The 61,502-nt window shown below is 45.5% G+C and overlaps 17 protein-coding genes and 1 pseudogene across 17 annotated transcripts; 12 read left to right on the forward strand and 6 right to left on the reverse strand.

Annotated features, from left to right (window-relative positions):
• The first annotated feature begins 10,780 nt into the window (after nucleotides 1–10,780).
• On the forward strand, nucleotides 10,781–11,092 carry LOC148515477 (histone H4). Its single transcript, XM_088479886.1, has one exon. It carries the CDS (start codon nucleotides 10,781–10,783, stop codon nucleotides 11,090–11,092), a length of 312 nt encoding a protein of 103 aa, XP_088336012.1.
• Nucleotides 11,093–13,209: 2,117 nt separating this feature from the next.
• LOC148515478 (histone H3) lies at nucleotides 13,210–13,696 on the forward strand. Its single transcript, XM_088479946.1, has one exon. The coding sequence runs from the start codon at nucleotides 13,226–13,228 to the stop codon at nucleotides 13,634–13,636; it is 411 nt and encodes a 136-aa protein (XP_088336072.1). The 5' UTR covers nucleotides 13,210–13,225; the 3' UTR covers nucleotides 13,637–13,696.
• A 1,018-nt stretch (nucleotides 13,697–14,714) lies between these two features.
• LOC148515479 (histone H2A type 1-like) lies at nucleotides 14,715–15,216 on the reverse strand. The gene has a single exon (XM_088479947.1). It carries the CDS (start codon nucleotides 15,178–15,180, stop codon nucleotides 14,788–14,790), a length of 393 nt encoding a protein of 130 aa, XP_088336073.1. The 5' UTR covers nucleotides 15,181–15,216; the 3' UTR covers nucleotides 14,715–14,787.
• Nucleotides 15,217–15,484: 268 nt separating this feature from the next.
• Nucleotides 15,485–15,947, forward strand: LOC148515480 (histone H2B 1.1). The gene has a single exon (XM_088479948.1). It carries the CDS (start codon nucleotides 15,514–15,516, stop codon nucleotides 15,892–15,894), a length of 381 nt encoding a protein of 126 aa, XP_088336074.1. The 5' UTR covers nucleotides 15,485–15,513; the 3' UTR covers nucleotides 15,895–15,947.
• A 1,305-nt stretch (nucleotides 15,948–17,252) lies between these two features.
• LOC148515481 (histone H4) lies at nucleotides 17,253–17,564 on the forward strand. Its single transcript, XM_088479887.1, has one exon. It carries the CDS (start codon nucleotides 17,253–17,255, stop codon nucleotides 17,562–17,564), a length of 312 nt encoding a protein of 103 aa, XP_088336013.1.
• Nucleotides 17,565–18,347: 783 nt separating this feature from the next.
• On the reverse strand, nucleotides 18,348–19,097 carry LOC148515482 (histone H1.5-like). Its single transcript, XM_088479949.1, has one exon. The coding sequence runs from the start codon at nucleotides 19,079–19,081 to the stop codon at nucleotides 18,428–18,430; it is 654 nt and encodes a 217-aa protein (XP_088336075.1). The 5' UTR covers nucleotides 19,082–19,097; the 3' UTR covers nucleotides 18,348–18,427.
• A 1,542-nt stretch (nucleotides 19,098–20,639) lies between these two features.
• Nucleotides 20,640–21,167, forward strand: LOC148515483 (histone H3-like; annotated as a pseudogene).
• Nucleotides 21,168–21,235: 68 nt separating this feature from the next.
• LOC148515484 (histone H2A type 1-like) lies at nucleotides 21,236–22,083 on the reverse strand. Its single transcript, XM_088479950.1, has one exon. The coding sequence runs from the start codon at nucleotides 22,045–22,047 to the stop codon at nucleotides 21,655–21,657; it is 393 nt and encodes a 130-aa protein (XP_088336076.1). The 5' UTR covers nucleotides 22,048–22,083; the 3' UTR covers nucleotides 21,236–21,654.
• A 287-nt stretch (nucleotides 22,084–22,370) lies between these two features.
• Nucleotides 22,371–22,796, forward strand: LOC148515485 (histone H2B 1.1-like). Its single transcript, XM_088479951.1, has one exon. The coding sequence runs from the start codon at nucleotides 22,387–22,389 to the stop codon at nucleotides 22,765–22,767; it is 381 nt and encodes a 126-aa protein (XP_088336077.1). The 5' UTR covers nucleotides 22,371–22,386; the 3' UTR covers nucleotides 22,768–22,796.
• Nucleotides 22,797–34,497: 11,701 nt separating this feature from the next.
• LOC148515486 (histone H4) lies at nucleotides 34,498–34,809 on the forward strand. Its single transcript, XM_088479888.1, has one exon. The coding sequence runs from the start codon at nucleotides 34,498–34,500 to the stop codon at nucleotides 34,807–34,809; it is 312 nt and encodes a 103-aa protein (XP_088336014.1).
• Nucleotides 34,810–36,926: 2,117 nt separating this feature from the next.
• LOC148515487 (histone H3) lies at nucleotides 36,927–37,865 on the forward strand. The gene has a single exon (XM_088479952.1). It carries the CDS (start codon nucleotides 36,943–36,945, stop codon nucleotides 37,351–37,353), a length of 411 nt encoding a protein of 136 aa, XP_088336078.1. The 5' UTR covers nucleotides 36,927–36,942; the 3' UTR covers nucleotides 37,354–37,865.
• A 563-nt stretch (nucleotides 37,866–38,428) lies between these two features.
• Nucleotides 38,429–38,929, reverse strand: LOC148515488 (histone H2A type 1-like). Its single transcript, XM_088479953.1, has one exon. It carries the CDS (start codon nucleotides 38,890–38,892, stop codon nucleotides 38,500–38,502), a length of 393 nt encoding a protein of 130 aa, XP_088336079.1. The 5' UTR covers nucleotides 38,893–38,929; the 3' UTR covers nucleotides 38,429–38,499.
• Nucleotides 38,930–39,196: 267 nt separating this feature from the next.
• On the forward strand, nucleotides 39,197–39,659 carry LOC148515489 (histone H2B 1.1). Its single transcript, XM_088479954.1, has one exon. The coding sequence runs from the start codon at nucleotides 39,226–39,228 to the stop codon at nucleotides 39,604–39,606; it is 381 nt and encodes a 126-aa protein (XP_088336080.1). The 5' UTR covers nucleotides 39,197–39,225; the 3' UTR covers nucleotides 39,607–39,659.
• A 1,305-nt stretch (nucleotides 39,660–40,964) lies between these two features.
• Nucleotides 40,965–41,276, forward strand: LOC148515490 (histone H4). The gene has a single exon (XM_088479889.1). The coding sequence runs from the start codon at nucleotides 40,965–40,967 to the stop codon at nucleotides 41,274–41,276; it is 312 nt and encodes a 103-aa protein (XP_088336015.1).
• A 715-nt stretch (nucleotides 41,277–41,991) lies between these two features.
• On the reverse strand, nucleotides 41,992–42,809 carry LOC148515491 (histone H1.5-like). Its single transcript, XM_088479955.1, has one exon. The coding sequence runs from the start codon at nucleotides 42,791–42,793 to the stop codon at nucleotides 42,140–42,142; it is 654 nt and encodes a 217-aa protein (XP_088336081.1). The 5' UTR covers nucleotides 42,794–42,809; the 3' UTR covers nucleotides 41,992–42,139.
• A 2,586-nt stretch (nucleotides 42,810–45,395) lies between these two features.
• LOC148515492 (histone H3) lies at nucleotides 45,396–45,882 on the forward strand. Its single transcript, XM_088479956.1, has one exon. The coding sequence runs from the start codon at nucleotides 45,412–45,414 to the stop codon at nucleotides 45,820–45,822; it is 411 nt and encodes a 136-aa protein (XP_088336082.1). The 5' UTR covers nucleotides 45,396–45,411; the 3' UTR covers nucleotides 45,823–45,882.
• Nucleotides 45,883–46,358: 476 nt separating this feature from the next.
• Nucleotides 46,359–46,842, reverse strand: LOC148515493 (histone H2A type 1-like). Its single transcript, XM_088479957.1, has one exon. The coding sequence runs from the start codon at nucleotides 46,804–46,806 to the stop codon at nucleotides 46,414–46,416; it is 393 nt and encodes a 130-aa protein (XP_088336083.1). The 5' UTR covers nucleotides 46,807–46,842; the 3' UTR covers nucleotides 46,359–46,413.
• Nucleotides 46,843–47,129: 287 nt separating this feature from the next.
• LOC148515494 (histone H2B 1.1-like) lies at nucleotides 47,130–47,556 on the forward strand. The gene has a single exon (XM_088479958.1). The coding sequence runs from the start codon at nucleotides 47,146–47,148 to the stop codon at nucleotides 47,524–47,526; it is 381 nt and encodes a 126-aa protein (XP_088336084.1). The 5' UTR covers nucleotides 47,130–47,145; the 3' UTR covers nucleotides 47,527–47,556.
• Nucleotides 47,557–61,502: the final 13,946 nt, after the last annotated feature.

The raw sequence follows: 61,502 nt of genomic DNA on the forward strand, positions 1-61,502 counted from the left end.
GGGCTTTTTCTAGAATCTGGTTTAAGTGTGATGCAGCAGTCTCTGGAGAAGTGAATGTAGAAATTGGTGAGAGTTGTTGTTGTAGAGAGGTAGATAGTTGATGAAAGTTAATAGCATTAATATTTCTGCGGGTTTTAGGAGGTGTGGTTGATTTCACTGACGTTGAGGTTGATGTAATTGAGGAGAGTGTGCAGGTGATAAGGTTGTGATCTGAGAGAGGGAGAAGAGCATTAGTGAAATCAGAGACTGAGCATAGTCGGGTGAATACAAGATCAAGGCAGTGGCCCTCCTTATGAGTAGCGGAGTCAGTCCATTGGGAGAGGCCAAGAGAGGAGGTTAGAGAGAGTAGTTTGGAGGCATGAGGAGATTGTGGACTGTCAATGGGGATATTGAAATCACCCATAATGATGGTGGAGATGTCAGAGGATAGGAAGTGAGGGAGCCAGGCAGAAAAATGTTCCAGAAATTGTTGAGGTGGCCCAGGTGGGCGATAGATAACAGCAACTCGCAGAGAGAAAGGGGTGAAAGTCCTGATTCAATGTACTTCAAATGATGTAAATGTGAGTGAAGGTACCTGTGGGAGAACTGTGTATGTAAAAGATTGGGAGAGTAATAGTCCTACCCCACCTCCTTTACAATTACCAGGCCTGGAGGTGTGTGAGAAGTGTAGGTTACCATAAGAAAGTGCAGCAGGGGAGACAGTGTCTGATTGCGTGAGCCATGTTTCTGTTATCGCCAGAAGTTTGAGGTTAGTTGAAATAAAGAGGTCATGGATGGATGTTAGTTTGTTGCAGACAGAGCGTGCATTCCATAAGGCACATTTTAGTGACTTGGAGGGTGAGGGGAGGCACGCAATATTTATATTGACCTTGCCCAACAAGGTTTTGGACATGAAATAGGGCATTATATTGGGCACAAACACCAAATAATACATTTGAATAAGTAGCTGTAGTTGTGCAAAGGGTAAAGAGCCTTGTGCAACAAATTTGACACTTGGAATCCACACAAGGAAGTTACTTACATATGTCCCACTTGCAATTGGCCAAGCCCAAAAATGTTTTGGGCATGAACTAAGGTGGTAAATTGGGCATCAGCACCATATTTTATTCATTTGAATAAGTAGCTGTAGTTGTGAGAGGGTTAAATAGCCTTGGGCAACAAATTTGACACTTGAAATCCCAAGAGGGGCGTCAATTACATGTAATTCAAATGCAATTGGCTTTCCCCAACAAAGTTTTTGGCTTGAAATAGGGTATTAAAGTGGGCACAGACACCAATTTATACTTTTGAATAAGTAGCTGTAGTTGTGCGAGGGTTAAATAGCCTTGGGCAACAAATTTGACCTTTGGAATCCAGACAGAAAGTTCTTTTACATTTAACCCTCATGCAATTGGCCTTGCCCAACAAGGTTTTAGGCATGAAATAGGGTGATAAAGTGGGCACAATGACTAATTTATATATTTGAATAAGTAGCTGAAGTTGTGCAAGGGTTAAATAGCCTTGGGCACCGGTTTGACACATGACATCCACACCGGGTGGTCACTTACATATGAGCCACTTGCAATTGACCTTGCCCAACAAGTTTTTGGGCAAGAAATATGGTGGTAAAGTGGGTACAGGGACCATATTTTCTTTAATTGAATAAGAAGCTGTAGTTGTGCAAGGGTTAAATAGCCTTGGCCAACAAATTTGACACTCGAAATCCACAAAGGGGGGGCACTTACATATGACCCACTTGCAATTGGCCTTGCCCAACAAGATTTTGGACATGAAATAGGGCATTAAAGTTGGCACAGGCACCAATTAATACAGTTGAATAAGTAGCTGTAGTTATGCAAGGGTTAAAGAGCCTTGGGCAAAAAATTTGACACGTGGAATCCACATAGGGGGTTAATATACATATGACCCATTTGCAATTGGCCTTGCCCAACAAGGTTTTGGGCATGAAATTGGGTGGTAAAGTGGGCACAGTCACCAGATGTTATACATTTGAATAAGTAGCTGTAGTTCTGCAAGGGTTAAATAGCCAATGGGCAACAAATTCTACACTTGGAATCCACAGAGGGGATTCACTTACATATGACCCACTTTCAATTGGCCTTGCCCAACAAGATTTTGGACATGAAATAGGGCATTAAAGTTGGCACAGGCACCAATTAATACAGTTGAATAAGTAGCTATAGTTGTGCAAGGGTTAAAGAGCCTTGGGCAACAAATTTGACACATGGAATCCACAGATGGGGGTCACTTACATATGACCCACTTTCAATTGGTTTTACCAATAAGGTTTTGTAGATTAAATAGGGTGGTAAAGTGGGCACAGGCACCAATTAATACATTTGAATTAGTAGCTGTAGTTGTGCAAGGGTTAAATAGCCTTGGGAACCACATTTTACACTTGGTATCCACAGAGAGGATTCACTTACATATGACCCACTTGCAATTGGCCTTGCCCAACAAGATTTTGGACATTAAATAGGGAATTAAAGTTGGCACAGGCACCAATTAATACAGTTGAATCAGAAGCTGTAGTTGTGCAAGGGTTAAATTGCCTTATGCAACAAATTTGATAATTGAAATCCACAAAGGGGGGTAACTTACATATGACCCACGTGCAATTGGCCTTGCCCAACAAGGTTTTGGACATTAAATAGGGCATTAAATTTGGCACAGGCACCAATTTAAACATTTGAATAAGTAGCTTTAGTTGTGCAAGGGTTAAAGAGCCTTGGACAACAAATTTTACACTTGGAATCCACAGAGAGCATTCATTTACATATGACCCACTTGCAATTGACCTTGCCCAACAAGGTTTTGGGCATGAAATAGGGTGGTAAAGTGGGCACAGTCACCAGATTTTATAAATTTGAATAAGTAGCTGTAGTTGTGCAAGGGTTAAATAGCCAATGGGCAATAAATTTTACACTTGGAATCCAAAGAGGGGGGTCACTTACATATGACCCACTTGCAATTGGCCTTGCCCAACAAGATTTTGGACATTAAATAGGGAATTAAAGTTGGCACAGGCACCAATTAATACAGTTGAATAAGAAGCTGTAGTTGTGCAAGGGTTAAATAGCTTTGGGCAACAAATTTTACACTTGGAATCCACAGAGGGGATTCACTTACATATGACGCACTTGCAATTGACCTTGCTCAACAAGGTTTTGGGCATGAAATAGGTTGGTAAAGTGGGCACAGTCACCAGATTTTATACATTTGAATAAGTAGCTGTAGTTCTGCAAGGGTTAAATAGCCAATGGGCAACAAATTCTACACTTGGAATCCAGAGAGGAGATTCACTTACATATGACCCACTTGCAATTGGCCATGCCCAACAAGGTTTTGGGCATGAAATAAGGCATTAAAGTGGGCACAGACAATTTATACATTTGAATAATAAGCTGTGTTGTGCAAGAGTTAAATAGCCTTGGTCACTTTGTCAAATTTGACACTACCAACCAACAGCATGAGGTCACTTTCTCATGAGCCACTTGTATTTTGCCTGGCCCAACAAGGCTTTGGGCATGAAATACTGTAGGCTGGTAAAGTGGGCACAAGTACAGATTGTATTGATTTGTATAAGTAGCTGTAGTTTTGCAAGGGTTAAATAGCATTGGTCCACAAAAATTACCCTTAAAACAAACAAAGGGTTGTCACATACATATGACCTACATTTTGCCTGACCCATCAAAGTTTTGGGCATGAAAAAGGCTGGCAAAGTGGGCTCAGGTACAGCTTGTATTGATCTTAATAAGCTGTAGTTTTGCAATGTTTAAATAGCTTTGGCCCACAAAAATTACACTTGAAACAAACAGAGGGGGGTCACTTAAATATGACCCGCTTGTATTTTGCCTGGCCCAAAAAAGGTTTTGGGCATGTAATAGGCTGGCAAATTAGGAACAGGCACCAAATTATACCATTTTGAATAAGTAGCTGTAGTGTTTCAATTGTTATATTGTCTTGGACCACAACAATTACACTTAAAAAATCAGCGAGGGGGGTCACTTGCATATGACCAATTTGTATACTGTCTGGCCCAAAAAGGATTTGGGCATTTAATAGGCTGGCAAAGTGGGCATAGGCACATATTGTATTGATTTGAATAAGTTATTGTAGTTTTGCAAGGGTTAAATAGCCTTGGACCACAAAAATTAAACTTGTATCAAACAGATGGGGGTCACTTACATATGACCCACTTGTATTTTGCATGGGCAACAAATGTTTTGGCCATCAAATAGGCTGTCGAAGTAGGCAAAGGCACCATATTTTACCATTTTGAATAAATAGCAGTACTGTTTCAAGGATTAAATATCTTGAGCCATTAATATGACATTTGATACCAACAGATACCAACACCTACATATGAACCACTCAATCAACAGATACCAACACCTACATATGAACCACTCAACCAATAGATACCAACACCTACATATGAACCACTCAATCAACAGATACCAACACCTACATATGAACCACTCAATCAACAGATACCAACACCTACATATGAACCACTAATATTTTGCCTGGCCCAATTAGGTTTTGGGCATGAAATAGGCTGCCAAATTTAGGCACAGGTACAGAATGTATTGATTTCAATAAGTAACTGTAGTTTTGCAAGGGTTAAACAGACTTGGGCCACAATTTTGACCTTTGCAACCAACAGAGGGAGGTCACTTACTTGTGACACACTTGTATTTTGACTGGCCCAACAAGGTTTTGGACATTGAATAGGCTGGCAAAGTGGGCACAGATTGTATTGATTTGATTATGTAGTGTAGCTGTAGTTTTGCAAGGGTTCAATAGCCTTGGGCCACTAATTTGACACTTGAAACCAACAGAGGGGGTCACTTACACATGACTCAATTGTATTTTGCCTGGCCCAACAAGGTTTTAGGCATGAAATAGGCTGGCAAAGTGGGCACAGGCACCATAATTTTCCATTTTGGATAAATGGCTGTAGTGTTGCAAGGGTTAAAAAACCTTGGGTCACTAATTTGACACTTCCAACCAACAGTAGGAGGTGACTTACTCGTGATCCACTTGTATTTTACCCGATACAACTAGGTTTTGGGCATGAAAAAGGCTTGCAAAGTGGGCACAGGTACCCCATTATACTATTTTGAATAAGTATTTGTAGTGATGCAAGGGTTAAATAGCATTGGGACACTAATTTGACACTTAAAACCAACAGAGGAGGTCAGTAACACATAAACCACTTGTATTTTGCCTGGCCCAAAAAAGGTTTGTGCATGAAATACAGCAGGCTGCTTAATTTGGGCACAGGTAGAGATTATTTTGATTTGAAAAAGTAGCTATAGTTTTGCAAGGGTTGAATAGCCTTGGGCCACAAATTTGAACTTTGCAACCTACAAAAGGGGGGTCACTTACATTATTTTATTTATTTATTAACAGTTTCTTATATAGAGCAGCATATTCCGTTGTGCTTTACAATTGCAAACATTAATAGAACAAAACTGGGTAATAACAGACCAATATAAAGGTAGGAAGGCCCTGCTCGCAAGCTTACAATCTATAGGGAAATAGGCATTGATACACAAGGATAGGTGCTATATATTGCATTTTGGTCCAGCCAGAATGCACAGTTTCTTGGTGGGCTGCATGATCCATTCACACCGGAATGTCGGCCAAATGTCATGAGGATGTGAGAGAAAGAGGATGTGTGAGGTTTTGTGTGGACTGCGAAAGGGGATGTAATTAGATATGGAAGCTATGAAGGTCATGTGGGCGGTTCTGGGATTTGATAAGCTTGCCTGAAGAGGTGAGTTTTCAGGGATCGCTTGAAGGATTGGAGACTAGAGGAAAGTCGTATTGTGCATGGTATGGCATTCCATAGAGTGGGTGCAGCCTGAAGAAAGTCCTGTAACCGTGAGTGAGTGGGAGCAAGTAATGCATGGGGATGAGAGAGCACATCTTGTGCTGAGCGGAGCGGTCGGGTAGGGAGATATTTTTAGATGAGTGAAGAAATGTATGTTGGTGTGGTTTGGTTAATAGCTTTATGTGTAAGTAAGATTATTTTGTTTTGAATACAGTAGAAAACCGGCAACCAATGGAGGGACTGACAGAGCAGGGCAGCAGACGATGAACGTTTGGCAAGGAAGATAAGCCATGCTGCTGCATTCATAATTGATTGTAATGGCGATAGCCTGTTTTTGGGAAGACCAGTAAGAAGGCCATTGCAATAGTCAATGCGGGAAATAATAAGTGCATGGATTAGAGTTTTTGCAGCGTTTTGTATGAGATATGGTCAAATTTTGGATATGTCTTTTAGATGTATGTAACATGATTTTGAGACAGATTGAATGTGGGGAACAAAGGACAGTTCAGAGTCAAGTATGACACCTAGGCAGCAAGCTTGTGGGGCAGGGTGGATTGTCGAGTTATCAACAGTGATAGAGAGATCTGGTTGGTAACTGTTATTGGCTGGTGGAAATATAATTAATTCTGTTTTAGAAATATTACGTTTCAGGTGGCGAGATGACATCCAAGATGAAATGGCAGAAAGACATTCAGTTACACGGACGAGTACAGATGGTGATAAATCTGGGTAAGATAGGTAGATTTGAGTATCCTCCGCATACAGATGGTACTGAAATCCAAAAGAGCTGATTAGTGGTATAGATTGAGAATAACAGAGGCCCTAAGACATAGCCTTGCAGTACTCCAACTGATAGAGGTAGCGAAGAGGAGGCAGAATCAGCAAATGAACAGTAAAAGAGCGATCAGATAGGTAGGAAGAGAACCAAGACAGAGCTGTGCCCTTAAGACCTAGGGATTGTATTGTTTGTATGAGAAGAGAGTGGTCAACAGTGTCAAAAGCAGCAGAGAGATCTAGAAGAATTAGGAGTGAGCAGGGCCAGATTAACAATGGGGCGGATAGAGCTCCAGCTCCAGGCCTCCACATAAAAATAGGCCCATTGTCATGACAACATGATGTCTCTCCATCTGGTCTCCACACGGTCAGCCATAAATCATAAGTAGTAAAATTGTATTTCTATTTACCTCACAAAATTAAGGATTTTTTTTATTTTACATATTTAGGGAGACATTGGAGCAGAGAGTATAGGGGGTACACGCCCACATGACACTGGCCACACCCACACAGCACTGGTCACGCCTCCTCTGCTTCTCATAATAGGCCCTTTGGTCATTTTCAGCTCCAGGCCCATGTGGCCATCAATCCGGCCCTGGGAGTGAGTAATGGCCTTTAGCCTTGGCAGTGACCAGATCATTTACTACCTTAGTCAGTGCTGTCTCTGTGGAGTGTTGGGAATGGAAGCTGGACTGAAGTGGGACCAATAAGTTGTGTGAGTTAAGAAAGTGTGTGAAGCTGGTGTAGACAAGTCTCTCAAGTAGCTTGGAGGGGCATGGGAGCTGGGAGATAGGACAGTAATTTGAGAGAGTGTTGGATTCAGAGTTTTGTTTTTTCAGAATAGGAGTAATCATTGCATGCTTGAACAGTGATGGAAAGTTGCCAGTAGAGAGAGAGAGAGATTACAGATTTTAGATAGGGTTGGGATAAGCACAGGAGACAGAGCTTTACTGATTTGTGAGAGTATAGATTCTAGAGAAGAGGTAATAGAGTAGGAGGATAAGACGAGTGTTGATACTTCATCTTCATTTGTGAGATCAAATGAAGAGAATGTGCCATAGGATTCAGGTAGGGAATTGAGCAGGTCACTAGATGAGGAAGAGCATACCATTTCACTTCGGATCTCATCAATCTTGTCCCTAAAATAGGAAGCCAAATCTTGTGCACAGATAGTAGCAGGTGGTTTGGGTGAGGGAGGGGTAAGAAGCAGTTTAAATGTATTAAAAAGTCGCTTGGGGTTAGAGGCTTGAGCAGAGATAAGAGATTGGAAATATGTTTGTTTGGCAGTATCCAGAGCAGTACGATAAGAGTTGTAGATAGTCTTATATGTGAGCAAGCCAGTTGGAGTATGAGACTTTCGCCACTGACGTTCTTGTATTTTGCCTTGCCCAATAAGATTTTGAGCATGTAATAGGCTTGTAAAGTGAGCAGAGGCACCAAATTATACCATTTTGAATAAGTAGCTGTAGTGTTTCAAGGGTTAAATAGCCTTGGACATCAAAAATGACACTTGAAACAAACAGAGTGGGGTCACTTACATATGATCCACTTGTATTTTGCTTGGCCCAAAAGGGTTTTGGGCAGGAAATAGGCTGGCAAAGTGGACATAAGGCACCAAATTATATCTTTTTTAATAAGTAGCTGTAGTGTTGCAAGGGTTAAATAGCCTTGGGCCACAAATTTGACAATTCCAACCAACAGCAGGAGGTCACTTACTCGTGACTCTCGAGTATTTTGCCTGGCCTAACAAGGTTTCAGGCATGAAATAGGCTGGTAAAGTGGGCACAGGTACAGACTGTATTAATTTGAACAAGTAGCTGTAGATTTACATGGGTTAAATACCCTTGGGCCACAAATTTGACACTTGCAACCAACGGAGCACTTACATAAATAGCGGGACCCAGCACCAGCAGGTGAGAGTAGAAATCTACCTGTGCTGCACAGAATGTTGAAGACACTCACAATGCACTGTTTTTTATGCAGAAGAAGTTAGAATGCCCCATATGATTTACACAAAGGAGAAGAAAATGGATTAACTCTATCACTTTTCCTAATGAGAGAATATCCTCCATCATAAACAGTATTCTGGCAACTACAATAAAGACACTTTCAGGCCCCCATTTATCAACATAGTATATTTCCTTTAGCGCTCGCTAGGGGTTATGACTTCTTTTCTGCATTTAACAAACAGCGGTAATCAAAGATGGCGAGAACACTGAAGTCCCAATTGACGTCAATGGGCACCAGTCGCGGCCCTTCTGGCTTCAGCAAAGCCTTCCAGCCACTGCTGAGTCACCCTGTCGCTACCAGCGTGAGGTTGCCAGCAGCCCAGCGGAGGACATCGCAGAGGAGGAGGACTTCGCGGGTCCTCGCTGGAGGGGTAAGTATTGGTAAATAACAGTGAATTTTTTTGTTTGTATCACAGTGTTCCTAAATTAAAAATTGTGCTGGTGTTTACCTTCATTGATAAATGGGGGCCTCAGTTTCCACAACAAAATCGCAAGCCTAGGAACAATATATTCAGAGACAAAGTTTCCCTGCATCCGGGCCGCCCGAGGACGTCACTTCCGGCCACGTTCGGAAAAGATATACAGAAGGAAAAGACTCCAACTCATGTCAGATCTGAGGGACCACCATCAGGTGTACATGACAGAGCGTATGACACATCAGGGAATACGCTAAGCTACAGTCTCTTCCCCCACCGGATATCTTCAAACCGGTACCGGAAGGGACTGGCTGCACGGCTATTTAAAGTGAATTAATTTCTCATTACCACCGAGAAAGGGACAAATGGTCCCAAAACGCATTGAAAGGATAGGTGATAGAGCAACTACTACTGTGCTGTTTCTCTGAGGGCTTACATAGGGCCCCCGGAGCCACTCCCGTGCTGAGATTACAGTTCCGCATATTATAATTTTAAGGGCATGCATGTGGCATCCATTCAGTGCTGGTAGATGGCTGGGGCAGCCCAGCTGCTGACAGAAAACTGGGCTTGTCCCCAGCCTGACATGAAATGGGAGGCGTGCCATACAGGCATGCCCCCAAGTAACGTCATCTAGGAATCGTTGCCTACGAGGCCATGCCCCTTTATCGATGGCGCGCAGCTTTGCCAAGCGAGCAGAGTAACAGGCACGGTCCCTTTCTTGCATAGGGCCCTGGACTCAGACCTATGCGAGTGGGTCGGCTCTAAAGTCTCATGGTGCATACACACGGTCAAATTTCCTGTCAGATCTGAACGATAACGATTTTAAAAATCATTCAAATCTGACAGAAAATCTGACATGAGCCTTCAACGATGAACGATGCACGTTCCCGCTTGTCAGATAACGATATCTGAATCTGATGTGTTTGCAGTCAGATTTGGACGATTCCATTTATTTTAATGCAGTCAGAAATCGTTCAAATCGTTGCTCAAATCCTTCATCTGATACATCTGACCGTGTGTATGCACCATCAGTCTGCAGCAGCAGCCCTGAGCAGCATCATTCAATGAGGGGTGAGAGGAATGGAGGGATGAAGTAGAGTCAGGTAAAGGTGAACAGGCAGGGAATGACGTTTGAAAAGAGAGAGGTGGTAAAAATATAACTGCTGGTGTAGAGGCAGGAGAATAGCAATATAGGCAGATAATGAGAGTGGTGAGGGGAAAGAGGTGGGTAAGAAGGATGAGTATGGGGCAGCTAAAGTGGGATGAGAAGTTTCAATATTTAGGTTAGTGTCTCCAGCGGAGACTGCAGGAGATCACAGGTAAGACTACAAAAGACCCAGAAAAGTGAGATTTCAAAATGAGAGAGGGCGGGAGAGACAGTTTGGGAAGGGGCAGAACACGCCAGTGCATAGGAACAGTAATGTCATAATCACCATCTAATAGAGACACATAACTCATTAGACACATACACCGTCTCAGTTCAGTCTGAATGGAGGATGAGTTCTTGTATAAAGTAAAATATCAATAACTGCATTGGTAGGAATCCCGAAACTGATATTGTCCCTATATTAGGAGCGTCACAAGCAGCAGGATGTGACGCCTTGGAGGACTCCTCCCTCATAGACCAGAGGTTTCCCATTTGGTCCGCTCGCACTGTATAAGAGGAGGACTTTGCTGTAATTGTAACAGTATTGTTCTCTTTACAGCGAGTGATACAATACAAGTGATTAAAAAGCAACATGTCTGGCAGAGGTAAAGGCGGAAAGGGGCTCGGAAAAGGAGGAGCCAAGCGCCACAGGAAAGTGCTGCGGGATAACATCCAGGGCATCACCAAGCCTGCCATTCGCCGTCTCGCCCGGAGAGGAGGCGTGAAGCGCATTTCTGGTCTCATTTATGAGGAGACCCGTGGGGTGCTGAAGGTCTTCCTGGAGAACGTTATCCGGGACGCCGTCACCTACACCGAACACGCCAAGAGGAAAACAGTCACCGCTATGGATGTGGTGTACGCTCTGAAACGCCAGGGCCGCACTCTCTATGGATTCGGGGGCTGAACACTGATGTACATTGAATACTATCACCCACACAAAGGCCCTTTTCAGGGCCGCCTATTTCTTCTATGAGAGCGCTATAATTATTCCCTTGTACTATTATATGTATCTTGTCCTGGCTGACGCCAGACCTTATACAGAGTCCTAATATAAGCCTGTTTGCTGGTTTATATTTAGATCGTTACTAGTAAATTATGGGGAAACGACAGCTTATAGGTGAAATCTGCACGTAGTCACTCTCTGTCGGTCTTGTAAATGTATCGAGTGAGTACATTAAAGCATTGTCCTATGGGTGTCCCTATGTTAGATTATTACGGCCTCTGTTTCTATGATGGCACAAATCAGTGTATGTGGCTGACTAGTTCTAGACTGATAATTACACTGTTTATAAAGAAACAACCGCAATGGTCAGTGCTTCTTTAAACGTTAACTGTAGGAAATCCCTTTTAAAAGAAAAGTATTGACAAACCCCTTTCTGCCTGGGAAGGGCTCCTGCTCTATTTTGTGTAAAGAATTACACATTGCATACATTTAAATCAGCATTAAGATCCATTTTCAGACATACCCTCCTTTAAAAGTAATTTGTCAAATGTCAGAGCATTACACTGGTTTAAGACAGAGTTTTATCTTCTAGAGCAGTAAATGTGAATAACATTGGTGGTATGTCATGTTTGCAACTGAATGTAAATGTAGCAATGAACGTGCTTTATACAGTTACAATATGGGCTATGGAAGCCTTAGCCTTTATTGTAACAGTATCATATGTATCAGAAGATAGAACCACTAAACCACACTGGAATTACAACACACTGCACAAAGGAATAGAGATATTGAGTGTTTTGAAGACATATTAGTAAATGAGTCAGTCAGTCTATCTGACAATTATTAAAATAGCCAGATTGTTTTCAGTCGTCTAGCGACAATCAGAAGCCAAACTAGCGCTGCTCCTGGTTTGGTAGAAGACTGTTTAGGCTTTCTTACCCACACAGACACGTTCCTAGAGCGGTGACTTGGACTCCTGCTGGAAAAATACAAGAGTGAGACTGGGCTATACAGCCCATTCATGCGGTTCCCACGGTGGGGTGGCATTTGATGAGGCTGATAATAGATTGGGTAACTGCTTCTCGGAGATGGCTATTGCCCCAGCCACCCCCGAAAATATCTGGTGGCTAAAGTTACCCTGCGGAGGAAGTCTCTGAAAAGTTTTGCTAAAGCCCCGGGGGGAAGAACAACATATTATTCTAATGGTCATTACAAATGCATGTTCATTCCCAGAGACACCCCAAAATAATCTATTATGATATTTGTCTGGATGTGAAAAGATTTCCTTATGTCCAGCGTATTTGAGGAGAGTGGTAGGTAGGCTGGAATATAGCCCTGTAAACGCTGTGCGAGAGTCGCCTCTGGTTGGTGCGTGGGGTTAGGTCCGGGACCTAGACTATGGGTGATGGGGCGACCTGAGTTAGCTGCCGGCTATAACTTCTTACAGTGCTCCAATAGGTCTTGCACCTCTGATAATGTAAAGCTGACTGCTACAGACTACAGTATGTATTCCGGGAATACATACTATTGCAGTCCGCCTCCCAATCACATTACTATTGCCGACTGTAATGAGGGTAATTGAAATGTATGGGACTCCTTATGTATCAATTTCAATATACATTTAAATATATCTACCTAGGGTAAGTGTCATCAGCATTTTTTCCAAGAAGTGGAGTTTTTAAGGGGGATTTATTTTTTTTATCACTTCTGCTTGATACCAAGAAGAAACGTTCACTCGCTTGTACTAGGAATAGGCAATTTATGGCATTATAACTGATGGTGACCTTCACATGCCAGGCTGCCACAGATGTAACATGCCCTAACAGAACACCTTTAGGCTGGGATGTGTAGTTTGTACAATGGTGAGCAAAAACTCAGCAACCCTTCCTGCATTCACTTCCAGAATCTGGAAAAGTAGGCTGGACGTTTAAACGGCGGGATTTTTGAAAAAGCGGTTTTATTTTTATTTTTTAAAGCCAATCGGTGGAGAGGGCAGGACTAATTCTATCCAATCAGCGTGAAGCACTCTTTATATATAGGTTTGCTAAACGCTGTTGTGTCACTGTCTGTGTATTTAGTCACTTTGGAGGAATAATGGCCAGGACAAAGCAGACCGCCCGCAAATCTACAGGAGGGAAAGCTCCCCGTAAGCAGCTGGCAACCAAGGCTGCCCGGAAGAGCGCCCCAGCTACCGGCGGCGTGAAGAAGCCTCACCGCTACCGACCCGGGACTGTTGCTCTCCGAGAGATCCGTCGCTACCAGAAATCCACTGAGCTGCTGATCCGTAAGCTGCCCTTCCAGCGACTGGTGAGAGAGATCGCCCAGGATTTCAAGACCGACCTGCGCTTCCAGAGTTCTGCTGTCATGGCCCTACAAGAGGCCAGCGAGGCTTATCTGGTCGGGCTCTTCGAGGACACCAACCTGTGCGCCATCCACGCCAAGAGGGTGACCATCATGCCCAAAGACATCCAGCTGGCCCGCAGGATCCGAGGGGAGAGGGCATAGGTGGTACTCGGCACTCCTATACACACAAAAAAACCACAAAGGCTCTTTTCAGAGCCACCACATCTTTCTAAGCGAGCTGAAGCATAAACTACATATTAGTTTGAGCAACAGGATACTAGGTAATCCTCAACTCCGCTCTCCAACTAGGTGGGTAAGAAAGTACAAAACTCCCATTAAAAGTCGGAGCTCAAAGCGCATTATCTGTCTTCCCCGTCTCCTTCCTGGCAGCCTGTCGCTGTTTTGGATGGCGACAGGAGCCTCTTTATGGGGGGAAAATAAAATGCGGTGCACCAACAAGACCCGCAGTCACTTGCATGAAAACAACCCCCCATGATGGAGGATATATTACATTAGAGCTTGAAAGTTCCACAGCACAGGGATTGTTTTTCCCTTTGGACTCACTCTCCGCGATATTTTGATAGTCAAAGAAAACAAATATTATATACTACACTGTGGATCATAAAAATGATAGGTGCGCCAGATTCCAGACCCCTTCTGTACAAACTATTTGGAAATGTGAGGTTGTCTTTAAATAATCTCAATTGTGAGGTCAGCAACAACCCTAATGGTATTGTATTTACTTGATTTTAACTTGCCAGAAAGCCGTCAATATTTTATTTCCTTTCAGTGGTTACACCACAATTCCATCATGTTAAATTAATCTTCTCACGTTCATGGAAAAAAAAAAAAAAGGGAAACCGAGCGCAATTCATTTTACACTAGCAACTTTATTAAATTGAAATCCGTATGCACTTACACTATGAGCATGTATATAAATCAGCCTACCAGATATAAGATACAGTAGATAAAGGTCTTTTGTGAGAAGAGGTGATGGTAAAGAAAAAAGGACTATTACTAGACTTGTGCCATAACAGATCAGAGCTTCTATACATGAGGGAGCGTTTTAGCAGCAGTAGTCTTTAATGGACGTGTGTATAGAGCAGAGCCTCCTCTGCACAGCTGCTATCCCCAATCTGGATGGAATGTTGGGGATGGGGTAAAACAAAGCGCTGCTGAGCAGCCAGGCGTCACTACAATAAGAAACAATGGCCGTGTTCTAGGCTCTCGTAGGAAGACGTGGGTGGCTCTTAAAAGAGCCTTTGTTCTATTACAGAGACATCGGTTTTGTAGTGGAAGTTGCCAGGATTACATTACTTGCTCTTGGCCGACTTGTGACTCTCCGTCTTCTTAGGCAGTAGCACGGCCTGGATGTTGGGCAGGACCCCTCCCTGAGCGATGGTCACTCCACCGAGTAGTTTGTTTAGCTCCTCATCATTGCGTACGGCGAGCTGGAGGTGGCGGGGGATGATGCGGGTCTTCTTGTTGTCGCGGGCAGCGTTGCCTGCAAGCTCCAGTATCTCAGCCGTCAGGTATTCGAGTACTGCGGCCAGGTAGACTGGTGCCCCGGCTCCCACACGCTGTGCATAGTTTCCCTTCCTCAACAGCCGGTGAACGCGGCCAACAGGAAACTGGAGACCGGCCCGAGAAGAACGAGTCTTTGCCTTAGCCCGGGTCTTGCCGCCCTGTTTCCCTCTTCCAGACATGATCGATTTACAAGCGCAAATAAAATCTAAATGAATTATAAGCCAGCCATACTCCTTATATTCCAAACAGGAAATCCAGTGCTTGCTCTGTGATTGGTCCCCTTTACACAATGTCCAATGCAGTTTAGGGTCATGCACAAACCAATCAGCATTTAGAGGGTGGAGTTATGTTGCCGTTCGACATTTGAAAAAAAACAAAACCGTCTACCCAATAGTACATCCTGAAGGGCTAAAGCCTCATTTGCATGGACTGACTATAAATGGAGCAGATCTGGGCCGTGTCAGCAACACATTTTCTACATTGTCGAAAGAGATTTTGTCTGTTGCTTCGAAATGCCTGAGCCTGCGAAGTCTGCGCCAGCGCCCAAGAAAGGCTCAAAGAAAGCGGTGACTAAGACCCAGAAGAAAGATGGGAAGAAACGTAGGAAGACCAGGAAGGAGAGTTACGCCATTTACGTGTACAAAGTGCTGAAGCAGGTGCACCCAGATACCGGCATCTCCTCCAAGGCTATGGGCATCATGAACTCCTTTGTGAATGATATCTTTGAGCGCATTGCAGGGGAAGCTTCCCGCCTGGCTCATTACAACAAGCGCTCCACCATCACCTCCCGGGAGATCCAGACCGCTGTACGCCTGCTGCTGCCGGGAGAGCTGGCTAAACACGCCGTGTCCGAGGGCACCAAGGCCGTCACCAAGTACACCAGCGCCAAGTGATCTGCTTTCCTTCTCCCTCCCACATGAACACAGGCTCTTCTAAGAGCCACCCACCTCCTCTCTTAACGGGCTGTAACTATCATGGTTTGTGCTGTGACCCTACTTATATACTTGGCTGAATCGCAGAAACCGAGGCTGTATAGCCTGAATCTCTTACATGCATAGTTTTCTTTGCACTCTGCTGGTTGCAAAAAAAATAGTTTCTTTCAGGGGAAACTATTTTTGAAGAGCTAAAATGTATCCAGAATAAAAACCATCCCTTATTTAGATAATAAAGTACGCCCTGATCTGCATTTTCCATGATTGTTAACGTAGGGAGTACAGAAAGACAGCCGGCCTTAGATATATCTATTACAGTGATTATATAAGGTGATCCTGTGCTTCGCTTGTAGCACACTTGGATGCAGGCAACATCCGAACAACTCACAGGACACGTCAGTGGCATCGTGTCTGTGAGATAAAATAGAGAGATGGTATAATACAAGCACCATAGGTCTGACTCCAACAATATAATACCAGATCTATACTGATAACATTAATTTACTAATCATTTTGGAGTAAAGCTGCATAGTAACTAGTGAGGTGCCGGCAAAATTGTGCATGATATTGATACATGCTACCTGTGAGACAGTGAATGACCGTCTATTGGAAATGACTATAATATAAAGCACTAATTACATGGAAGAGTGGGTCAGGCTTGGAGAAAGAAACCTAAATTAGGTACATAACAGCAAATGTTTTCATACACATACCCACCAAGATTAATTACATTTAATGTAGATTAGAGCTATCGCTATGTGTGATAAAAATTACAAGTGCTATTTAAACGAGCACAAATATGTGATCACAACCTTTGTTGATAAGAATCTGGATAAAATAATAACCGCACATTATCCACATCGTGCTGTAGACTAGAAATCACTATATTGCTATAATAGACTTACAATGATAATTTTATCATGAGTGCTGTTTTCACTGGCAGCGGAATTTGTAGGATAATTGTGGGACAGCTGCTGAGTTTGAAAGACAATAGAAAAAGCTACATGTTTCTGAATTTGAAATAGTATTCATAGTAAAAAAGAACTTGCAACACTATCCATTACAGTCTCAGGCAGCTGAAATGATACAATTAATGTTACTCTGCGGCTGATTTTCAGAGACTGCAATGTAATGGTAGTAAGTAGTTTCAAAGAGAGCTATGTCCTGTCTTTAGAAAAGAAAGGGAGGGATACAGATGGCTCCTCCTCTCAAAAATTGAAGGCTTCAATCAGGTCCGCCCTTTGTCTTAATAAAGGGCAGCTGGCAGCTGTGCTGCTTATACGGTTTCGTTTTTGTTACTGATTTGAACAGGTTTCAAGATGTCAGGAAGAGGCAAAGGCGGTAAAGGACTCGGGAAAGGAGGAGCCAAGCGCCACAGGAAGGTGCTGCGGGATAACATCCAGGGCATCACAAAGCCTGCCATCCGCCGTCTAGCCCGGAGAGGGGGCGTGAAGCGCATTTCTGGTCTCATTTATGAGGAGACCCGCGGGGTGCTGAAAGTGTTCCTGGAGAACGTGATCCGGGACGCCGTCACCTACACCGAGCACGCCAAGAGGAAGACTGTGACCGCTATGGATGTGGTCTATGCTCTCAAGCGCCAGGGCCGCACTCTGTATGGTTTTGGAGGTTAACTAGGTCCGGCTGATCTCGTTTTCAGAAACACAAAGGCCCTTTTAAGGGCCACCTACAACACTCCTGAAATGAGCTTGATGAACATACTGCTTTTGTTTGATTTATTTTTTTCCACGGTAAGCAGCATCATCAACGCATGATCTATAATGAACAGAATAACTTATTTGCTACAAATAAAGAATCCTGTTGCTTTTCGGCTAACCTGCAGTTTGTTCATTTATATATGATCATATGTATATGGCGCCACAAGTGTTCCGCATCACCTTTCACAGTGCATAAACAAATTAGTGAACAAGAAACCAGTGACTTCCTAGACAAGGACATGGTTTACAGACATTGCTGCATAAACGATCATAACACTAAGCAGCTGGGCGTCACTTCGGTGGAGATTAATGTTTACAATTGTAAAGCGCAACGGAATATGCTGCGCTATATAAGAAACGTAATAAATAAATGTGTTAGGTGCCCTTGAGGGTAGTAAATAATATTAGATAAAAGTATAAGGGAATGTTGTGCAGATGGCGCGCTGCTGCTTTCCCCAGCACTAGTCTTTAGCTCCGAGTAGTCGGCTAAAAGTAGAAACCAGCGCATCCGATATACCTTTCCCCAGCTGTCCTGCTGCAGCATCAGCTCTATTCTAGAACACTGCGTTACCACACAGAAATCACAAGCTTAAGGTAGTGACTGCTGCTCAGTAAGCCCAGGAGATTTCATTTCTATTTTACTGTATCTAATGACTCAATTGTACAGGGCGCCCCTTCCAGACCGTCATCTGCCTACAGCTCTGCCACGAGAGGGTGGGTGGCTCTGAAAAGAGCCTTTGGTGTGATAATAAGGAAGCGAGGCTGCGGCGATTGATCCATTACTTCTTTGTCGCAGCTTTCTTGGACTTAGCTGCCTTCTTTGCAGGACTCTTGGCAGCTTTGGGCTTCACTGCTTTCTTAGCCGGACTCTTGGCAGTTTTGGGCTTCGCTGCCTTCTTGGCCGGGCTCTTGGCAGCCTTCTTAGGCTTCTTTGGGCTTTTGGCAGCAGCCGCCTTTGCTGGTTTCTTGACCTTCTTCGGGCTCTTGGCTGCACTCGGAGCTTTCTTGGGCTTCTTCGGGGATTTGGCCACTTTCTTTGCCGCAGGCTTCTTGGGCTTCAGAGATTTCTGGGCGGGCTTCTTGCTTTCAACCTGCTTCTTATTGAGCTTGAAGGAGCCGGAAGCGCCGGTGCCTTTCACCTGGGTGAGGATTCCTTTGGTCACCAAAGCTTTCACGCCCAGTTTGACGCGGCTGTTATTCTTCTCCACATCATAGCCTCCGGCAGCCAGAGCCTTCTTCAAGGCGGAAAGAGAAACCCCACTGCGCTCTTTAGAGGCAGCCACGGCTCTCACAATCAGCTCGGAGACACTGGGACCAGAAGACTTGGGGCTCTTCTTGGATGATCCTCCTGCAGCTTTCTTCGTCTGTCTTTTCTTTTTGGCTGCGTCCTCTGATGGAGCAGGGACGGCGGCAGCTGGTGCAGTTTCTGCCATTTTACGGAATGCTTCTGAGTATAACAACTAATAACAATACAACTATGATTTTGCTTATATACCCATCTGGCTGTGCTGTGATTGGCTGCTGAGCGTGGGGCGTTCTGTGTTCCCATTGGCAGAATATGTAGCCGTGTAAACCCTTCAATGTCTGTGTGTAAGGGACATTCTGGTGTCAACTTGTGTTTCCCTAGCGCAGAAAAATAGTCATTTATACGGCATGAGAAGAGAAACGAGCTGGCTATCTGCACCACACTTGTGCTCCATGGTCTCTCCTGGCCCTTTATGGTCAATGCTGGCTTTGATGTTGCGAAGGAAAACAGGAATAGCCACTGGCAGGTCACCCACACCAGGCTGCACATGCCCGGCATGTATCACATTTCTCCTTTTTTCTGCTGCTAAAATGTTCCATCGGGGCTTTTTTCTCTCCTTCTGGCCCTGGAGATAATGAAGGTGCTCTGCGGCACAATCTGTACAGAGCAGGGCACATATTGAAAGACAGAAATGTGATGTGTGGGCTCTTCATGATAAGGACAGATAGCACAGTCAGCTACAGATTAATCTTGCCTGGGATTCTCCGGGATGTGGAGAATGCTGGGGGCATTTTACCAAAATGTTCCTCTAGTGATCCACGTTGCTTGTCATTTCTGTGTATTTAATAAGATAAATGTGTCTGTAAAAAGAATGATGGCGGCCTGATCCCATTACTTTATGATTTGAAAAGGAAGAGATGGGAGCAATATGGGGAGACAAGAAGAACAGACGGTAGACTGGACAAATACAAAGCGGAATGATGGGAGAGTGTAGAAGGAAGAGGGAAAGACAGCCCTGCACAGCAGATAGCGAGCCAGCGAATGACGGGTCCAAATAAATACTAATGTTGTAATCCGGCCTAACATCCCTACTCACCCAGTATTGCATCAAGTGACCTGTATGAGCATATTAACATATACAATGTATCTGTCACCTCAGAGTCGTTGGTGTAAGATTCTGAGCTATCAATAAGGTGGTTATAGCTCGATTTGGGTATATGGCACCTAGCAGAGGAAATTGTGACCTGATGGATGGAAGATCAACAGAACAGGCAAAGAAGTGACATGAGTTCCTGGCTCATTATTACAGTATATACTATGATCTCCCGGAGTGTAGCTTGAAGGTATCATATTGTTTAAACACAAAACTGTTCCCGCTCAGGGCAGCTATTCAGTACTGTATGTGATTATGTCATTTATTTCAAGAGACTTTACACCCGAACAGAGTCCACAATTGTAGTGTATCACCGTCCGTATGTTTCTCGTTGTTTATTCTGGCTGGAATAGAAGGAAACAAAAACAAACGAAAAACACCATTTATTGTAATTTCCGCGCTGGCGTGTAATCTTACATTCTGTACATAATCAACTGATGAGGAAACAAAGTCGTTGTAACTTTGAAAAAGCCCGCCAAGAATTTCTCTCAGCCAATCAGGATCAAGGGCGCTCTAAATTGATTAAATCACAGCGCATAAATAGAGTTGTTGCCGGCTATTTTAGTCATATTCATTCTACTTCCAACAGTACTAGCGTATAGCACGATGGCCAGAACCAAGCAGAGCGCCCGCAAATCTACAGGAGGGAAAGCTCCCCGCAAGCAGCTGGCAACCAAGGCTGCGCGGAAGAGCGCCCCAGCTACCGGCGGTGTGAAGAAGCCTCATCGCTACCGACCAGGGACTGTTGCCCTCCGAGAGATCCGTCGCTAATAGAAATCCACTGAGCTGCTGATCCGTAAGCTACCCTTCCAGCGTCTGGTGAGAGAGATTGCCCAGGACTTCAAGACCGACCTGCGCTTCCAGAGCTCTGCTGTCATGGCCCTACAAGAGGCCAGCGAGGCTTATCTGGTCGGGCTCTTCGAGGACACCAACCTGTGCGCCATCCACGCCAAGAGGGTGACCATCATGCCCAAAGACATCCAGCTGGCCCGCAGGATCCGAGGGGAGAGGGCATAGATAGTACTCGGCACTCCTATACACACAAAAAACACAAAGGCTCTTTTCAGAGCCACCAAATCTTTCTAAAAGAGCTGAAGCATAAACTACATATTAATTTAAGTGGCAGAACGTTGTTAAAATCTCAGCTCCGTTTACCCCCGCGGTGGAGGCTACATGACCAGTCTCCTTATTTAGTTGCCACACTCTGTAGTACCCCGCTCCTTCCTGCCAGCCTGTCGCTGCCATCGTTAAAGGCTGAAGTCTCATCTATCCAGCGTTGGCAAAGGGAACTAGGCTAACAAGTCACAAGTAGTCGTTGCAAATCAAGTTAAAAACCTTTAATGTTTATATCAGAATGTTGGGTTTCCCTGTACAGTCCTTTACAGAGCCATCCCCACGTTCTATACACAGAGCTATAAACTTCCCCTTTAGGTGTCTGCACTATTACAAGTTTTCTAATTCTAGAAGGCGCACAATGGCTCTACCGCTAAATCGGGCTCGTTTACTCGCACTGGTATATTTGAAGCCATGAATCAGCTCTTTAGGGACGGGGTGGGTGGCTCTGAAAAGAGTCTTTGTGTTATGGGGACATGTATCTAAAAGCAACTTTACTTGCTTTTAGCTGCCTTGTGGCTCTCGGTCTTCTTGGGTAGTAGTACAGCCTGGATGTTGGGCAGGACGCCTCCCTGAGCGATAGTCACCCCACCGAGCAGCTTGTTTAGCTCCTCATCATTACGCACAGCCAACTGCAGGTGGCGGGGGATAATGCGGGTCTTCTTGTTGTCACGGGCGGCATTTCCGGCAAGCTCCAGAATCTCAGCCGTCAAATACTCGAGAACTGCGGCCAGGTACACCGGTGCCCCGGCTCCAACACGCTCTGCATAGTTTCCCTTCCTCAGCAGACGGTGAACGCGACCGACTGGAAACTGGAGCCCAGCTCGAGATGAGCGGGTCTTTGCCTTAGCCCGGGTCTTGCCGCCTTGTTTCCCTCTTCCAGACATGCTTGAGTCCGACTCACAAAGATACAATATAATAAATCTGGCTGAAACAAGTTTGCGATCTTGACCTGCTTGTTATATATACACTCAGATGGGACCTACAACCTGCTCTGTGATTGGTCTGCTTAAAAAGCAACCAATGCAATACATGTTCATGCACGAACCAATCGGCAAATGAATAATGGGTTTTTGAGGCGGAGTACATCACATGACACGTCTACCCAATAGTGCATTCAGCACGGGTAAAGCCTTATTTGCATGAGCTGACTATAAATGAAGCAGGTCTGGGAGATTTCAGTTACATGTTTTTTTTTCTGTGTGTGAAAACCTGTTATATCGATAATGCCTGACCCAGCCAAGTCTGCGCCAGCGCCCAAGAAAGGCTCAAAAAAAGCGGTGACTAAGACCCAGAAGAAAGATGGGAAGAAGCGTAGGAAGACCCGGAAGGAGAGTTACGCCATTTACGTGTACAAGGTGCTGAAGCAGGTACACCCAGATACCGGCATCTCCTCCAAGGCTATGGGCATCATGAACTCCTTTGTGAATGATATCTTTGAGCGCATTGCAGGGGAAGCTTCCCGTCTGGCTCATTACAACAAGCGCTCCACCATCACCTCCCGGGAGATCCAGACCGCCGTACGCATGCTACTGCCGGGAGAGCTGGCCAAGCACGCCGTGTCCGAGGGCACCAAGGCCGTCACCAAGTACACCAGCGCCAAGTGATCTGCTTTCCTTCTCCCTCCCACATGAACACAAAGGCTCTTCTAAGAGCCACCCACCTCCTCTCTAATTGGGCTATAACTATTGCTGTGACCTGGGCTAATATACAGTGATCTAGGCTGTATTGTCTGACTCCTGTTTTACTGAGTTTTTGTTGTAATTGCACCATGTTCCTAAATCACACAGATCTCCTAGGTACACTGGGCCTGATTCAGAGCCGCTCGTAAGCGGCCGCTCCGAGCGATGTTCGCACATCTGCGCATGCGTATGGGTTTTAGTACGCATGCACGAACCAGTCAGTGTGGTCGAAAATCGTGTGCTCGCAAAATAGCTAATGCCAGTGTCATCGACCACGTCACTTGGTTGTTTTTTAGCCTGAACTGCTCGCATGATTGCGGTAGGAAAATCCAACCACAAGCACTGCGAGCAGTTCATACGCCTTTCGATGTACTTGATTAATCAAATAAATAGCGGAGATGACGTATGATGCCAGCGGCCAGGGGGCGTTTTTTCCAAAATAGTGAGCGCATGTTTCGTTCGCTCGTTCAGACATAGAGGCGTCAACAGACTGCAAAGAGCGAGCACTTAATTTAAATAGCCAGCCCATTTTTCGGAACGAGCGGCTGCAATTAGCGTCCGGCTCTGAATCAGGCCCTCTGGTCAGAGCGAGCTCATCCCCCGTAGCCAAACCTCTACCAGTTTCCTGTCTCTCTTACCATCTTCTTAAAAACAACTGTGATGTTACTGTCCGTGGATGGATTGTTTTAGTGCTTAAAACCATATGATCGACTGGCATTTGCTCCCATACATTACTAAGTTTTTATTCCAACCAGCCAGATTGGACAGAAACTGACAAAAAATTGTATAGTGGATGGCCAGCTTAAGTAGCTATAGTTGTGCAAGGGTTAAATAGCCTTGGGCAACAAATTTGATACTTGGAACTCACACAGTGGGGTCACTTACATATGGCCTTGCCCAACAAGCTTTTTGGGCATGCAATTAGGTGGTAAAGTGGGCACAGGCACCAATTTATATATTGATATAAGTAGTTGTGCAAGGTTTAAAGAGCCTTGGGCAACAAATTTGACACTTGGAATCCACAGAGGAAGGTCACTTGCAAATGACCCACTTTCAATTGGCCTTGCCCAACAAGGTTTTGGCATGAACTAGGGTGGTAAATTGGGCATCAGCACCATATTTTATTCATTTGAATAAGTAGCTGTAGTTGTGTGAGGGTTAAATAGCCTTGGGAAACAAATTTGACACTTGAAATCCACAGAGGGGCGTCAATTACATTTATTTAAAATGCAATTGGCTTTCACCAACAAAGTTTTGGGCTTGAAATAGGGCATTAAAGTGGGCACAGACACCAATTTATAAATTTGACTAAGTTGCTGTAGTTGTGTGAGGGTTAAATAGCCTTGGGCAACAAATTTGACCCTTGGAATCCAGACAGAAAGGTCTTTTACATTTAACCCTCATGCAATTGGCCTTGCCCAACAAGGTTTTAGGCATGAAATAGGTTGGTAAAGTGGGCACATTGACTAATTTATATATTTGAATAAGTAGCTGAAGTTGTGCAAGGGTTAAAGAGCCCTGAGCAACAAATTTGACATTCGGAATCCACAGACGGAGGTCACTTACATGTGACGCACTTGTAATTGGCCTTGCTCAATAAGGTTTTGGAGATTAAATAGGGTGGTAAAGTGGGCACAGTCACCAATTAACACATTTGAATAAGTAGCTGTGTTGTGCAATGGTCAAATACTGTAGCCTTGGTCAACAAATGTGACACTTGGAACTCACACAGTGGGGTCACTTACATATGACCCATTTGCAATTGGCCAAGCCCAACAAGGTTTTGGGCATGAACTAGGGTGGTAAATTGAGGTTAAGGTTTTTGGCATGAAATAAGTGGTAAAGTGGGCAAAGGTCCCAGATTTTCTATAATTGAATAAGTTTCTGTAGTTGTACAAGGGTTAAATAGCCTTGGGCACCGCTTTGACACGTGACATCCACACAGGGTGGTCACTTACATATGAGCCACTTGCAATTGACCTTGCCCAACAAGTTTTTGGGTATGAAATATGGTGGTAAAGTTGGCCCAATCACTATATTCACTCTAAACAGTCATATTTCAAGAATCTCATCTCCTCCCTGTCCTATTATCACCAGTGTCTCTTTTCCACCTTTAACTCCCTCCTCTGCCCACCCCCTCCTTGTCTCCCCTCCTTGCTCTCTGCCACTGACTTTGCTACCTATTTCACATCTAAAATGATTCTATACGTCAGGGCATCATATCCGACCAGTCCCCCAGCTCCCCACCTCCTCCTTTCCTGGATCACCCCTCTCCATCCATTTAACCGACTCTGACATCCTTCTCCCCTGTGACTGGAGAGGAAGTTAAGGCCCTTATCCAGTCCTCCCCCCCTTCCACCTATCCCCTCCTCCGCTACCTCTCTCCTTCTGCCTGCTAACATCTTGCCCACCTCCTTAATCTCTCCCTATCTTCTGGCACTGTTCCTTCTGCAATTAAGCATGCCCTTGTCTCCCCCATTCTTAAATAAACCTAACCTTGATCCTAACATTCTCTCTAACTACCGACCAATCTCTCTCCTCCCTTTTGCCTCCAAACTCCTTGAGCGTATTGTTTACAACAGCCTCACCACATTTCTTTCCTCCCACTCCCTCCTTGACCCTTTTCAGTCTGGCTTCCGTTCTCTCCACTCCACTGAAACCGCCTTCACAGATGTCAGCAACGACCTCCTTGCTGCCAAATCCAAGGGCCACTACTCCCTGCTCATTCTCCTTGACCTCTCTGCTGCTTTTCACACTGTGGACCACCCTCTACTGCTGCATATCCTTCACTCCCTTGGTCTACGTGACACTGCTCTCTCCTGGCTGTCCTCCTACCTCTCTGACCGTTCCTTCTCTTTTTCCTCTCACGACGACTCCTCCACGCCACAGCCTCTTACAGTAGGTGTTCCCCAAGGTTCTGTTCTTGGATCTCTCCTATTCTCTCTCTATACATCTTATCTAGGTAAACTCATCAGCTCTTTTGACCTCCATTATCATCTCTATGCTGATGATACTCAGATCTACCTTTCCTCACCTGATCTTTCCCCCTCTCTACTGACTTGTATATCCAACTGTCTCTCTGCTATCTCTTCCTGGATGTCCCAGCGATTTCTCAAACTTAATATGTCTAAGACTGAGCTGATAGTCTTCCCACCCTCCCACATAACATCATGTCCCACTATTTCTTTATTAATAGATGGCATAACTATCTCATCTAGTCCCAAAGTACGTTGTCTTGGAGACATCTTGGACTCTTCCCTCTCCTTCAAACCACACATTCAGAACCTCTCGCAGTCCTGTCGTTTCCATCTCAAGAATATTTCCAAGATCAGCCCCTTTCTCAGCAAGGATGCTACCAAAACCCTCATACATTCACTGGTCATGTCCAGATTGGACTACTGTAACCTTCTCCTAGCTGGCCTCCCCAAATCCCAGCTCTCTCCTCTCCAGTCTGTGCTCAATGCTGCTGCTCGGCTCATCTTCCTCTCCAAACGCTCTACTACATCTGCCTCCCCTCTTTTGCAAGCCCTCCACTGGCTCCCATTCCCTTTCAGAAAACAATTCAGGGTTCTCACACTCACTTACAAAGCGCTCACCCCTTCCTCTCCCATTTACATCTCTGATCTCATCTCCCTTCACTCTTCTGTACGCCCTCTTTGTTCACTTAATACGCGCCGCCTTTCATGCCAATTGATTACTTCCTCCCACTCCCGCCTCCAAGATTTTACCCGTGCTGCTCCCACCTTTGGAATTCCCTCCCTCTCCCCATCAGACTCTGCACCTCTCTACAATCTTTGAAACAAGCTCTCAAGACCCACTACTTCATTAAAGCCTTCCAGCTCTCATTCTAACTTGCTGCTACATCTTCCTTTCTCCCCGCCTACCCCATTCTGTGTCACTTCTGTTTGTGTACCCCTCCCTTTAAGAATGTAAGCTCTTTCGAGCAGGGCCCTCTACCCTCTTGTGCTTCTCCCTACTGTCATTTAATTTATCTTACTCCCCACTAGGGCAACTGACACTTGGCTGCTTATGTGGGCGTAAAGGTCGCTAATATAGCAATGTTTATTATCCATGTACTGTATTGTAATGTATTGTATTGTAATGTAAGTCACTGGTTACTTATTTGTCTATATAGTTTGTAAGGTGCTACGGAACACTTGTGGCGCCATATAAATAAATGATGATAATAATAAAAATAATAAGTAGCTATAGTTGTGCAAGGGTTAAATAGCCTTGGGCAACAAATATGACACTTGGAAACCACAGAGGGCGGTCACTTACATATAACCCTCATGCAATTGGCTTTGTCCAATAAGGTTTTAGGCATGAAATAGGGTGGTAAAGTGGGCATGGAAACCAGATATTATACACATGAATAAGTAGCTGTAGTTGTGTGAGGGTTAAATAGCCGTGGGCAACAAAATTTGACACTTGGAGTTCACAGAGGAAGGTCACATACATATAACCTTAATGCAATTGGGCTGGCCTAACAATGTTTTAGGCATGAAATAGGGTGGTAAAGTGGGCACAATACCTATATATGTGAATAAGTAGCTGTAGTTGTGCAATGGTTAAATAGCCTTGGGCAACAAACTTGTATTTTGCCTGGTACAGCTAGGCTTTGGGCATGTAATAGGCTGGCAAAGTGGGCACAGGAACCACATTATACCATTTTGAACAAGTATTGTAGCTGTAGTGATGCAAGGGTTAAATAGCCTTGGGCCCCAAGTTTGACACTACCAACCAGTAGCATGAGGTCACTTTCTCGTGACCCACTTGTATTTTGCCAGGCCCAATAAGGCTTTGGGTATGAAATAGGCTGGCAAAGGGTATCGGTATGATTTACCGCTGGACCCATGCCCGGCAGTTGGAATCCTGACAGAGGCATCTCGGCAGAAAAGGAAATCCCGATCATTAAAGGTAAGTATATACTAACCTATTTCGACCCCCATAACCCTTCCTTCGCGGTGCCTTACCCTAACCTTCCCCCCAGTGCCTAACCCTAATCCCCTCTCTAAGTGCCCAAACCTAACCACCCTTCCCCGCCGCCTAAACCTAAGTCCCCTGAGGGGGTGCCTAATGCTGACTCCCCCTTCCCATAGCCTACACCTAAACTCCCAGGGGGGGTGTTTAACCCTAAGTCCCCCCCCGGGAACCCTAAACCTAACTCTCCCCCCCTGTGGCTATCCGCGCTCGGCGTCCCTTCGATCGGGATGCCGGGCGTCGGGCTCCGAGTGTATGTCTAATGACAGGCGTCGGCATATCGATGCCTGCCTTTAGACCCTTGCCGGGATATGACAGTCAGGAAGCCGGCTATCGGGATTAGGTCCGCCGGCTTCCCGACTGAATACCTGGCAAAAAGTGAGCACACGTACAGATTGTATTGATTTGAATAAGTAGCTGTAGTTTTGCAAGGGTTAAATAACCTTGGACCACAAAAATTACACTTGTATCAAACAGATGGGGGTCACTTACATATGACCCACTTGTATTTTGCATGGCCAACAAATGTTTTGGCCATAAAATAGGCTGTCGAAGTAGGCAAAGGCACCATATTTTACCATTTTGAATAAATAGCTGTAGTGTTTCAAGGATTAAATATCTTGAGCCATTAATATGACATTTGATACCAACACCTACATATGAACCACTCAAACAACAGATACCAACACCTACATATGAACCACTCATATTTTGCCTGGTCCAATTAGGTTTTGGGCATGAAATAGGCTGCCACATTTAGGCACAGGTACAGATTGTATTGATTTCAATAAGTAACTGTAGTTTTGCAAGGGTTAAACAGACTTGGGCCACAAATTTGACCTATGCAACCAACAGAGGGAGGTCACTTACTTGTCACACACTTGTATTTTGCCTGGCCCAACAAGGTTTTGGACATTGAATAGGCTGGCAAAGTGGGCACAGATTGTATTGATTTGATTATGTAGTGTAGCTGTAGTTTTGCAAGGGTTCAATAGCCTTGGGCCACTAATTTGACACTTGAAACCAACAGAGGGGGTCACTTACACATGACTCAATTGTATTTTGCCTGGCCCAACAAGGTTTTAGGCATGAAATAGGCTGGCAAAGTGGGCACAGCACCATAATTTACCATTTTGAATAAATGGCTGTAGTGTTGCAAGGGTTAAAAAACCTTGGGTCACTAATTTGACACTTCCAACCAACAGTAGGAGGTGACTTACTCGTGATCCACTTGTATTTTACCTGGTACAACTAGGTTTTGGGCATGAAAAAGGCTGGCAAAGTGGGCACAGGTACCCCATTATACTATTTTGAATAAGTATTTGTAGTGATGCAAGGGTTAAATAGCATTGGGACACTAATTTGACACTTAAAACCAACAGAGGAGGTCAGTAACACATAAACCACTTGTATTTTGCCTGGCCCAAAAAAGGTTTGTGCATGAAATACAGCAGGCTGCTTAATTTGGGCACAGGTAGAGATTATTTTGATTTGAAAAAGTAGCTATAGTTTTGCAAGGGTTGAATAGCCTTGGGCCACAAATTTGAACTTTGCAACCTACAAAAGGGGGGTCACTTACATTATTTTATTTATTTATTAACAGTTTCTTATATAGAGCAGCATATTCCGTTGTGCTTTACAATTGCAAACATTAATAGACCAAAACTGGGTAATAACAGACCAATATAAAGGTAGGAAGGCCCTGCTCGCAAGCTTACAATCTATAGGGAAAAAGGCATTGATACACAAGTACAGGTGCTATATATTGCATTTTGGTCCAGCCAGAATGCACAGTTTCTTGGTGGGCTGCATGATCCATTCACACCGGAATGTCGGCCAAATGTCATGAGGATGTGAGAGAAAGAGGATGTGTGAGGTTTTGTGTGGACTGCGAAAGGGGATGTAATTAGATATGGAAGCTATGAAGGTTATGTGGGCCGTTCTGGGATTTGATAAGCTTGCCTGAAGAGGTGAGTTTTCAGGGATCGCTTGAAGGATTGGAGACTAGAGGAAAGTTGTATTGTGCGTGGTATGGCATTCCATAGAGTGGGTGCAGCCTGAAGAAAGTCCTGTAACCGTGAGTGAGTGGGAGCAAGTAATGCGTGGGGATGAGAGAGCAAATCTTGTGCTGAGCGGAGAGGTCGGGTAGGGAGATATTTTGAGATGAGTGAAGAAATGTATGTTGGTGTGGTTTGGTTAATAGCTTTATGTGTAAGTAAGATTATTTTGTTTTGAATACAGTAGAAAACCGGCAACCAATGGAGGGACTGACAGAGCAGGGCAGCAGACGATGAACGTTTGGCAAGGAAGATAAGCCATGCTGCTGCATTCATAATTGATTGTAATGGCGATAGCCTGTTTTTGGGAAGACCAGTAAGAAGGCCATTGCAATAGTCAATGCGGGAAATAATGAGTGCATGGATTAGAGTTTTTGCAGCGTTTTGTATGAGATATGGTCAAATTTTGGATATGTCTTTTAGATGTATGTAACATGATTTTGAGACAGATTGAATGTGGGGAACAAAGGACAGTTCAGAGTCAAGTATGACTCCTAGGCAGCAAGCTTGTGGGGCAGGGTGGATTGTCGAGTTATCAACAGTGATAGAGAGATCAGGTTGGTAACTGTTATTGGCTGGTGGAAATATAATTAATTCTGTTTTAGAAATATTAAGTTTCAGGTGGCGAGATGACATCCAAGATGAAATGGCAGAAAGACATTCAGTGACACGGACGAGTACAGATGGTGATAAATCTGGGGAAGATAGGTAGATTTGAGTATCCTCCGCATACAGATGGTACTGAAATCCAAAAGAGCTGATTAGTGGTATAGATTGAGAATAACAGAGGCCCTAAGACAGAGCCTTGCAGTACTTCAACTGATAGAGGTAGCGAAGAGGAGGCAGAATCAGCAAATGAACAGTAAAAGAGCGACCAGATAGGTTGGAAGAGAACCAAGAAAGAGCCGTGTCCTTAAGACCTAGGGATTGTAGTGTTTGTATGAGAAGAGAGTGGTCAACAGTGTCAAAAGCAGCAGAGAGATCTAGAAGAATTAGGAGTGAGTAATGGCTTTTAGCCTTGGCAGTGACCAGATCATTTACTACCTTAGTCAGTGCTGTCTCTGTGGAGTGTTGGGAATGGAAGCTGGACTGAAGTGGGACCAATAAGTTGTGTGAGTTAAGAAAGTGTGTGAAGCTGGTGTAGACAAGTCTCTCAAGTAGCTTGGAGGGGCATGGGAGCTGGGAGATAGGACAGTAATTTGAGAGAGTGTTGGATTCAGAGTTTTGTTTTTTCAGAATAGGAGTAATCATTGCATGCTTGAACAGTGATGGAAAGTTGCCAGTAGAGAGAGAGAGAGATTACAGATTTTAGATAGGGTTGGGATAAGCACAGGAGACAGAGCTTTACTGATTTGTGAGAGTATAGGATCTAGAGAAGAGGTAATAGAGTAGGAGGATAAGACGAGTGTTGATACTTCATCTTCATTTGTGAGATCAAATGAAGAGAATGTGCCATAGGATTCAGGTAGGGAATTGAGCAGGTCACTAGCTGAGGAAGAACATACAATTTCATTTCGGATCTCATCAATCTTGTCCCTAAAATAGGAAGCAAAATCTTGTGCACAGATAGTAGGAGGTGGTTTGGGTGAGGGAGGGGTAAGAAGCAGTTTAAATGTATTAAAAAGTCGCTTGGGGTTAGAGGCTTGAGCAGAGATAAGAGATTGGAAATATGTTTGTTTGGCAGTATCCAGAGCAGTACGATAAGAGTTGTAGATAGTCTTATATGTGAGCAAGTCAGTTGGAGTATGAGACTTTCGCCACTGACTTTCTTGTATTTTGCCTTGCCCAAAAAGATTTTGAGCATGTAATTGGCTTGTAAAGTGAGCAGAGGCACCAAATTATACCATTTTGAATAAGTAGCTGTAGTGTTTCAAGGGTTAAATAGCCTTGGACAACAAAAATGACACTTGAAACAAACAGAGTGGGGTCACTTACATATGATCCACTTGTATTTTGCTTGGCCCAAAAGGGTTTTGGGCATGAAATAGGCTGGCAAAGTGGACATAAGGCACCAAATTATATATTTTTTAATAAGTAGCTGTAGTGTTGCAAGGGTTAAATAGCCTTTTGCCACAAATTTGACAATTCCAACCAACAGCAGGAGGTCACTTACTTATGACTCACTAGTATTTCACCTGGCCTAACAAGGTTTCAGGCATGAAATGGGCTGGTAAAGTGGGCACAGGTACAGATTGTATTAATTTGAACAAGTAGCTGTAGATTTACATGGGTTAAATACCCTTGGGCCACAAATTTGACACTTGCAACCAACGGAGCACTTACATAAATAGCGGGACCCAGCACCAGCAGGTGAGAGTAGAAATCTACCTGTGCTGCACAGAATGTTGAAGACACTTACAATGCACTGTTTGTTATGCAGAAGAAGTTAGAATGCCCCATATGATTTACACAAAGGAGAAGAAAATGGATTAACTCTATCACTTTTCCTAATGAGAGAATATCCTCCATCATAAACAGTATTCTGGCAACTACAATAAAGACACTTTCAGGCCCCCATTTATCAACATAGTATATTTCCTTTAGCTCTCGCTTGGGGTTATGACTTCTTTTTTGCATTTAACAAACAGCGGTAATCAAAGATGGCTAGAGCACTGAAGTCCCCATTGACGGCAATGGGCACCAGTCGCGGCCCTTCTGGCTTCAGCAAAGCCTTCCAGCCACTGCTGGGTCCCCGTGTCGCACATGCGTATTACACAAGACCCTGTCGCTACCAGCGTGAGGTTGCCAGCAGCCCAGCGGAGGACATCGCAGAGGAGGAGGAATTCGCGGGTCCTCGCTGGAGGGGTAAGTATTGGTAAATAACAGTGAATTTTTTGTTTGTATCACAGTGTTCCTAAATTATAAATTGTGCTGGTGTTTACCTTCATTGATAAATGGGGGCCTCAGTTTCCACAACAAAATCGCAAGCCTAGGGACAATATATTCAGAGACAAAGTTTCCCTGCATCCGGGCCGCCCGAGGACGTCACTTCCGGCCACGTTCGGAAAAGATAAACAGAAGGAAAAGACTGCAACTCATGTCAGATCCGAGGGACCACCATTAGGTGTACATGACAGAGCGTATGACACATCAGAGAATACGCAAAGCTACAGTCTCTTCCCACACCGGATCTCTTCAAACCGGTACCGGAAGGGACTGGCTGCACGGCTATTTAAAGTGAATTCATTTCTCATTACCACCGAGAAAGGGACAAATGGTCCCAAAACGCATTGAAAGGATTGGTGATGGAGCAACTACTACTGTGCTGTTTCTCTGAGGACTTACATAGGGCCCCCGGAGCCACTCCCGTGCTGAGATTACAGTTCCGCATATTATAATTTTAAGGGCATGCGTGTGGCATCCATTCAGTGCTGGTAGATGGCTGGGGCAGCCCAGCTGCTGACAGAAAACTGGGCTTGTCCCCAGCCTGACATGAAATGGGAGGCGTGCCATACGGGCATGCCCCCAAGTAACGTCATCTAGGAATCGTTGCATATGGAAAGTAGGCCATGCCCCTTTATCGATGGCGCCCAGCTTTGCCAAGCGAGCAGAGTAACAGGCACGGTCCCTTTCTTGCATAGGGCCCTGGACTCAGACCTATGCGAGTGGGTCGGCTCTAAAGTCTCATGGTGCATACACACGGTCAAATTTCCTGTCAGATCTGAACGATAACGATTTTAAAAATCATTCAAATCTGACAGAAAATCTGACATGAGCCTTCAACGATGAACGATGCGCGTTCCCGCTTGTCAGATAACGATATCTGAATCTGATGTGTTTGCAGTCAGATTTGGACGATTCCATTTATTTTAATGCAGTCAGAAATCGTTCAAACTGTTCGTAGAATCGTTCAAATTGTTGCTCAAATCCTTCATCTGATACATCTGACCGTGTGTATGCACCATCAGTCTGCAGCAGCAGCCCTGAGCAGCATCATTCAATGAGGGGTGAGAGGAATGGAGGGATGAAGTAGAGTCAGGTAAAGGTGAACAGGCAGGGAATGACGTATGAAAAGAGAGAGGTGGTAAAAATATATCTGCTGGTGTAGAGGCAGGAGAATAGCAATATAGGCAGATAATGAGAGTGGTGAGGGGAATGAGGTGGGTAAGAAGGATGAGTATGGGGCAGCTAAAGTGGGATGAGAAGTTTCAATATTTAGGTTAGTGTCTCCAGCGGAGACTGCAGGAGATCACAGGTAAGACTACAAAAGACCCAGAAAAGTGAGATTTCAAAATGAGAGAGGGCGGGAGAGACAGTTTGGGAAGGGGCAGAACACGCCAGTGCATAGGAACAGTAATGTCATAATCACCATCTAATAGAGACACATAACTCATTAGACACATACACCGTCTCAGTTCAGTCTGAATGGAGGATGAGTTCTTGTATAAAGTAAAATATCAATAACTGCATTGGTAGGAATCCCGAAACTGATATTGTCCCTATATTAGGAGCGTCACAAGCAGCAGGATGTGACGCCTTGGAGGACTCCTCCCTCATAGACCAGAGGTTTCCCATTTGGTCCGCTCGCACTGTATAAGAGGAGGACTTTGCTGTAATTGTAACAGTATTGTTCTCTTTACAGCGAGTGATACAATACAAGTGATTAAAAAGCAACATGTCTGGCAGAGGTAAAGGCGGAAAGGGGCTCGGAAAAGGAGGAGCCAAGCGCCACAGGAAAGTGCTGCGGGATAACATCCAGGGCATCACCAAGCCTGCCATTCGCCGTCTTGCCCGGAGAGGAGGCGTGAAGCGCATTTCTGGTCTCATTTATGAGGAGACCCGTGGGGTGCTGAAGGTCTTCCTGGAGAACGTTATCCGGGACGCCGTCACCTACACCGAACACGCCAAGAGGAAAACAGTCACCGCTATGGATGTGGTGTACGCTCTGAAACGCCAGGGCCGCACTCTCTATGGATTCGGGGGCTGAACACTGATGTACATTGAATACTATCACCCACACAAAGGCCCTTTTCAGGGCCGCCTATTTCTTCTATGAGAGCGCTATAATTATTCCCTTGTACTATTATATGTATCTTGTCCTGGCTGACGCCTGACCTTATACAGAGTCCTAATATAAGCCTGTTTGCTGGTTTATATTTAGATCGTTACTAGTAAATTATGGGGAAACGACAGCTTATAGGTGAAATCTGCACGTAGTCACTCTCTGTCGGTCTTGTAAATGTATCGAGTGAGTACATTAAAGCATTGTCCTATGGGTGTCCCTATGTTAGATTATTACGGCCTCTGTTTCTATGATGGCACAAATCAGTGTATGTGGCTGACTAGTTCTAGACTGATAATTACACTGTTTATAAAGAAACAACCGCAATGGTCAGTGCTTCTTTAAACGTTAACTGTAGGAAATCCCTTTTAAAAGAAAAGTATTGACAAACCCCTTTCTGCCTGGGAAGGGCTCCTGCTCTATTTTGTGTAAAGAATTACACATTGCATACATTTATATCAGCATTAAGATCCATTTTCAGACATACCCTCCTTTAAAAGTAATTTGTCAAATGTCAGAGCATTACACTGGTTTAAGACAGAGTTTTATCTTCTAGAGCAGTAAATGTGAATAACATTGGTGGTATGTCATGTTTGCAACTGAATGTAAATGTAGCAATGAACGTGCTTTATACAGTTACAATATGGGCTATGGAAGCCTTAGCCTTTATTGTAACAGTATCATATGTATCAGAAGATAGAACCACTAAACCACACTGGAATTACAACACACTGCACAAAGGAATAGAGATATTGAGTGTTTTGAAGACATATTAGTAAATGAGTCAGTCAGTCTATCTGACAATTATTAAAATAGCCAGATTGTTTTCAGTCGTCTAGCGACAATCAGAAGCCAAACTAACGCTGCTCCTGGTTTGGTAGAAGACTGTTTAGGCTTTCTTACCCACACAGACACGTTCCTAGAGCGGTGACTCGGACTCCTGCTGGAAAAATACAAGAGTGAGACAGGGCTATACAGCCCATTCATCCGGTTCCCACGGTGGGGTGGCATTTGATGAGGCTGATAATAGATTGGGTAACTGCTTCTCGGAGATGGCTATTGCCCCAGCCACCCCCGAAAATATCTGGTGGCTAAAGTTACCCTGCGGAGGAAGTCTCTGAAAAGTTTTGCTAAAGCCCCGGGGGGAAGAACAACATATTATTCTAATGGTCATTACAAATGCATGTTCATTCCCAGAGACACCCCAAAATAATCTATTATGATATTTGTCTGGATGTGAAAAGATTTCCTTATGTCCAGCGTATTTGAGGAGAGTGGTAGGTAGGCTGGAATATAGCCCTGTAAACGCTGTGCGAGAGTCGCCTCTGGTTGGTGCGTGGGGTTAGGTCCGGGACCTAGACTATGGGTGATGGGGCGACCTGAGTTAGCTGCCGGCTATAACTTCTTACAGTGCTCCAATAGGTCTTGCACCTCTGATAATGTAAAGCTGACTGCTACAGACTACAGTATGTATTCCGGGAATACATACTATTGCAGTCCGCCTCCTAATCACATTACTATTGCCGACTGTAATGAGGGTAATTGAAATGTATGGGACTCCTTATGTATCAATTTCAATATACATTTAAATATATCTACCTAGGGTAAGTGTCATCAGCATTTTTTCCAAGAAGTGGAGTTTTTAAGGGGGATTTATTTTTTTTATCACTTCTGCTTGATACCAAGAAGAAACGTTCACTCGCTTGTACTAGGAATAGGCAATTTATGGCATTATAACTGATGGTGACCTTCACATGCCAGGCTGCCACAGATGTAACATGCCCTAACAGAACACCTTTAGGCTGGGATGTGTAGTTTGTACAATGGTGAGCAAAAACTCAGCAACCCTTCCTGCATTCACTTCCAGAATCTGGAAAAGTAGGCTGGACGTTTAAACGGCGGGATTTTTGAAAAAGCGGTTTTATTTTTATTTTTTAAAGCCAATCGGTGGAGAGGGCAGGACTAATTCTATCCAATCAGCGTGAAGCACTCTTTATATATAGGTTTGCTAAACGCTGTTGTGTCACTGTCTGTGTATTTAGTCACTTTGGAGGAATAATGGCCAGGACAAAGCAGACCGCCCGCAAATCTACAGGAGGGAAAGCTCCCCGTAAGCAGCTGGCAACCAAGGCTGCCCGGAAGAGCGCCCCAGCTACTGGCGGCGTGAAGAAGCCTCACCGCTACCGACCCGGGACTGTTGCTCTCCGAGAGATCCGTCGCTACCAGAAATCCACTGAGCTGCTGATCCGTAAGCTGCCCTTCCAGCGACTGGTGAGAGAGATCGCCCAGGATTTCAAGACCGACCTGCGCTTCCAGAGTTCTGCTGTCATGGCCCTACAAGAGGCCAGCGAGGCTTATCTGGTCGGGCTCTTCGAGGACACCAACCTGTGCGCCATCCACGCCAAGAGGGTGACCATCATGCCCAAAGACATCCAGCTGGCCCGCAGGATCCGAGGGGAGAGGGCATAGGTGGTACTCGGCACTCCTATGCACACAAAAAAACCACAAAGGCTCTTTTCAGAGCCACCACATCTTTCTAAGCGAGCTGAAGCATAAACTACATATTAGTTTGAGCAACAGGATACTAGGTAATCCTCAACTCCGCTCTCCAACTAGGTGGGTAAGAAAGTACAAAACTCCCATTAAAAGTCGGAGCTCAAAGCGCATTATCTGTCTTCCCCGTCTCCTTCCTGGCAGCCTGTCGCTGTTTTGGATGGCGACAGGAGCCTCTTTATGGGGGGAAAATAAAATGCGGTGCACCAACAAAACCCGCAGTCACTTGCATGAAAACAACCCCCCATGATGGAGGATATATTACATTAGAGCTTGAAAGTTCCACAGCACAGGGATTGTTTTTCCCTTTGGACTCACTCTCCGCGATATTTTGATAGTCAAAGAAAACAAATATATACTACACTGTGGATCATAAAAATGATAGGTGCGCCAGATTCCAGACCCCTTCTGTACAAACTATTTGGAAATGTGAGGTTGTCTTTAAATAATCTCAATTGTGAGGTCAGCAACAACCCTAATGGTATTGTATTTACTTGATTTTAACTTGCCAGAAAGCCGTCAATATTTTATTTCCTTTCAGTGGTTACACCACAATTCCATCATGTTAAATTAATCTTCTCACGTTCATGGAAAAAAAAAAAAGGGAAACCGAGCGCAATTCATTTTACACTAGCAACTTTATTAAATTGAAATCCGTATGCACTTACACTATGAGCATGTATATAAATCAGCCTACCAGATATAAGATACAGTAGATAAAGGTCTTTTGTGAGAAGAGGTGATGATAAAGAAAAAAGGACTATTACTAGACTTGTGCCATAACAGATCAGAGCTTCTATACATGAGGGAGCGTTTTAGCAGCAGTAGTCTTTAATGGACGTGTGTATAGAGCAGAGCCTCCTCTGCACAGCAGCTATCCCCAATCTGGATGGAATGTTGGGGATGGGGTAAAACAAAGCGCTGCTGAGCAGCCAGGCGTCACTACAATAAGAAACAATGGCCGTGTTCTAGGCTCTCGTAGGAAGACGTGGGTGGCTCTTAAAAGAGCCTTTGTTCTATTACAGAGACATCGGTTTTGTAGTGGAAGTTGCCAGGATTACATTACTTGCTCTTGGCCGACTTGTGACTCTCCGTCTTCTTAGGCAGTAGCACGGCCTGGATGTTGGGGAGGACCCCTCCCTGAGCGATGGTCACTCCACCGAGTAGTTTGTTTAGCTCCTCATCATTGCGTACGGCGAGCTGGAGGTGGCGGGGGATGATGCGGGTCTTCTTGTTGTCGCGGGCAGCGTTGCCTGCAAGCTCCAGTATCTCAGCCGTCAGATATTCGAGTACTGCGGCCAGGTAGACTGGTGCCCCGGCTCCCACACGCTGTGCATAGTTTCCCTTCCTCAACAGCCGGTGAACGCGGCCAACAGGAAACTGGAGACCGGCCCGAGAAGAACGAGTCTTTGCCTTAGCCCGGGTCTTGCCGCCCTGTTTCCCTCTTCCAGACATGATCGATTTACAAGCGCAAATAAAATCTAAATGAATTATAAGCCAGCCATACTCCTTATATTCCAAACAGGAAATCCAGTGCTTGCTCTGTGATTGGTCCCCTTTACACAATGTCCAATGCAGTTTAGGGTCATGCACAAACCAATCAGCATTTAGAGGGTGGAGTTATGTTGCCGTTCGACATTTGAAAAAAAACAAAACCGTCTACCCAATAGTACATCCTGAAGGGCTAAAGCCTCATTTGCATGGACTGACTATAAATGGAGCAGATCTGGGCCGTGTCAGCAACACATTTTCTACATTGTCGAAAGAGATTTTGTCTGTTGCTTCGAAATGCCTGAGCCTGCGAAGTCTGCGCCAGCGCCCAAGAAAGGCTCAAAGAAAGCGGTGACTAAGACCCAGAAGAAAGATGGGAAGAAACGTAGGAAGACCAGGAAGGAGAGTTACGCCATTTACGTGTACAAAGTGCTGAAGCAGGTGCACCCAGATACCGGCATCTCCTCCAAGGCTATGGGCATCATGAACTCCTTTGTGAATGATATCTTTGAGCGCATTGCAGGGGAAGCTTCCCGCCTGGCTCATTACAACAAGCGCTCCACCATCACCTCCCGGGAGATCCAGACCGCTGTACGCCTGCTGCTGCCGGGAGAGCTGGCTAAACACGCCGTGTCCGAGGGCACCAAGGCCGTCACCAAGTACACCAGCGCCAAGTGATCTGCTTTCCTTCTCCCTCCCACATGAACACAGGCTCTTCTAAGAGCCACCCACCTCCTCTCTTAACGGGCTGTAACTATCATGGTTTGTGCTGTGACCCTACTTATATACTTGGCTGAATCGCAGAAACCGAGGCTGTATAGCCTGAATCTCTTACATGCATAGTTTTCTTTGCACTCTGCTGGTTGCAAAAAAAATAGTTTCTTTCAGGGGAAACTATTTTTGAAGAGCTAAAATGTATCCAGAATAAAAACCATCCCTTATTTAGATAATAAAGTACGCCCTGATCTGCATTTTCCATGATTGTTAACGTAGGGAGTACAGAAAGACAGCCGGCCTTAGATATATCTATTACAGTGATTATATAAGGTGATCCTGTGCTTCGCTTGTAGCACACTTGGATGCAGGCAACATCCGAACAACTCACAGGACACGTCAGTGGCATCGTGTCTGTGAGATAAAATAGAGAGATGGTATAATACAAGCACCATAGGTCTGACTCCAACAATATAATACCAGATCTATACTGATAACATTAATTTACTAATCATTTTGGAGTAAAGCTGCATAGTAACTAGTGAGGTGCCGGCAAAATTGTGCATGATATTGATACATGCTACCTGTGAGACAGTGAATGACCGTCTATTGGAAATGACTATAATATAAAGCACTAATTACATGGAAGAGTGGGTCAGGCTTGGAGAAAGAAACCTAAATTAGGTACATAACAGCAAATGTTTTCATACACATACCCACCAAGATTAATTACATTTAATGTAGATTAGAGCTATCGCTATGTGTGATAAAAATTACAAGTGCTATTTAAACGAGCACAAATATGTGATCACAACCTTTGTTGATAAGAATCTGGATAAAATAATAACCGCACATTATCCACATCGTGCTGTAGACTAGAAATCACTATATTGCTATAATAGACTTACAATGATAATTTTATCATGAGTGCTGTTTTCACTGGCAGCGGAATTTGTAGGATAATTGTGGGACAGCTGCTGAGTTTGAAAGACAATAGAAAAAGCTACATGTTTCTGAATTTGAAATAGTATTCATAGTAAAAAAGAACTTGCAACACTATCCATTACAGTCTCAGGCAGCTGAAATGATACAATTAATGTTACTCTGCGGCTGATTTTCAGAGACTGCAATGTAATGGTAGTAAGTAGTTTCAAAGAGAGCTATGTCCTGTCTTTAGAAAAGAAAGGGAGGGATACAGATGGCTCCTCCTCTCAAAAATTGAAGGCTTCAATCAGGTCCGCCCTTTGTCTTAATAAAGGGCAGCTGGCAGCTGTGCTGCTTATACGGTTTCGTTTTTGTTACTGATTTGAACAGGTTTCAAGATGTCAGGAAGAGGCAAAGGCGGTAAAGGACTCGGGAAAGGAGGAGCCAAGCGCCACAGGAAGGTGCTGCGGGATAACATCCAGGGCATCACAAAGCCTGCCATCCGCCGTCTAGCCCGGAGAGGGGGCGTGAAGCGCATTTCTGGTCTCATTTATGAGGAGACCCGCGGGGTGCTGAAAGTGTTCCTGGAGAACGTGATCCGGGACGCCGTCACCTACACCGAGCACGCCAAGAGGAAGACTGTGACCGCTATGGATGTGGTCTATGCTCTCAAGCGCCAGGGCCGCACTCTGTATGGTTTTGGAGGTTAACTAGGTCCGGCTGATCTCGTTTTCAGAAACACAAAGGCCCTTTTAAGGGCCACCTACAACACTCCTGAAATGAGCTTGATGAACATACTGCTTTTGTTTGATTTATTTTTTTCCACGGTAAGCAGCATCATCAACGCATGATCTATAATGAACAGAATAACTTATTTGCTACAAATAAAGAATCCTGTTGCTTTTCGGCTAACCTGCAGTTTGTTCATTTATATATGATCATATGTATATGGCGCCACAAGTGTTCCGCATCACCTTTCACAGTGCATAAACAAATTAGTGAACAAGAAACCAGTGACTTCCTAGACAAGGACATGGTTTACAGACATTGCTGCATAAACGATCATAACACTAAGCAGCTGGGCGTCACTTCGGTGGAGATTAATGTTTACAATTGTAAAGCGCAACGGAATATGCTGCGCTATATAAGAAACGTAATAAATAAATGTGTTAGGTGCCCTTGAGGGTAGTAAATAATATTAGATAAAAGTATAAGGGAATGTTGTGCAGATGGCGCGCTGCTGCTTTCCCCAGCACTAGTCTTTAGCTCCGAGTAGTCGGCTAAAAGTAGAAACCAGCGCATCCGATATACCTTTCCCCAGCTGTCCTGCTGCAGCATCAGCTCTATTCTAGAACACTGCGTTACCACACAGAAATCACAAGCTTAAGGTAGTGACTGCTGCTCAGTAAGCCCAGGAGATTTCATTTCTATTTTACTGCATCTAATGACTCAATTGTACAGGGCGCCCCTTCCAGACCGTCATCTGCCTACAGCTCTGCCACGAGAGGGTGGGTGGCTCTGAAAAGAGCCTTTGGTGTGATAATAAGGAAGCGAGGCTGCGGCGATTGATCCATTACTTCTTTGTCGCAGCTTTCTTGGGCTTAGCTGCCTTCTTTGCAGGACTCTTGGCAGCTTTGGGCTTCACTGCTTTCTTAGCCGGACTCTTGGCAGTTTTGGGCTTCGCTGCCTTCTTGGCCGGGCTCTTGGCAGCCTTCTTAGGCTTCTTTGGGCTTTTGGCAGCAGCCGCCTTTGCTGGTTTCTTGACCTTCTTCGGGCTCTTGGCTGCACTCGGAGCTTTCTTGGGCTTCTTCGGGGATTTGGCCACTTTCTTTGCCGCAGGCTTCTTGGGCTTCAGAGATTTCTGGGCGGGCTTCTTGCTTTCAACCTGCTTCTTATTGAGCTTGAAGGAGCCGGAAGCGCCGGTGCCTTTCACCTGGGTGAGGATTCCTTTGGTCACCAAAGCTTTCACGCCCAGTTTGACGCGGCTGTTATTCTTCTCCACATCATAGCCTCCGGCAGCCAGAGCCTTCTTCAAGGCGGAAAGAGAAACCCCACTGCGCTCTTTAGAGGCAGCCACGGCTCTCACAATCAGCTCGGAGACACTGGGACCAGAAGACTTGGGGCTCTTCTTGGATGATCCTCCTGCAGCTTTCTTCGTCTGTCTTTTCTTTTTGGCTGCGTCCTCTGATGGAGCAGGGACGGCGGCAGCTGGTGCAGTTTCTGCCATTTTACGGAATGCTTCTGAGTATAACAACTAATAACAATACAACTATGATTTTGCTTATATACCCATCTGGCTGTGCTGTGATTGGCTGCTGAGCGTGGGGCGTTCTGTGTTCCCATTGGCAGAATATGTAGCCGTGTAAACCCTTCAATGTCTGTGTGTAAGGGACATTCTGGTGTCAACTTGTGTTTCCCTAGCGCAGAAAAATAGTCATTTATACGGCATGAGAAGAGAAACGAGCTGGCTATCTGCACCACACTTGTGCTCCATGGTCTCTCCTGGCCCTTTATGGTCAATGCTGGCTTTGATGTTGCGAAGGAAAACAGGAATAGCCACTGGCAGGTCACCCACACCAGGCTGCACATGCCCGGCATGTATCACATTTCTCCTTTTTTCTGCTGCTAAAATGTTCCATCGGGGCTTTTTTCTCTCCTTCTGGCCCTGGAGATAATGAAGGTGCTCTGCGGCACAATCTGTACAGAGCAGGGCACATATTGAAAGACAGAAATGTGATGTGTGGGCTCTTCATGATAAGGACAGATAGCACAGTCAGCTACAGATTAATCTTGCCTGGGATTCTCCGGGATGTGGAGAATGCTGGGGGCATTTTACCAAAATGTTCCTCTAGTGATCCACGTTGCTTGTCATTTCTGTGTATTTAATAAGATAAATGTGTCTGTAAAAAGAATGATGGCGGCCTGATCCCATTACTTTATGATTTGAAAAGGGAGAGATGGGAGCAATATGGGGAGACAAGAAGAACAGACGGTAGACTGGACAAATACAAAGCGGAATGATGGGAGAGTGTAGAAGGAAGAGGGAAAGACAGCCCTGCACAGCAGATAGCGAGCCAGCGAATGACGGGTCCAAATAAATACTAATGTTGTAATCCGGCCTAACATCCCTACTCACCCAGTATTGCATCAAGTGACCTGTATGAGCATATTAACATATACAATGTATCTGTCACCTCAGAGTCGTTGGTGTAAGATTCTGAGCTATCAATAAGGTGGTTATAGCTCGATTTGGGTATATGGCACCTAGCAGAGGAAATTGTGACCTGATGGATGGAAGATCAACAGAACAGGCAAAGAAGTGACATGAGTTCCTGGCTCATTATGTGCTAAAACTGTCTCCAGAATTCCTAGAGTGGGTGGCCGGCCGCAAACCATCCTTCTCATGCGTGGTGACTGAGTGTCCCAGATCCATGCTAGGTTCTATAGACCCTGAACCATTAAGCAAACTACCGGGTGCGGTTTGTAGCTTCGAGTTATGGACGTCAAATGATAATGACACATCTCCGCCGGTGCAGAGCATCTGGGACAGATCAGCCTGTGTTACCCCAAAGAGGAAGGATAGGAGCTTAGAAATGGATGAGTGTGGGGGGAGATGTTGTAGTAACAGGAGGATGGGGGAGATCTGATAACTGGATTTGATGTGATGATTATTATGCTATGTGTTCTTCTACTGGGTACTAACTAACTTGATGGGGAAAATAATGGAAACAACATAAACGAATATATTTTCCTTTGGTCGCATGTTTAAGTTATATCATATGTTGGATAACCATTTCTCTTGTCTCCTTTTTTCTCATATCATATGATATTTTATTCCCTATTACTAATTATATCTCAGTAATAACTAAGTATTTGCATGTTCAGGAGTCATGGACAGTAGAAATAGAACAGCCGAAAAATAATAAATAAGAATATTGAATGTGCAGATAGAAAAATTCAGGGATTATTATAGCCATAAAAAGGGTTTTATTTTCTATACTAAAGCTTTAGTACAATGGTTCTGAATTGTATTTCCACCGAGTACAGTATTTTGTGAACCCTTATATATTATCCAGAGGTAGCCCTGTATTTCTTCCTGTAGTTTCTCCGATTTATGAAGTTTAACTTGTGGACTAATGTGCCACAGATTGTATCCACTAATGTTTCATAGGATTGTAACAAAAGCAACTGTTTCTCATTAGTATCGTATTGTATCCACTGCATGCAAAACTTCTGAGTATACTCAGTTCAAATACTATTTACAATATGACAAATTGACAACTGATACCTACCATAATATAAATGTATTCCTAATGCTTTATTAGTAAAATGGTTATAATTATATTGTGAATTTTGCTGATACATTGAGCTAGGCTGCTTTTACTGCAGTTACAGTATATACTATGATCTCCCGGAGTGTAGCTTGAAGGTATCATATTGTTTAAACACAAAACTGTTCCCGCTCAGGGCAGCTATTCAGTACTGTATGTGATTATGTCATTTATTTCAAGAGACTTTACACCCGAACAGAGTCCACAATTGTAGTGTATCACCGTCCGTATGTTTCTCGTTGTTTATTCTGGCTGGAATAGAAGGAAACAAAAACAAACGAAAAACACCATTTATTGTAATTTCCGCGCTGGCGTGTAATCTTACATTCTGTATATAATCAACTGATGAGAAAACAAAGTCGTTGTAACTTTGAAAGAGCCCGCCAAAAATTTCCCTCAGCCAATCAGGAAGAAGGGCGCTCTAAATTGATTAAATCACAGCGCATAAATAGAGTTGTTGCCGGCTATTTTAGTCATATTCATTCTACTTCCAACAGTACTAGCGTATAGCACGATGGCCAGAACCAAGCAGACCGCCCGCAAATCTACAGGAGGGAAAGCTCCCCGCAAGCAGCTGGCAACCAAGGCTGCGCGGAAGAGCGCCCCAGCTACCGGCGGTGTGAAGAAGCCTCATCGCTACCGACCAGGGACTGTTGCCCTCCGAGAGATCCGTCGCTACCAGAAATCCACTGAGCTGCTGATCCGTAAGCTACCCTTCCAGCGTCTGGTGAGAGAGATTGCCCAGGACTTCAAGACCGACCTGCGCTTCCAGAGCTCTGCTGTCATGGCCCTACAAGAGGCCAGCGAGGCTTATCTGGTCGGGCTCTTCGAGGACACCAACCTGTGCGCCATCCACGCCAAGAGGGTGACCATCATGCCCAAAGACATCCAGCTGGCCCGCAGGATCCGAGGGGAGAGGGCATAGATAGTACTCGGCACTCCTATACACGCAAAAAACACAAAGGCTCTTTTCAGAGCCACCAAATCTTTCTAAAAGAGCTGAAGCATAAACTACATATTAATTTAAGTGGCAGAACGTTGTTAAAATCTCAGCTCCGTTTACCCCCGCGGTGGAGGCTACATGACCAGTCTCCTTATTTAGTTGCCACACTCTGTAGTACCCCGCTCCTTCCTGCCAGCCTGTCGCTGCCATCGTTAAAAGGCTGAAGTCTCATCTATCCAGCGTTGGCAAAGGGAACTAGGCTAACAAGTCACAAGTAGTCGTTGCAAATCAAGTTAAAAACCTTTAATGTTTATATCAGAATGTTGGGTTTCCCTGTACAGTCCTTTACAGAGCCATCCCCACGTTCTATACACAGAGCTATAAACTTCCCCTTTAGGTGTCTGCACTATTACAAGTTTTCTAATTCTAGAAGGCGCACAATGGCTCTACCGCTAAATCGGGCTCGTTTACTCGCACTGGTATATTTGAAGCCATGAATCAGCTCTTTAGGGACGGGGTGGGTGGCTCTGAAAAGAGCCTTTGTGTTATGGGGACATGTATCTAAAAGCAACTTTACTTGCTTTTAGCTGCCTTGTGGCTCTCGGTCTTCTTGGGTAGTAGTACAGCCTGGATGTTGGGCAGGACACCTCCCTGAGCGATAGTCACCCCACCGAGCAGCTTGTTTAGCTCCTCATCATTACGCACAGCCAACTGCAGGTGGCGGGGGATAATGCGGGTCTTCTTGTTGTCACGGGCGGCATTTCCGGCAAGCTCCAGAATCTCAGCCGTCAAGTACTCGAGAACTGCGGCCAGGTACACCGGTGCCCCGGCTCCAACACGCTCTGCATAGTTTCCCTTCCTCAGCAGACGGTGAACGCGACCGACTGGAAACTGGAGCCCAGCTCGAGATGAGCGGGTCTTTGCCTTAGCCCGGGTCTTGCCGCCTTGTTTCCCTCTTCCAGACATTCTTGAGTCCGACTCACAAAGATACAATATAATAAATCTGGCTGAAACAAGTTTGCGATCTTGACCTGCTTGTTATATATACACTCAGATGGGACCTACAACCTGCTCTGTGATTGGTCTGCTTAAAAAGCAACCAATGCAATACATGTTCATGCAAGAACCAATCGGCAAATGAATAATGGGTTTTTGAGGCGGAGTACATCACATGACACGTCTACCCAATAGTGCATTCAGCACGGGTAAAGCCTTATTTGCATGAGCTGACTATAAATGAAGCAGGTCTGGGAGATTTCAGTTACATGTTTTTTTTTCTGTGTGTGAAAACCTGTTATATCTATAATGCCTGATCCAGCCAAGTCTGCGCCAGCGCCCAAGAAAGGCTCAAAAAAAGCGGTGACTAAGACCCAGAAGAAAGATGGGAAGAAGCGTAGGAAGACCCGGAAGGAGAGTTACGCCATTTACGTGTACAAGGTGCTGAAGCAGGTGCACCCAGATACCGGCATCTCCTCCAAGGCTATGGGCATCATGAACTCCTTTGTGAATGATATCTTTGAGCGCATTGCAGGGGAAGCTTCCCGTCTGGCTCATTACAACAAGCGCTCCACCATCACCTCCCGGGAGATCCAGACCGCCGTACGCCTGCTACTGCCGGGAGAGTTGGCAAAGCACGCCGTGTCCGAGGGCACCAAGGCCGTCACCAAGTACACCAGCGCCAAGTGATCTGCTTTCCTTCTACCTCCCACATGAACACAAAGGCTCTTCTAAGAGCCACCCACCTCCTCTCTAATTGGGCTATAACTATTGCTGTGACCTGGGCTAATATACAGTGATCTAGGCTGTATTGTCTGACTCCTGTTTTACTGAGTTTTTGTTGTAATTGCACCATGTTCCTAAATCACACAGATCTCCTAGGTACACTGGGCCTGATTCAGAGCCGCTCGTAAGCGGCCGCTCCGAGCGATGTTCGCACATCTGCGCATGCGTATGGGTTTTAGTACGCATGCACGAACCAGTCAGTGTGGTCGAAAATCGTGTGCTCGCAAAATAGCTAATGCCAGTGTCATCGACCACGTCACTTGGTTGTTTTTTAGCCTGAACTGCTCGCATGATTGCGGTAGGAAAATCCAACCACAAGCACTGCGAGCAGTTCATACGCCTTTCGATGTACTTGATTAATCAAATAAATAGCGGAGATGACGTATGATGCCAGCGGCCAGGGGGCGTTTTTTCCAAAATAGTGAGCGCATGTTTCGTTCGCTCGTTCAGACATAGAGGCGTCAACAGACTGCAAAGAGCGAGCACTTAATTTAAATAGCCAGCCCATTTTTCGGAACGAGCGGCTGCAATTAGCGTCCGGCTCTGAATCAGGCCCTCTGGTCAGAGCGAGCTCATCCCCCGTAGCCAAACCTCTACCAGTTTCCTGTCTCTCTTACCATCTTCTTAAAAACAACTGTGATGTTACTGTCCGTGGATGGATTGTTTTAGTGCTTAAAACCATATGATCGACTGGCATTTGCTCCCATACATTACTAAGTTTTTATTCCAACCAGCCAGATTGGACAGAAACGGACAAAAAATTGTATAGTGGATGGCCAGCTTAAGTAGCTATAGTTGTGCAAGGGTTAAATAGCCTTGGGCAACAAATTTGATACTTGGAACTCACACAGTGGGGTCACTTACATATGGCCTTGCCCAACAAGCTTTTTGGGCATGCAATTAGGTGGTAAAGTGGGCACAGGCACCAATTTAAATATTGATATAAGTAGTTGTGCAAGGTTTAAAGAGCCTTGGGCAACAAATTTGACACTTGGAATCCACAGAGGAAGGTCACTTGCAAATGACCCACTTTCAATTGGCCTTGCCCAACAAGGTTTTGGCATGAACTAGGGTGGTAAATTGGGCATCAGCACCATATTTTATTCATTTGAATAAGTAGCTGTAGTTGTGTGAGGGTTAAATAGCCTTGGGAAACAAATTTGACACTTGAAATCCACAGAGGGGCGTCAATTACATTTATTTAAAATGCAATTGGCTTTCACCAACAAAGTTTTGGGCTTGAAATAGGGCATTAAAGTGGGCACAGACACCAATTTATAAATTTGACTAAGTTGCTGTAGTTGTGTGAGGGTTAAATAGCCTTGGGCAACAAATTTGACCCTTGGAATCCAGACAGAAAGGTCTTTTACATTTAACCCTCATGCAATTGGCCTTGCCCAACAAGGTTTTAGGCATGAAATAGGTTGGTAAAGTGGGCACATTGACTAATTTATATATTTGAATAAGTAGCTGAAGTTGTGCAAGGGTTAAAGAGCCCTGAGCAACAAATTTGACATTCGGAATCCACAGACGGAGGTCACTTACATGTGACGCACTTGTAATTGGCCTTGCTCAATAAGGTTTTGGAGATTAAATAGGGTGGTAAAGTGGGCACAGTCACCAATTAACACATTTGAATAAGTAGTTGTGTTGTGCAATGGTCAAATACTGTAGCCTTGGTCAACAAATGTGACACTTGGAACTCACACAGTGGGGTCACTTACATATGACCCATTTGCAATTGGCCAAGCCCAACAAGGTTTTGGGCATGAACTAGGGTGGTAAATTGAGGTTAAGGTTTTTGGCATGAAATAAGTGGTAAAGTGGGCAAAGGTCCCAGATTTTCTATAATTGAATAAGTTTCTGTAGTTGTACAAGGGTTAAATAGCCTTGGGCACCGCTTTGACACGTGACATCCACACAGGGTGGTCACTTACATATGAGCCACTTGCAATTGACCTTGCCCAACAAGTTTTTGGGTATGAAATATGGTGGTAAAGTTGGCCCAATCACTATATTCACTCTAAACAGTCATATTTCAAGAATCTCATCTCCTCCCTGTCCTATTATCACCAGTGTCTCTTTTCCACCTTTAACTCCCTCCTCTGCCCACCCCCTCCTTGTCTCCCCTCCTTGCTCTCTGCCACTGACTTTGCTACCTATTTCACATCTAAAATGATTCTATACGTCAGGGCATCATATCCGACCAGTCCCCCAGCTCCCCACCTCCTCCTTTCCTGGATCACCCCTCTCCATCCATTTAACCGACTCTGACATCCTTCTCCCCTGTGACTGGAGAGGAAGTTAAGGCCCTTATCCAGTCCTCCCCCCCTTCCACCTCTCCCCTCCTCCGCTACCTCTCTCCTTCTGCCTGCTAACATCTTGCCCACCTCCTTAATCTCTCCCTATCTTCTGGCACTGTTCCTTCTGCATTTAAGCATGCCCTTGTCTCCCCCTTTCTTAAATAAACCTAACCTTGATCCTAACATTCTCTCTAACTACCGACCAATCTCTCTCCTCCCTTTTGCCTCCAAACTCCTTGAGCGTATTGTTTACAACAGCCTCACCACATTTCTTTCCTCCCACTCCCTCCTTGACCCTTTTCAGTCTGGCTTCCGTTCTCTCCACTCCACTGAAACCGCCTTCACAGATGTCAGCAACGACCTCCTTGCTGCCAAATCCAAGGGCCACTACTCCCTGCTCATTCTCCTTGACCTCTCTGCTGCTTTTCACACTGTGGACCACCCTCTACTGCTGCATATCCTTCACTCCCTTGGTCTACGTGACACTGCTCTCTCCTGGCTGTCCTCCTACCTCTCTGACCGTTCCTTCTCTTTTTCCTCTCACGACGACTCCTCCACGCCACAGCCTCTTACAGTAGGTGTTCCCCAAGGTTCTGTTCTTGGATCTCTCCTATTCTCTCTCTATACATCTTATCTAGGTAAACTCATCAGCTCTTTTGACCTCCATTATCATCTCTATGCTGATGATACTCAGATCTACCTTTCCTCACCTGATCTTTCCCCCTGTATACTGACTTGTATATCCAACTGTCTCTCTGCTATCTCTTCCTGGATGTCCCAGCGATTTCTCAAACTTAATATGTCTAAGACTGAGCTGATAGTCTTCCCACCCTCCCACATAACATCATGTCCCACTATTTCTTTATTAATAGATGGCATAACTATCTCATCTAGTCCCAAAGTACGTTGTCTTGGAGACATCTTGGACTCTTCCCTCTCCTTCAAACCACACATTCAGAACCTCTCGCAGTCCTGTCGTTTCCATCTCAAGAATATTTCCAAGATCAGCCCCTTTCTCAGCAAGGATGCTACCAAAACCCTCATACATTCACTGGTCATGTCCAGATTGGACTACTGTAACCTTCTCCTAGCTGGCCTCCCCAAATCCCATCTCTCTCCTCTCCAGTCTGTGCTCAATGCTGCTGCTCGGCTCATCTTCCTCTCCAAACGCTCTACTACATCTGCCTCCCCTCTTTTGCAAGCCCTCCACTGGCTCCCATTCCCTTTCAGAAAACAATTCAGGGTTCTCACACTCACTTACAAAGCGCTCACCCCTTCCTCTCCCATTTACATCTCTGATCTCATCTCCCTTCACTCTTCTGTACGCCCTCTTTGTTCACTTAATACGCGCCGCCTTTCATGCCAATTGATTACTTCCTCCCTCTCCCGCCTCCAAGATTTTACCCGTGCTGCTCCCACCTTTGGAATTCCCTCCCTCTCCCCATCAGACTCTGCACCTCTCTACAATCTTTGAAACAAGCTCTCAAGACCCACTACTTCATTAAAGCCTTCCAGCTCTCATTCTAACTTGCTGCTACATCTTCCTTTCTCCCCGCCTACCCCATTCTGTGTCACTTCTGTTTGTGTACCCCTCCCTTTAAGAATGTAAGCTCTTTCGAGCAGGGCCCTCTACCCTCTTGTGCTTCTCCCTACTGTCATTTAATTTATCTTACTCCCCACTAGGGCAACTGACACTTGGCTGCTTATGTGGGCGTAAAGTTCGCTAATATAGCAATGTTTATTATCCATGTCCTGTATTGTAATGTATTGTATTGTAATGTAAGTCACTGGTTACTTATTTGTCTATATAGTTTGTAAGGTGCTACGGAACACTTGTGGCGCCATATAAATAAATGATGATAATAATAAAAATAATAAGTAGCTATAGTTGTGCAAGGGTTAAATAGCCTTGGGCAACAAATATGACACTTGGAAACCACAGAGGGCGGTCACTTACATATAACCCTCATGCAATTGGCTTTGTCCAATAAGGTTTTAGGCATGAAATAGGGTGGTAAAGTGGGCATGGAAACCAGATATTATACACATGAATAAGTAGCTGTAGTTGTGTGAGGGTTAAATAGCCGTGGGCAACAAAATTTGACACTTGGAGTTCACAGAGGAAGGTCACATACATATAACCTTAATGCAATTGGGCTGGCCTAACAATGTTTTAGGCATGAAATAGGGTGGTAAAGTGGGCACAATACCTATATATGTGAATAAGTTGCTGTAGTTGTGCAATGGTTAAATAGCCTTGGGCAACAAACTTGTATTTTGCCTGGTACAGCTAGGCTTTGGGCATGTAATAGGCTGGCAAAGTGGGCACAGGAACCACATTATACCATTTTGAACAAGTATTGTAGCTGTAGTGATGCAAGGGTTAAATAGCCTTGGGCCCCAAGTTTGACACTACCAACCAGTAGCATGAGGTCACTTTCTCGTGACCCACTTGTATTTTGCATGGCCCAATAAGGCTTTGGGTATGAAATAGGCTGGCAAAGGGTATCGGTATGATTTACCGCTGGACCCATGCCCGGCAGTTGGAATCCTGACAGCGGCATCTCGGCAGAAAAGGAAATCCCGATCATTAAAGGTAAGTATATACTAACCTATTTCGACCCCCATAACCCTTCCTTCGCGGTGCCTTACCCTAACCTTCCCCCCAGTGCCTAACCCTAATCCCCTCTCTAAGTGCCTAAACCTAACCACCCTTCCCCGCCGCCTAAACCTAAGTCCCCTGAGGGGGTGCCTAATGCTGACTCCCCCTTCCCATAGCCTACACCTAAACTCCCAGGGGGGGTGTTTAACCCTAAGTCCCCCCCCGGGAACCCTAAACCTAACTCTCCCCCCCTGTGGCTATCCGCGCTCGGCGTCCCTTCGATCGGGATGCCGGGCGTCGGGCTCCGAGTGTATGTCTAATGACAGGCGTCGGCATATCGACGCCTGCCTTTAGACCCTTGCCGGGATATGACAGTCAGGAAGCCGGCTATAGGGATTAGGTCCGCCGGCTTCCCGACTGAATACCTGGCAAAAAGTGAGCACACGTACAGATTGTATTGATTTGAATAAGTAGCTGTAGTTTTTAAAGGGTTAAATAGCCTCGAGCCACAAAAATTACACTTGAAACATACAGAGGGAGATCACTTACATATGACCCGCATGTATTTTGCCAGGGCCAAAAGGGTTTTGGGCATGAAATAGGCTGGAAAGCATGAAATAAGCTGGCAATGTGGGCACAAATACAGATTGTATTGATTTGAATAAGTAGCGGTAGTTTTGCAAGGGTTAAATAGCCATGGACCACAAAATTTGCACTTGAAACAAACAGAGTGGGGTGAACTTAAATAAATAGCGGGACCCAGCACCAGCAGGTGAGAGTAGAAATCTACCTGTGCTGCACAGAATGTTGAAGGCACTCACAATGCACTGTTTGTTATGCAGAAGAAGTTAGAATGCCCCATATGATTTACACAAAGGAGAAGAAAATGGATTAACTCCATCATCATCATCATCATCATCATTTATTTACATGGTGCCACAAGTGTTCCGCAGCGCCTTACAAAGTACATAGACAAAAAAGTAACCATTGACTTACAATACAATGCAATACAGGACATGGATAAACATTGCTATATTAGTGACATTAACGCCCGCATAAGCAGCCAAGTGTTAGTTGCCCTAGTGGCTAGTAAGAGATAAATTAAATTACAGTAGGGAGAAGCAGAAGAGGGTAGAGGGCCCTGCTCGAAAGAGCTTACATTCTTTAAGGGAGGGGAAGACAAACAGGAGTGACACAGAATGGGGTGGGCCGGGAGAAAGGAAGATGTAGCAGCAAGTTAGGATGAGAGCTGGAAGGCTTTAATGAAGTAGTGGGTCTTAAGAGCTTGTTTGAAAGATGGTAGAGAGGTGCAGAGTCTGATAGGGAGAGGGAGGGAGTTCCAAAGGTGAGGAGCAGCATGGGCAAAGTCTTGGAGGCGGGATTGGGAAGAAATAATCAACTGGCATGAAAGGCGGCGTGTATTAAGTGAACGAAGAGGGCGGACAGAAGAGTGAAGGGAGATGAAATCAGAGATGTAAATGGGAGAGGAACGGGTGAGGGCTTTGTAAGTGAGTGTAAGAGACTTGAATTGGGTTCTGAAAGGGAATGGGAGCCAGTGGAGGGCTTGCAAAAGAGTGGAGGCAGATGTAGAGCGTTTGGAGAGGAAGATGAGCCGAGCAGCAGCATTGAGCACAGACTGGAGAGGAGAGAGATGGGATTTGGGGAGGCCAGCTAGGAGAAGGTTACAGTAGTCCAGTCTGGACATGACCAGTGAATGTACAAGGGTTTTGGTAGCATCCTGGGTGAGAAAGGGGCTGATCTTGGAAATATTCTTGAGATGGAAACGACAGGACTGCGAGAGGTTCTGAATGTGTGGTTTGAAGGAGAGGGAAGAGTCCAAGATGTCTCCAAGACAACGCACTTTGGGGCTAGATGAAATAGTAATGCCATCTATTAATAAAAAAATAGTGGGACATGATGTTATGTGGGAGGGTGGGAAGACTATCAGCTCAGTCTTAGACATATTAAGTTTGAGAAATCGCTGGGACATCCAGGAAGAGATAGCAGAGAGACAGTTGGATATACAAGTCAGTAGAGAGGGGGAAAGATCAGGTGAGGAAAGGTAGATCTGAGTATCATCAGCATAGAGATGATAATGGAGGTCAAAAGAGCGGATGAGTTTACCTAGATAAGATGTATAGAGAGAGAATAGGAGAGGTCCAAGAACAGAACCTTGGGGAACACCTACTGTAAGAGGCTGTGGGGGGGAGGAGTCGCTATGAGAGGAAACAGAGAAGGAATGGTCAGAGAGGTAGGAGGACAGCCAGGAGAGAGCAGTGTCACGTAGACCAAGGGAGTGAAGGATATGCAGCAGTAGAGGGTGTTCCACAGTGTCAAAAGCAGCAGAGAGATAAAGGAGAATGAGCAGTGAGTAGTGGCCCTTGGATTTGGCAGCAAGGAGGTCATTGCTGACTTTTGTGAGGGCAGTTTCAGTGGAGTGGAGAGAACGGAAGCCAGACTGAAAAGGGTCAAGGAGGGAGTGGGAGGAAAAAAATGTGGTGAGGCGGTTGTAAACAATACGCTCAAGGAGTTTGGAGGCAAAAGGGAGGAGAGAGATTGGACGGTAGTTAGAGAGAATGTTAGGATCAAGGTTAGATTTTTTAAGAATGGGGGAAACACGGGCATGCTTGAATGCAGAAGGAACAGTGCCAGATGAGAGGGAGAGATTAAGGAGATAGGCAAGATGGGAGCAGGCAGAAGGAGAGAGTTAGCGGAGGAGGTGGGAGGGGATAGGGTCGAGGGGAGAGGTGGAAGGGGGGGAGGACTGGATAAGGGCCTTAACTTCCTCTCCAGTCACAGGGGAGAAGGATGGCAGAGTCTGTAAAATGGATGGGGAGCGGTGATCCGGGAAATGAGGAGGTGGAGAGCTGGGGGACTGGTTGGATATGATGTCTTGACGTGTGGAATCAATTTTAGATGTGAACTAGGTAGCAAAGTCAGTGGCAGAGAGCAAGGAGGGGAGATGAGGAGGGGGTGGGCAGAGGAGGGAGTTGAAGGTGGAAAAGAGACGCTGGGGATTTGAGGACAGGGAGGAGATGAGATTCTTGAAATATGACTGTTTAGAGAGGGAAAGGGCAGCACTGTAGGATGACAGCATGAATTTGAAATGGAGAAAATCTGCCTGAGAGGGTGATCTTCTCCACTGTCGCTCGGCGGTTCGTGAACATTTTTGCAGGTATCTGGTGCATTTGGAATGCCAGGGTTGAGGTGTGGATTTGCGAGGGTGAGTAGTGATCGCCGGAGCAACAGAGTCAAGAGCAGAAGTAAGGGAGGCATTGTATAGGGAAGCAGCTTGTTCAGCGCAGGAGAAAGAGAGGATAGGGGAGAGAAGTGAGTCAAGTAGGGAAGAAAAAAAAGCAGTGTCGATGGCTTCAATGTTACGCTTAGTGATGGTGGCTTTCGGAGGTAGTGGAGGGGAAGGAGAGAGGGATAGGTTAAAAGAGAGGAGGTGATGGTCAGAGAGGGGGAATGGGGAATTGGAGTAAGAAGAAATATCACAACGGTGAGTGAATACCAGATCAAGCAAATGCCCACTCGCATGGGAGGGTGAGGAGGTCCATTGGGAGAGTCCAAATGAGGAAGTGAGGGTGAGTAGTTTGGAGGCAGCAGATTCTGTGGGGATATCAATAGGAATATTGAAGTCACCGAGGATAATAGAGGTAAGGTCTGAGGAGAGAAAGTGAGTGAGCCTGGAAGCAAAGTTGTCAAGGAACTTGGAGGGAGGGCCAGGGGGACGGTAGATGACAGCTACTCTGAGGTGTACTGGTTGGAAGAGGCGTATAGCATGAACTTCAAATGTGGAGAATGTAATGGATGGTTCTGATGGTATATGTTGGTATGAGTAACCAGGTGATCGAAGGACCCCAACACCACCACCATGGCGACCCCCAGGCCTGGGGGTGTGGGAGAAGGTGAGGCCCCCATAAAAGAGAGCTGCAGGAGAAGTGGTGTCAGAGGGTAAAATCCAGGTTTCAGTAATGGCCAGGAGATTCAGGGAGTTGGAGATGAAAAGATCATGGGTGGGGGCCAGTTTGTTACAGACTGATCTGGCATTCCAGAGGGCACAGGATAGAGTGACAGAGTTGATAGGAGAGATGTGAATGAGATTATCAGGGTTGCAATAGCGTGGAGATGAGAATACTTTGGGAGACCGAGATGAATAGAATGTAAGGATCATGCGTGCTCCTGTGCTAGGAGGGGACCCTGTAGGAAGTGGGCAGGGAGGGAAGTTAAGGAGACGTGAATGAAAGTGGGGCAAAGTGACAGGGAGATAAGTAAGGGAGGAAAGATTACCAGTGGGGTAGTAGGATCCTTGGGGGGTATAAGAGAAAGAAAATGGAGTAATGGGAGAAAAGGGGGAGGAAGGAAGAGAGAGAAGGGGAGATAGGAGGAGGTGGAGGAGAGAAGGGGGAAAGGATAGAGGTGGAGTCAGAGGGCAGAACAAAAGATTAGTTAGAAACTGAGTGAAGGGAGGAGACAACATGGTCATGGTAAGGATGAGGTAAAGTGTCAGCACAACAAAAATAAATTATAGAGTTTAGAAAAAGTGGAGATAAGATGGGTGCAGAATTTGAATATTAGAGTAGAGAGTAGCAGTAGCTAGATTATGTAAGACTAGACCAAAGTGCTAATGTAAAAATACATTATTACAGAGTTAAGCTGATATTAACAGTTTTCAGTAAGATTATCAGTTAAGCACAGAGACAACACAAATAGTAAGAAGTGATGGCCAGAGTTTTTATAGCAACCAGAGTTCAGTGTTGAAAGTCCAGGTTATGCAGTCAGCAGGAGTTTATAGCAGTGAGATTTTAAAATCACCTTTGTTGATGGTTTTCCTCCAAATCTAGATTAGGTTTTTAGTAGTGTAGATCGGTTGTTTCCCTTCTGTTCCACTTTGGTTCAATGCTGGTGTAACGCCAGTATTAATCTTAAAATGCACTTCTGAATGGGGCAATTCCAGCCATTCTATTCCAGCCTACTAATGACCAATATGTAGGAGACCTGGCATGTTAAATTACTGATGGCTTACAAGCCCAGCACCCTCCCACTAATATAGCTAGCAATAAATTGAGTTAAACAAACACACAGCACATACCACTAGGCTAATAACAGGCTCAATGAGCTAACTAGCAATGAAACTAAAAACATCAAACTAATATACTATGCAGTGTTATGCTAAATAACATTGCTTATCAGCAAGAGTCTGAGACTTGTAGTCCGTTACCTAAGTTCTCAGCCTGGCCAATATATATTCAGTATATTCAGTATAGCAAAAGTCTGAGACTTGTAGTCCGTTACCTAAGTTCTCAGCCTGGCCAATATATATTCAGTATATTCAGTATAGCAAAAGTCTGAGACTTGTAGTCCGTTACCTAAGTTCTCAGCCTGGCCAATATATATTCAGTATAGCAAAAGTCTGAGACTTGTATCACTTTTCCTAATGAGAGAATATCCTCCATCATAAACAGTATTCTGGCAACTACAATAAAGACACTTTCAGGCCCCCATTTATCAACATAGTATATTTCCTTTAGCGCTCGCTAGGGGTATGACTTCTTTTCAGCATTTAACAAACAGCGGTAATCAAAGATGGTGAGAGCACTGAAGTCCCAATAGACGGCAATGGGCACCAGTCACGGCCCTTCTGGCTTCAGCAAAGCCTTCCAGCCACTGCTGGGTCCCCGTGTTGCGCATGCGTATTACAAAAGACCCTGTTGCTACCAGCGTTTGGTTGCCAGCAGCCCAACGGAGGACCTTGAAGAGGAGGAGGACTTTGTGGGTCCTCGCTGGAGGGGTAAGTATTGGTAAATAACATTGGATTTTTTGTTTGTAGCACAGTGATGCTAAATTAAAAATTGTGCTGATGTTTACCTTCATTTCCACAACAAAATCGCAAGCCTAGGAACAATATATTCAGAGACAAAGTTTCCCTGCATTCGGCCCGCCCGAACACATCACTTCCGGCCACGTTCGGAAAAGATATAAAGAAGGAAAGACTACAACTCACTTCAGATCAGAGGGACCACCATTAGGTGTACATGACAGAGCATATGACACATCAGGGAATACGCTAAGCTACAGTCTCTTCCCACACCGCAACTTTTGGATCTCTTCAAACCGGTACCGGAAGGGACTGGCTGCGCGGCTATTTAAAGTGAATCCAGTTCTCATCACCACCGTGAAAGGGACAAACGGTCCCAAAACACTTTGAAAGGATAGGTGGTGCAGCAACTATTACTGTGCTGTTTATCTGAGGGCTTACATAGGGCCCCCTGAGCCACTCCCATGCTGAGATTACAGTTCTGCGTATTATAATTTTAAGGGCATGCGTGTGGCATCCATTCAGTGCTGGTAGACGGCTGGGGCAGCCCAGCTGCTGACAGAAAACTGGGCTTGTCCCCAGCCTGACATGAAACGGGAGGCGTGCCATACAGGTATTCCTCCAATTAACATCATCTTTGATGCATTGCCTATGGAAAGTAGGCCATGCCCCTTTATCGATGGTGCACAGCTTTGCCAAGCGAGAAGAGTAACTGTGGAAGGCTGTGCTGGGATCACGTGTTTGATCCCAGCATCAGCCGAGGTGCAGGGGCAGGCAGGAGGGATGTGTCCTCTGCGGGACACATCCGTTGCCGGCGCTGGGACAGTAATGTCCCTAGCGTCGGTGCAGACACCGCGGGCACCTGGTGAAGGGACCGCCTGGTCCCTTTCACCAGTGCCGGTGGTAAAGTGGCGCCGGGAGAAGCTTCGCTCCGGGCGCAAGCTCAGAGGAGCTTGGCGCCCGGCAGCCAAGAAGCGGCGGGTAGCCGGCGCTGGGAGAGAGTACCTGCTCCCAGCGCCGGTCAGGCGTTGGGCGCTGCGGGCATTTGGCTCTGGCCGCGAGCCAAACCTGGCTCGCGGGCCAGCAGCCAATCAGAGGCGGACGCGACGAGCCAATCGCGGCTCGCCGCGTCATAGCCCCACCCACTCGCGCCGTCTTGTATTAGACGGCGCCGAGCTGGAAAGTTCAGTTCGGCGGCGGAGAGGGAGGAGAGAAGACCTCCCTAAGAGCGGAAGATCGGCGCGGCAACAGGGGCGGCGGCCGCGGAAGAGGCCAGAAGACGCCGCTGTCAACAAAGAAGAAGAAGACAGGTGGTGCCGGCTGGAAGAAAGGAAGAAGAGGCGGCGCCGCTGGCCAGGACGGGCCAGCGGCCGAAGAATGCGGCTGAGGACCGGAGAGGACTGTGGGGGAGGAAAGTAAAAGAGCGTCACGAAGCTCCCCCCGCAGCCTCTTCCAACGTAGCAGGTAGGCCCTCCGTGAGGCCCACCATATACCCCCCTCCCTAGACCGCCAGGATTGTCGGGCGCTAGGCCCGTGGAGTATTGTCGGGCACTAGACCCGTGGGCAATTAGTCGGGCACAAGGCCCGGGGGACAGTAGCGGGCATTAGGCCCCATGAAAGGATTGCCCCATTAGTAGGTGTAAGTGGCCTGGGTACTAGGCCCAGGTCACTATATAATAAAGTAGGCGGGCAACTGCCCGAGCCACCCACCATATAAAGTGGTCTGGGCATTAGGCTCAGACCACTACCAGAGCCCACAGATAGGCAGGCAAATAGGCCTGAGCCCCATAAAAAGTGGTCTGGGCATTAGGCTCAGGCCACTACCAGAGCCCACCGTTAGGCAGGCCACTAGGCCTGAGCTGCAAAATAGAGCGGGACTCTGGGCAGTAGGCCCAAGTCCCTTGAGTACCCTGCAGTAGGCAGGCATAAACCCTGAGCCGCTGGTAAGACCCTGGGCGTTAGGTCCAGGGCCCTGAGCCAATTAGGTAGCCCCCGCATAGATGATTAGAGGTGTGAGCAGTGGTGGAGAGCTGTACGGCTTCCACCCATGAGGTAGTGGTTTCCCCAGTCACCGAGAAGAGGAGCTGGCCAGCTCTGGATAGGTAGCAGACATTTAAAGGGACAGCACTGTGTTTTGATCTTGTGTATTTAGTCTGTTTGGTGTTCCGTGCAGGGCAAAAGTTTAGTTGTTGTTATATCTGTCGCACTACACACACTGTAGGTTGAGGGTGATGCCATTTTAGTATGTGTAGTTGCTTGACATAGGTTTAGGCCCTGCACGGCTGTGTTGTGTATCTCCTTACAGGGACCTGTAGGCGAGTGAGCGGACGAAGAGCAAGAGTGGACACGGTGAGAAATTTCTGTGTGTACTGTCTCTCCCTGTTTGTTTGTCACTATCTATCTCTCCTTCCTTCTGGGCGGACGGTGAACCTTGCAACCCGGTGCAAGGACGGATCTTCACCTGGTGCGTGAGTACCGATAGGTGAAAATTCGGGATCTGAGGCCAAAAGTGCCAATGATGATCTTCACTTAAAACCTGAATTTATCCCCCGGTTCGGTAGGGCCCGTCGGTCGACGTGAGGAAGGATGGTACTCACCTCGTCTCCTTCCTCCTAGGTCATCGTGTCCGTGTTCTATTTGGAGGTTCCTGGACCGTCTGTTCAACACACGGCCTGAAGGTGAGAGGGTGCGACGCAAGGTAAGTAACAGACGTACACCTGCACGGCAGCAGGCATTGCACCGCACCCACCCCTCACATAACGGGTGCCGTCCCATTCTTGCACAGGAATAGGAGCTTGACTCCTCCTGGAGCCGGCCCTGGACTTAGACCTCTGCAAGTGGGTCGGCTCTAAAGTACATTCTTTAAGAATGTAAGCTCTTACGAGCAGGGCCCTCTGCCCTCTTGTGCTTCTCTCTACTTTAGTTTCATCTGCATCTTACTCACCACTAGGGCATCTAACACTTGGTTGCTTATGCTCTGTTTCTTGTCTGGGTGTTATGGTCGCTAATGTAGCAATATATATATTATCCATGTCCTTGTCCTGTATTGTATTGTTCTGTAAGTCGCTTGTCAACAATTTGTTTATGTACTTTGTAAGAAGCTGTGGAACACTTGTGGTGCCATATAAATAAATAATAATAATAATAATAATAA

This window comes from Taudactylus pleione, unplaced genomic scaffold (assembly GCF_031769625.1).
Source record: "Taudactylus pleione unplaced genomic scaffold, aTauple2 ptg000248l, whole genome shotgun sequence".
In the NCBI taxonomy this organism is placed as follows: domain Eukaryota; kingdom Metazoa; phylum Chordata; class Amphibia; order Anura; family Myobatrachidae; genus Taudactylus; species Taudactylus pleione.

Bases quoted from the DNA above. Each gene is read 5' to 3' on its own strand.
- LOC148515482 (XM_088479949.1), bottom strand. From the start codon at position 19,081: ATGGCAGAAACTGCACCAGCTGCCGCCGTCCCTGCTCCATCAGAGGAC.
- LOC148515485 (XM_088479951.1), top strand. From the start codon at position 22,387: ATGCCTGACCCAGCCAAGTCTGCGCCAGCGCCCAAGAAAGGCTCAAAA.
- LOC148515478 (XM_088479946.1), top strand. From the start codon at position 13,226: ATGGCCAGGACAAAGCAGACCGCCCGCAAATCTACAGGAGGGAAAGCT.
- LOC148515484 (XM_088479950.1), bottom strand. From the start codon at position 22,047: ATGTCTGGAAGAGGGAAACAAGGCGGCAAGACCCGGGCTAAGGCAAAG.
- LOC148515489 (XM_088479954.1), top strand. From the start codon at position 39,226: ATGCCTGAGCCTGCGAAGTCTGCGCCAGCGCCCAAGAAAGGCTCAAAG.
- LOC148515479 (XM_088479947.1), bottom strand. From the start codon at position 15,180: ATGTCTGGAAGAGGGAAACAGGGCGGCAAGACCCGGGCTAAGGCAAAG.
- LOC148515481 (XM_088479887.1), top strand. From the start codon at position 17,253: ATGTCAGGAAGAGGCAAAGGCGGTAAAGGACTCGGGAAAGGAGGAGCC.
- LOC148515487 (XM_088479952.1), top strand. From the start codon at position 36,943: ATGGCCAGGACAAAGCAGACCGCCCGCAAATCTACAGGAGGGAAAGCT.
- LOC148515488 (XM_088479953.1), bottom strand. From the start codon at position 38,892: ATGTCTGGAAGAGGGAAACAGGGCGGCAAGACCCGGGCTAAGGCAAAG.
- LOC148515494 (XM_088479958.1), top strand. From the start codon at position 47,146: ATGCCTGATCCAGCCAAGTCTGCGCCAGCGCCCAAGAAAGGCTCAAAA.
- LOC148515492 (XM_088479956.1), top strand. From the start codon at position 45,412: ATGGCCAGAACCAAGCAGACCGCCCGCAAATCTACAGGAGGGAAAGCT.
- LOC148515486 (XM_088479888.1), top strand. From the start codon at position 34,498: ATGTCTGGCAGAGGTAAAGGCGGAAAGGGGCTCGGAAAAGGAGGAGCC.
- LOC148515493 (XM_088479957.1), bottom strand. From the start codon at position 46,806: ATGTCTGGAAGAGGGAAACAAGGCGGCAAGACCCGGGCTAAGGCAAAG.
- LOC148515491 (XM_088479955.1), bottom strand. From the start codon at position 42,793: ATGGCAGAAACTGCACCAGCTGCCGCCGTCCCTGCTCCATCAGAGGAC.
- LOC148515480 (XM_088479948.1), top strand. From the start codon at position 15,514: ATGCCTGAGCCTGCGAAGTCTGCGCCAGCGCCCAAGAAAGGCTCAAAG.
- LOC148515490 (XM_088479889.1), top strand. From the start codon at position 40,965: ATGTCAGGAAGAGGCAAAGGCGGTAAAGGACTCGGGAAAGGAGGAGCC.
- LOC148515477 (XM_088479886.1), top strand. From the start codon at position 10,781: ATGTCTGGCAGAGGTAAAGGCGGAAAGGGGCTCGGAAAAGGAGGAGCC.